Source organism: Achroia grisella, unplaced genomic scaffold, assembly GCF_030625045.1.
Source record: "Achroia grisella isolate CSIRO2021 unplaced genomic scaffold, CSIRO_AGI_Agris_v1 utg770, whole genome shotgun sequence".
In the NCBI taxonomy this organism is placed as follows: Eukaryota; Metazoa; Arthropoda; class Insecta; order Lepidoptera; family Pyralidae; genus Achroia; species Achroia grisella.
This window is the reverse complement of record NW_026713016.1, coordinates 4101284-4173372: the sequence shown is the minus strand read 5'-3', so window position 1 is coordinate 4173372 and position 72089 is coordinate 4101284. Positions and strand designations below refer to the sequence as shown.

At 31.6% G+C, this 72089-nt stretch overlaps 1 protein-coding gene across 2 annotated transcripts; it reads right to left on the bottom strand.

Moving 5' to 3' along the window:
* Nucleotides 1–49610: 49610 nt before the first annotated feature.
* LOC131850482 (ras-related and estrogen-regulated growth inhibitor-like protein) lies at nt 49611–62785 on the bottom strand. 2 transcript variants are annotated; one of them, XM_059200714.1, is made up of 6 exons: nt 62478–62785; nt 54291–54347; nt 53080–53156; nt 51201–51382; nt 50570–50756; nt 49611–50083 (listed from the first exon to the last, which is right to left on the bottom strand). In XM_059200714.1, the coding sequence occupies exons 1-6, from the start codon at nt 62539–62541 to the stop codon at nt 50015–50017; spliced, it is 636 nt and encodes a 211-aa protein (XP_059056697.1). In that variant the 5' UTR covers nt 62542–62785; the 3' UTR covers nt 49611–50014. The 2 variants fall into 2 exon arrangements, with proteins under 2 accessions (XP_059056697.1, XP_059056696.1); XM_059200713.1 differs by lacking the exon at nt 49611–50083 and having other exon boundaries at nt 50212–50756.
* Between the last annotated feature and the right edge of the window lie 9304 nt (nt 62786–72089).

Below are 72089 nucleotides of genomic sequence, written 5' to 3'. Positions count from 1 at the left end.
AGTCGAAGTAGTAAGTAGGTATAGCATATCGAGTTACAGAAAAAATAATATAATATAAGTATGCACCTAATTTTTATGGACATTCATTAGCTTCTTATTTTATATAATATTATTTGCTAACATTATTTATTCTTTTTTCTTTTACGATTAGTAATAACGGACTTACATATTATATTAATTGATTCTTTTTTTAATAAAACTTGATACAAATTACTCATGTTCTATTATATCAATTTTAAGTATGCAATAATAAGTAATTGTCAATAAAAAGATTGGTTAGAGGATCTCTCTTTTCTTCCTTACAACACCAAAATTAAGTTATTATACGTTGGTACAGGAACCCGTTGAGATTAATGTTTTTGTGATTATTGAAAATTTGAATGATTCATAAGAAACAATTCATCACTTTTTCAATTTATTTAGTAGTTTAAATGATAGTAAGTAGTAATAATTTTAAGAGAAATCTTCTCATAAATTAACCACATAATTGGTCTGTATGAAAAATGTGGGTAATAACACTTTGACTTTCGGTTGCAGCCAAGCTCATCATTTAACTGCAAGTGTGAAACTTTCATATTTCTTTCCTTAATGATTTTGAATTAAGTACCTGCCACTGTGCTGCGATGAAAAATATTCTTAAGTACCCCAGGTTGAGTGACTTGTCCTAATTTAATACGTCAAGTTATTTTTTTTTTTGTGAATAAGTCATCGCATTTACATTTATCTCCATCAGCTTAACGGAAATATACCTACATACTAAATTATATAGAATTCAATATGATCTATTATTGTAACCTGTTTATACATAATATGAGAGAATTTTCCAAACTATGCGCCTTTAATTTCCATTGTATAATTTCTCAATAATTTGCCGCATTCATTTGTTACGGTTATCTATGGTAGATATCATTAATTCTATTTTATATAAACGAGTTAGTTTGTCTGTCATTCATCTACCTATAAACAATATTACTGTACTTTGGCCATGTAATTTGGAGAGACTAGGATAACTTCAGTAAAAAGGAAGGAAGTTGTTAGTAATATAGTATATTACTATACTAGTAAATCCATTATTAAGTTTATCCCATATTTATCAATATATGGTATGGAGTGACAGTGGAGACATGTAAATAACACGGGGAACAATAAATTTCACGTACCTACTACATATATTATTACGTTGGGTGCAGTGATATGTTAATAGAGCTATGTACGTAGTAAGAACAGAATTTGTCACAGTAATAATCTGTGCCAAATACTAAATTAAACAGCTCTCCAAATTTCCCTTTAATGCTGCATACTATATTATGACATGCCCAGATTTATCTGCAGACTATCATACAATATATCTAACTGCACGTTGCCCTCTCGTACTTGTAGGGGACAAATCTATATATAAGTAAAATAAAAATCTATCTGGTCGCTATTTGTACCTAGAATATATATAAGAAAATATTTATGAGAGCACATTTTTAAAGTAATAAAATCCAAAACAATGTGGTTATAATTATTGTCTGTCTGTTTATATGTGCGCGCAAACTTACAAACTTTTAGATAAGACTTACACAAATATTGATTAGTAAGTATCACATAAACTTTAATTATTGTTTTAGCCAATCGGTTTACAAACAAAAAAAATGTGATCTATTATTATTCTGAATACCACAGACGGCTACAAAGTTACTAGCTCAGATATGAAATTAAAAAAAGTAACAAACATAAAAATATATTTACAAAATTAACAATTATAATATTAGTAAGAAGTAAGATTACTATAATTAATTAAATTGACAAGCATCAGGAAGAGAATAATGTACTTAATTGAACGGTTATACATTTAATCGCATTGCATTGCGTTAATACATGCGTTGACTTTTGACGTCAACGATTTGTCTTTTGTTTGATATCATTTTATTTTTACGTAATTGTTTAACTGTTATTAATATGACACGTATAAAGATTATACGTCTGACAATCCACTTTTTAACACATATTATTATACATATTATATATACGTAGATAGTTGATAATAATAATAACTCCGTACAATGTACATTCATACAGGATTTCTTGAAACTTAATAAAAAGATAAACTTATGCTATGGATACCAAACAACTAATACAAAACCTAAATGTATGCATAATATAAGTAGAAAACTCCCAGACACAAGTTCTTGAGTACATATCATTGTTTACATTAACAATGATATGTACTCAAGAACTTGTGTTTCTGTTCATGTTTGTATCAAGCAAGAATCGAAACCGCAACCATCAGAAATATGGTAGTGTGCAAGTACAAGTGTAAACCACCGAAATCGTCATTGATATAAGTATAAATAATTATTATTTTTAGTACATAGTTTAAAGTCTACAATGATACTACGACAAGTATTTACTAGGCAATATTTTTCCATGTTTTACATTCAACATCCACCATTTACATTGAAAATTTGATAGCATATTTTGATATCGTCAAAAATGTTAAATTAAAATATTATTTATGATATACGAGTAAACAATGGAGAATCTTTTGTTTTAAACAAAAAATATACTTTCTACAATCTCATAATAAATAAATTCCACGAGATACTATTTTATTAAATTTCAAAAACGATTTGATTAATCAACGCAAACCGACTACCGTAGTTTCATTAGCAAAAATAAAAACAAGTTTATCAAGGAAACAGCGCGCTTTAAGACTTAATTACATCGGTAATGAAGACAAATAGCCACAAAAAGTTCAACTTATCAGTATGTAAAATCTCATAAAGTTTTGTATTATTATGTATGTGCGTAAGTACTCAATTAATTATTATATCTATCACGTGATTAAAAAATTGTATGTGTGAAAACCATCTTTTGTGTTTGAGAGGTAACATAATATTAGTATGACGAAAAGTATTTAAAAAACAATATTATAATGTAATTGATTATTTGAATGATGTATTTAAGTTTTTATGTAACATTTAATTAATGTATATTATAATATATAACTGGATGAATAATATTAAATTATATGTTATAACTAGTTATGATAATAGTAATAATAATATTATGTTTGCGTGCCCTAACAGGGTCCTAATAATGATCGAAAACGAATTATAAACATATTTCATTGTAATATTATGGAATGCAATAAATATTGAGTATTGAGTATTGAACGATCCAGTCATTGTACTTTTGATTTTATAAATTATTTTAATCATAAATATTTTTGTTTTAGAGACCTTTTATCTAAAACAAAAATTTTTTTTACGTTAGTTTTGTCTGCCTGATTCACCTCTTACGTCTAAACCAGATTTCGATACAGCTTTGCACTGTTGTATCGAGAATTTCTTCCGGTTAGATTTATATGCATACAAACTCTCAGCATGCAAGTCGAAATCGGTAGTTGGTAAAAATATATTATCCTCTTGCAAGAGGTAGCACATTTTGGAAACCAGTTAAGTATTGATGTGGTATTGATAAAGATTTCACACAATTCTATTATGATGCATAAACTCTTGTGTCATATATCAATAATATATATAACAACATTCCAGTTGTGACACTCCCATTAACCAGAAGCCTTGTAGGTAATTCACACTTGGGATGGTGGTCGTAATGTGCCAATAACACGCAAACTCGCGTATATCTTTATCTGAGCACCTCAATGTACTTTAGTATCGAAATAATCGAATTGTGTATGTAAATCTTTTACATGAATAGGCACTATAATGATACATGAAATTTATATAAGTACTTACTGCAATTGAATATCGGTACTATTATAGTATTCTCTAATTTACAGTGGCACAGTAATATCCTTGTGATTTATTACTCTTACACATCACAGAACTACAAAAATCTGAGCTCAAATTTGGCGACATTATAAATTATTTAACCAATATATTTCTGAGTTACTCTTTGATATAGGAACACCGTCAACAGATAGTAAGCTGACCTACTGCAGTATATATATTTATATATACTCGCAAACTACTTATAGGCAAGGCATCTCAAACGTTGAGGTCACCACAAGATCACAATGCCCCTGACTACTTCGCCTGAAAATATTAGTATTGTTTATTTTTAATAGGCGAGAGACCGTTACCCATATGTTATGGGTCTTATTAAATGGTAGTTATGCTTCTTATGAAAAGTGAACATGATTTTCAGTAGTTTTGTGCGGAGACTCAAAAATACTAATAACTGTGAATTCCCATACAAGACCAAATATTTAAGGACTCCTTTAATTTCTTATCATCAATTGCTGGCATTATAGTGAATGTAACGTAACACTCGCCGTGCCTACATATCGGCTAACATAATATCCTGCACTATTATTTAATCTGCGATAATACCTTCTTGTTTTACAAGCCAAATTAAACAGTCCAATAAAAACATTTGATTCAAATTGCTCTTTATTATTTCTACGTATACATTTTTATGTGTATACAATACTGGTTAGGTCGGTGGACTTTTTACTTGAAATAAAAAAGGCAAGATAATGTCAATTTCGGTGTATGTATGTACATTATGTATGTATGTAGCTTAAGTAACTACATACTTTTTAGACTATATCTTCTTAAAAAAATAGAAATATTGCGAATTTTATACAGTTTGTATAATATAATACACTCTACTATCCTTCGTAGTGCATTAAAGTATTCCGTATATTTTGTTATAAATCCACCACCCATTTGGTAGAGCATCTATAATTTTCCCAATAGTTGAAAAGATTTTCCTCCGTTTACTGCAGATACTGTTTATCAGCGGTAACATTATGCTGTGCGCGTGCGCTTGCAACGCCATAAATACACCGGCGCGGCGCCGCCACAACCGACGCTATCGACAGACACGCCTTCCAGCCGCAACACAGCCCGTAACTCTAAGAAATAACATTTATGAAGCATTATATGATTCTTACAACTTTGCCGTTGATGTATCAATATGATTAAAGAAACAGGCACAATTTTACAATTCTAATTCCACAAATCTACTTCACAATACTCATTATAAAAATCTATCAGCTATCATCTTACATTTAATTTTTTTTTATGGATGATAATGGAATGGTGCCTCCGTCTGCAATAACGGTTTACGCTGGCGAGGCAACAGTGGAGGATGATAAAATGAGCTGAGGGTTTAACCACAATGGTTGGGTGCAGGGGGAACCGCATGGAGATCGACCTAACATGGTACATTACTATTGCATTTGCTACATATAACTAACTCTGTACATATTAAGATATAGTACCATTTAGTTACTACACTACTGAAATACATACATTTAAATATAAGTATATGCTAAAATACATACCAATAGAAATATTTGTCCTAATTAAATTAAGATCGATCCCTCATCCATCGAAAGATAAAACGGTGTGCTAAAACTCTATCCCCTGACTAACAGGCCTGAAAACACTCTTCTATTTAAATTCTCTAGAAAATAATTTAAAATTACACATTTCATAGTTGTCACATTTCTTATTAATAAATAAACGATAAATTCTGATGATTGTATATATTCTGACGATGTACCAGAATTGATACCAATATCCTTTAAACGAATCTTAATATAACACATTATTTAAGAATAAAGAAACTTGACAGAACAAAGCGAGCGAATCACATACAGATTGTTCAGCGAAATCGATTGCAAACTGATGCCATTGATTTAGTATGTTGCACTTGTTTATTTCACGAAACGCGCGTTCGCTCACATGTGACTTCAACAGAATTGCCTTTCTTATAAACCGACTAAAAATACCGTCGAATTTCGACTAAATGTTTCTTTTTACTACAACATACTAAAAAAAGTCTACTCGTCTGTCACTCAATCGCCAAACCTGAACAACTAATATTCTTTACATTTGTAAATGTAATTAAATATATGTATATCACTAACTAGAACTGTCTGTAAATGAAATATGTTGCTGGCAGCTTGCCCACCATCATTTTGTATTAATTTAATACCTTTTTTTATATGTCATATTTTTAGTATCGCCCGCGGTGTTTTGGGAAATATATACATATATGTAAAATTATTCCTAGTTTATTTAATAATTATGTAGTGATACCACTCCAGTCACAGAAGATATATGAGAAAAAATATTATTAAGGTAATTTCGTAATATATCAAAACCCAATGAATATTATATTTTTTCTCTTCAGCCGCCAAGCAAATTGCTTTGTATGCTTTGTTTCGGTTGTAAGATGCAGTGAAATTACAGGATAAAAAGCATTACATCTTGGAATCTCTCTGGAATAGCAACGTATGAGTCGTATTGCGGGAGTCACATGATAACGATGTCCGTAGTGCTGTTCATGTGTATTGGCTACGGTTACCGTTTACCATTAGTACTGCCTTTCCTATTACATAAAAAAATTGCCACATATCGCACATCTTATATTAAATATTAATTTAATGACGTATATTGTTAAGCAAAATCCATTGAGCGAATCAAATTGATTATAAAATGTATGATTATTTTTTCATGAATATGAAAAATGCATACATTTATCACAGTAATATACGACCATGAACCATAATAGTACGTACTTATTTAAAATTTATATCCAGTACGAAGTACAACGCTTCATCTGATCGGTGTGCAACAGAAATAAAAAGACGAATTACCTCGTACGATTTCAATTAGTCACACGATTACTTCTCGTTACTCAATACTGTAGCTGTAGGGTACAAACAAACAGATAAACAAAGATATAAGTAGCTGATGGAGCTTTAAATCATGTCGTGCCCACACAGAGCCGAAACAAGTAGAGCAGACACCTGTAAAAAGAGAGTTTTTGCGTTGTAAAGTGTTGTATTTATCTACAATTTGACTAATATGTTTTCTGGTTTATATTTTTGAAATATATCGTAACAAAAATTTTAATTTTGTCGTACAGAACTTAATGATTCTAACCTAAAATTAAAGTTTACAAATATTAATTTGTATAAACGACACGAAATACAAAGTTCCAGTTATCTTTAAGACATATTGATGATTGAGTATACGGATTTTAGTAACATGATTATACAAAAATGCATTATGATATTGTTTCTTAAGTGATATCGGCACCATTAATCGCAAATGTATGAAACATTTGCGATTAATTATAAATAGTCTTGATTTTAATTAATAATATTAGTCTTCATTGTTATTAATATTGTTAAACGGGTTTTAACACTATTAGTTTTATGGTAGAAAAAGGTATTTACCTCTCTCAATGTTTCTACTTGATTGCATTATCGAAAAAGTCGTAACAATTCTTGGACTAATATAAATAGTCTTGGATTCAATAATTAAGAAGTTAATTTACAAAACTTTATTACATACACCCTTATATACCATGCAGATTTATTCTAAGAACGAAACTAATATTAGATTAGACGCCAGTAAAATTGTGTGAATGTAAACGATATTAATATTTTGCACATTAAGGAACATACAAAGCTATTCTACGTAATTTATCTGCATTCACTCTACGGAACGCAATACTTACTTCTTAGAATGCGATCCGAGTTAGTGAGATATTTATTAACTGTATCAGGTTCTGGAATAAATATTTCGAATCGACTGAAGAGCCTGCGATTCGATTTACTAAACTGCAATGCAACTTTTAATTATGACCTTTGTATTAAAATTATTATAAGTATCACAAAGCTCATGTTACTAGAGGGACACTGATATACTTATTTATCATGTAACTATATAAATGTAGTACTACTAATGTATTTAACGTCTACAAATAGTTTGTATATGTACAATACATATACAAACTATTTGTTATTATATATACTTAACTTTTTTAGAAACTTATCAAACTCTGTCTATGCTCTTTAGACTTCTAAAGACACGTCTAAAAGATTAACTTACAATGGTCGCGGGTTTGATTCCTCACATGGTACATATTTATATTGAGTGTATTCTTTGTATAAAATATATGTATGTATTTACAAAAATTGAACAGAAAAATTCAATTACTATTATTATAAATAACAAATTATAATTTCCCTGGAAAATTAAGAAAGATTTTTATTAATAGAAATTGGACGTGTATGCTTATGGAGACTTTCTTAACATTTCGTGATGTCAGAAACAATTGTCAAATTGTATTATAATAATAATAATCTCAGGACAATTCACACAGCGCCATCTAGACCCAAGTTAAGCTAGCTAAAGCTTGTGTTATATGGGTACTAGATAACCGATACATATACATAGATTTTTTTTGTAAATATATACATACTATACATAGAAAACTTCCAAACCGATACAAACAATCATACTCATGAATACAAATGTTTGTGCCGTGCGAAGAATCGAACCCGCGACCATCGGTCGTAAAGCGGTGGCCTAGACCGCTAGACCACCGAGATCGTGTATTATTCTTTAAATTATAATAACATAACATTACTTAACATTATTTACATTCAATTAGTCCTAATATGACAACCAACAGTTACAAACTTGTGCTTATTACGTAAAAAAAAACATATATGACGTTTGTCTCTATTCGGCATAACTAGAAAGACCGAACAAAAGCTTTTTAAATTTACTCATTACAATACAGTCTTACAATGTTCTACAATACTTTTATAATACCCAGATATACTCTATTGTCATCTAGGTAGCTTAGTGCATTAGTGGGTCGAGAAATGCGACCAAGACATTATCAGATACCGCAATAACTTACGCTAAAGTAGTAAAATTGTACTCATGAAATCTCATAGCGAGATCTTCACGCTCACGGCTTATTATATTCTATTACGATACGAATAATAGCTGAATGTTATTACCATTACCTTAGGCGACTTATCTGTCTATCTTAATTAACTACACCAACATTTATTCTAATATCTAGCCAGTTACTTTAAATTAATAAAACCAATAAATTCAATAAACTATTAACATTATTTTTCTATTATAAGTAGCTGTTAACAGGTTTAAATTTTATATTATAACAGTTTTTAATACCTGACAGTTAAAAAAATATTACTACCACTGCTTACGTATTACTCTATATCTTAAATACTTAGGTAGAGAATAACTTAACTCCAACAGAGGCTTAGTAAAGAGAAAGGATTGTTAATAATGAAGATTAGAGCTAGCAATATTCTCCACGTGATCAGACCTGGAAACTATCTACAAACAGTCATGATTGGCTAATTTATCATACTTCATCCTCATAATATTCATTTCCATTGGTTGTTCGCACATATTACTGTTATTTGAATTGATTCAGTTTTATGAATTTCATTAATATTGATCGTACAGAATATATATCGTATAGCAGATAGACTAATACAGTATGATACATTCATTGCTCTCCTCGATACACATGCAATACATGTTATTTTTTATGATGCATTAAACATGATAGTAATAGATTTATAACTTGAGGCTTTCTTTTAAACCTCGTTATATGGATTGTACATTATACGATGAAATAGATTTGAAATTCACTTTTTGTTTTTTTTGTTATTTAAAGTAACATATGTAATTATAAACGTAATATGTGATGGCCTATATACATAGATCAGAAACTATATGGTTCTTAATGATTTTATTTCATATTATGTTATCATCGCCTTCGTCTTTATTCCTGATAAAATCTGCCTTCTCGTCTTTCATTAGGAAACGTTCTGCCCTTTAGACGTGTAAATGTAACAAACAATATTCTATATGCTTTGTTATAAACTAAAACATAACAATGTTTTTAAAATCAACTTATTTACAAATAGGGCCTACGACTCGTACAATGCTGAAGTCGTTGGACTGTATGTATTTTTGTGATTAGCTTTTTATTATTTCTTGAGGAGTAAAATATTTATGTTGAAAAAAAGTTATATTTCTCCCGCCTCCAAACAGATAAGCAATGCATGTGATCTGTTTATTTCAACATTGATGTTGACTCACGAATGCTTTCAATAGGAAACACGAGAACTGTTTTACTTGAACGATCGTTTGCAATGTTGCGCCAAGTAGTCAACTCGGACTTTCAGTTGGTGTTCAGAAGTACTAGGGCGTCTTTAGTATGGAGGTGACCAAAATATAGTGGTATATTTATAAGAATAAATAGATAATTGATCATGTTATGCTCGCTTTTCTGTACGGTGTACCTACGTTATAGAGTGAATATTTAATATATAGTATTGTATTTTCTGTATAATCCTTTGGTTCAAGGCCCTAGATTAATAAAGCTTATAGGTAATGTTAAATAGTTCTGATATGTTTTTTGTTCTTGTTTATAAACAAAAATACCTTGCACAATAATGTTTTCTAGTTAGAAAAATGGACTGCCCCAAAATTTAAAAAATCTCCTTATTATAATTATATAATCTGTTAAATACAATAGTATATAGATATACATTATGTTATTACTATGGATTGCAAGTCAGTCGACATATCCGCACAATCATAACAATTTACTACCTCAATGTAATAGTTGTATCAACAAGCGATCAAGACAATATGCCACCGGCACGATAGTGTCGCTTGTTACCACACCTGTCGTTGAAGGTATCAAACCGTATCCACTGTTCGAGATAAGTTCCATGTTATTAGTGTCTCAACGTCGAACAAGGCCCGTTATAAGGCGGTGAAGAGTGGCGGTGTCTGCGGCGCTACAAAGAGTTCGTGGCCCATAAATCCGGGGTAGGCCAACCGACCTTCCGCAGTAGGACAGCCAGTGCATCGGTGCACCAGTGCGTGCTTGCTGCGGTGTAAATAATGCCGTAATATATTTCCTAATGACACACTATCAACGTATTTTATTCAGATGTTCACCGTAATCGTGACTATCTTGTAAATTAATGCCGTAGTGTGTGTTGTTTATAATGAAACACACATTATATTATTAGTTTAGTACATTGTAAGTGATTATTTGATTAAGTAATATGAAATAATTATTATAATATAAAATTATTACAATAGATATTATCTGTAATTTAGTACTTATTAGGCATTATATACAAAAGGTAATTTATATGGGTTCAAAACTTATACTATCTGATTGGTTATAATATTATACTACTACTCGATGTACTTAAATTCAATCACATAGTATAAGGTAGTTGCAATAGATAAGTACATTCATGACACGTTTTATTAACTTTCCTTTGCCATATCCTATACATTTCGTTGTTATTAACCTGCCAGATACAGCGGTGAAAAGCAATAGAGATACCTAGATACTATGACAAGCACAATCTGGATTGACTTGAGCAGAAGCGTGATACAAAACAAATATGAACACTGACTCAAGTAGTACTTTAAATTTATATTAGCTTATTCAAACAGATCGAGGTGTGGTGAAACCATAGGAAAGTTAGACAAATTAAACTTGAAGATCTGTGGGTCAATAGCGCCGTCGACAAAGTTAATTACAAGGTCAACATTTGACTGACTAACTCATTTTGTTGTTGGCAGTTGACACCAACTGCCAGCAACAAAATGAGTTAGTTAGATTAATCTCTATAAAGACGATATTTAAATGGAAGTTCATTAACTTAGTTATACATTTATATAAATATTAACGAATAAATAACATAAAAAACTTAAAAATTATATAAATAGCAAATTTATTATAATTATTATATTTCATAATAATGTAGCAAAGTAAAAAATTAAACAAATACCTAATGTAATAATGACTTAGAAATGGGGAGGAGAATAATACTTCAGTAATATCGACGTACACAACCATAAAACGTCTTAATAACAAATTAACATTTTGTTTATCAACTGTTAACTATTAATACATTACACGTGCTTATACATTATAACAAAATTATTAGAAATTAGTAAATACTTCTTTCCTATACCGCAGTAGTATCGTACATGTACAGGACATGTACGATACTACCACGGTATTAACTTTAATTTTTTAATGTTATTTAATTTCACGTTTCATAAACCAAATTAATAAAGTTCATATTAAAATATAAATCTACTACATAAATTTTATTACCACTACCCTTCAATTACGTAAGCATGTGGTATTACCTCCAATCAGGTACTGAATTCCTTGCGTGCTGTTGTTAATTATTCCACTACTGTTGACGTCATGCCATATAAATTATTAACGAAACAATGCGAAAGTAGCCAATTTGCTGGCTGTTATACGTTATCTTGACCTTTCAAGATTTTTGCATGTCAACAACCTAGGTCGAGTTGTTATGGTATCAGGAATGTATTATATCACAATAATTTCCATATGTCAGAATAAAGAACCGGCACGGTATGCAACTATGCTTATGGTCCACCTGATGGCAAGTGATAATAGTAATCGCTGCCTGTATACATAAACAATACCTCAGACCACATCATCTTATGAGAACCATTCATGCGTTGTCATTCCGGAGGATTACGATGTCTTGACTGTAATTTCAATCCCTTATCTCGTCCCTCAATCGAAACTTGTCAGCAGACTGCTTGGCGGCTGAAATATGTGTGACTGAAGTACTCACGGAGACGACTTCGTACAGTCTGCCAAAAAAGTACCATATTACCCATCAGTAATTTCATGGACAAGATGAGATTAAACCAATGACATAAATATGCTGTTTTGGGGAAAAGGGGATTGTTAGTAATGTGGACTAATGATACCCATTACTAGCAATGGAAACCATTGTGATGAAGGCCTGGTGAATTTGCTACGATGGGCTAACTGACCTGACCTAATGTTCAAATATATATGTATATGTATATATATGTAAGGTCTATCCTTATAAGATAACCTTATATCTACTTACCATTCCTGGGGACTAAAATATTACGCCTTCACAGGCTATAACTTAAACAACAATTCAGTTATTAAATATATAATATTTTCATATTAAATAACAGATTTCATAACTATTACTAGATGTTTACTCATACATATTCTCACTATATTTGCATAACCTTTTAACAAATGGACCTATCATTTTACTCTCCGCCTACACCGCAAAAATTATGTGCATAAACGCAAAGACAAATTAATATTTCCGAAGACAAATACAGTGTTATGTTTATCTACGCATCTGCACCTCCCATAATTGGAAGTGTATCGTGAAAGGCATGAAACGAATTCGTAGATACTGCTGGTATCGAAGCTGCACTTTAAATAGTACGAAGTGGTTTTGGAGCGTAGTATTTGTACTACAGGTATAAAGTGTTTAAAAACTATTTTTTTTTTGACAAAATAAAATAATATATATTTTTTAAGTAGATATTTGTAAAGTAGCCACTTTACATAGATACAAAGGTCACTTTAGTATTCAAATATATAAGCTTTTAAAAATCAAAAGATTTATAAAATGTTCAGAAAAAGTGCAATGATAACTTTGTATGTTTCAAAATAACTGGTGAATAAGAATATACTATTATTAAAATTAAAATATACATATGCCTTATGTTTTTTGACCGTTCTATCTCATTGTATGCCCATGTACTGACAGTGGTTGTTACCGGGACAACTTACCATTACAATGCCAAGATTACGGCCCAAACCCAGTTATTATTTAATAGTTACTACCTCCCCTCTGTCCACAAAGCAAACACAAGACTTAAATCATAAAGTAATTACTGCTCTATGATAGCCTTTTCCCTGAGAGATTGAGAAATGAAAACTTTAGAGATGGCCCGATATAACTCATAGTTAATGCCTGTGGTGCGGACTGGAAAACGTTTTTAAATGTTGGTCATCGTGCCTAGTGGGCAATTTCATTTAGCTTTCTAAATTTATGATCAATATGAACCGTTTTCTAGACTTGCCTATCTGTCAAGGAACTTATTATTATATATATTTAAATCTAATATACACTTATTATGTATATCATGAACATAGTTACTTATACAGTAGTTACAATATCTACTTTCTAGCAATACATTCAAAAAGCCATATTTTACTGTTGCGTTGTATTTTGGTAATGCCAGGTTAGGTTAGATAAATATAAAAAAAATAATAAAGAGAAATAGAATAATTCATAGAAATTATATATCATTACCACAACATTTTACAATTACGGCATAAACCACACATAAGTATGACTCTATATAATTTACTTGTATGGCTAAAAAAGAAAAAAAAGATCACATATGCAGCAGATAAAATAAGAATGTTGCAAATAGGCATTATATTCAAATCAAGCATATTCCACACGTCAATAATGTATTATTAACACATTCATGTAATATTTTTAGCTCTTATAAACTAAAGTTGTAAAGTTTAACAAGCTATTCATCTCGGTGAATGCTATCTCATCGCGTATACATAGCGAACCGTGCGTCGCCGCGTCGGTCAGATCTAAACGTAGATCCTTTAACGATGCTTATTAATGTAGACGAACTACAACTTAGATCTTGTAAATAATACTAATAATATATTTTTATAGATGCCACTTTTTAGTGAGAAAAGGGGCTGTAAGGGATTGAAAGCGGAGAGGAACGGTTATATCAAAATGTCGTCATTTTTTAAGTAAAATGGAAAATGAATGAAAGAATAGAAGATTATAATGTAACTAAATATATAGGGCACAGCTCTATATATAAATCCTTTTCCTTGATAAATTAACAAGTTTATATATACATAATACTATGAGATTACCCACATCCATTTGCAAATAAAATATTACAGAAATGTTACTCGAAAATGTAAAATGGGTTTGAGTCTGGATCATTATGTGACCCTAATATTTTCTTAACCTAATTGTATCACAGTCTGTTTAAACCGAATAAACTTTTGAGCACTTCAAGACTAAACAGACGGGGCATGTGGCATAAGACGGGAATCGCTCGACCCGAGGCCAAACCCTTCTATAAATGTATGTGTAGTTGTTCAAGATTTTAACACCATTTTATTTCAATGATAAATAATATATATATATATATACATATATATATATATATATATATATATATATATATATATATATATATATATATATATATATATATATACAATTTGTGTTACACAAATTGTATAATTATAATTATTATTGTATAATTTTGTCACGTAACCTACAAATATATATCTTCAATCTTTTGCCGCCCGTCTGTTTAGTTAAAAGGACTACAAACAAGTCGATAACGCCATCAAACTTCATCACATCTGGCACTGACAAAGCGACATGCCATCAATGCCAACCTGACCTCAACAACATGACTAATGCCATGCACATTATCTGCAAACGACGCATCCTGAACGTGATAGGAACCTGCATTTTCATTATGCATTTCTTTCAAAGGATGACACTGTAAGTCGCTATAATAAAATAACGTTGTCGGTCGTTTTAACGGCTTAACTTAATATTACTTATATTATAGTATTTATATTTATGTATTTTCATCTATTATTTGGTATTAACTAGATAGTTCTTGTGCTTGGCCTATAACAAAAATATGTCTGTTAATGGGACTTCAACAATGGCACTTTCTTTTCTACATCTTTTTTTAAGGTTAAATTCAGAATATTTATCTGCATATTTAGAAACTCTTCAAGAATAATAACTGTATTTAAAATATATATTTACGTTGATTTCGTTTAACTTAAAACAATAACCTTTATGTATAATCCTGTTGATATTAAGGTCTCATCTCAAGGTTTTCATTACATACTGTGATCAGAACCAGTATATTGTCATAAACACGTAGATATATAAAATTGTCACAAAGATACAATAAAATCTTTTAAAACATCAGATCTGGTATCGTTCGCAGGTAATTTTTAATGTCATATGTTCATGAAACTTAACGGAGTACGAGATACAAGTAAAATTATTATATGTAGTCCGCCCACAGTTTGACATACATTATCAGCGTTGCGAATTAAAACTACATACGTCGGTGGTTTCCAATCACAATAATATAATTAGAAATAAGAACATAAATTCACCTAAAAAATAATATATCAATTCGTAATAATGTTACATATAATACTCGTAATATCAACATTCTGTTGCTATTATGAACTGATGAAATTAACTCAATTGCCGTAAAATCCAGGAAACGTCAGTGTACAGTAGCGCTTGTTGTGAAGCTTGCATAATGTCACCTATGTTTCTACTATAGAGTCTTGTATGTTACGTTTGCACCGACAGACGCAGTTAGACTGCGTCCACGCGTCGTCTAACATCGCACCACCTGCCAATTACCGCCACATCGCGACATACAACCCCATACAAAATCACTTTCGCCACAAGGAGCACCAACGTTCATGGTTTTAAATTGCAAACGATATGGTAATTAGCGAAAACAACCGCTAAAAGTGTCGGGTAAATGCCATCAAGAGACCCGCATGGAAATTAGGGACAAATTACGTCTCCACTCTTACTTTCATTCGTATAACAACAGTTATATAAAATACGTAATAATTTAAGGTTTCTTAATCCGTTTATTGTCCGAGTTATAGGTTTTGAGTAACTTGACCTACATCGATAATACGATGACACTCCTCGTTACTCGATCTACCGATACCAAACATATACTTCGAAAGACTGGTCGAATTTATATTCAGCGTTGTAATCTGGAACCGATAATCGGATACGTGCCTACTCTGAGCTTGCCACTTATGCAACACATAAAATATTGCAAACTCATAAGTCCAGTCCGCGCAGCAGCACTAAGATGAAACTTCAGATATAGTTAATCTAATAAGTCAGATCTGCTAGACGTCGACCGGAGTAATAACTCACGGTTGAGATGCCAGAGGTTAATTAAAAATAGCAACTTCAATCTTATATGTCAGAGATGGAGTGTGATTAGGAGTACTCCAATTGAACCCATTTAATATATAGAATAACCTTATTTGCTACAAAAAAAAGGATTATACATACAATCTTTTTAAATATTTCTTTATGTATTTGCGACTGGTCTGACTGAGTTTATATTGACAGACTGTATTGGAGTAGTTGCTAAATAAGAGTCATACGCAAATGTATTATAGGCACAACTACCACAGTGTAAAACTACGAGTATATTAGTATACATCAGCCATACCTTAGCATAGCCTTGGTAACCAAGGAAATATTTCTTGATCCTAAATGCAATCTTTGTAACTCGATAGTACTCAATACTGTTTGTAAAAAGAATAATATTATATATGCACAACGTTATTATACTAAGTAATAATAATATAAGTGCTTACTTATTTTGAGAAGAAAATAACCAGATTTCTGTCCACCAATAGTTTCCGTTCAAATTTATTTAGACAATAAATTGGCTATACTTAAAACATAAACTATATTCGTGGGTACTTGTAATTGTTGGTTCGTGGTAATAGTAATTGCATAAATTATAAAGACCTATAAATTAGATATTTTTACATGCACCAAGTGATTTAATATCAAATACATTTTATATAAACAAAGCAGTTCTAATTATTATACATACATATATAAAACTTAAAAAAAAAGTAAATGTAAGTTTGGTTTTTAATATATTTTTTATAATTTATGTGACAAAATATTTATTTTAAAATAAACCTTTTGGTTAAACAGTATTTCAAGTAAAAAGATTATATTTTATATAGAATATACGAATTCACAAGAGCCGTGTTTTACGAACTTACATGAAAAGTGTTTTAAGGAGAAAAAGCATTCTAATCCAACATCTCGTGCAGCTGAGATAATCTTAACTTAAGAATACTAATATTCGTGACGAAAGAATTCTTCTTTAGGTATAATATTTCAGATAACTAACACATTATGTTTCTACTAATTACGATAGTCAAATTATCTATGCACTAGAATTAAAAGAATGAAAGCATTCCTTCATATAGATATGTAGCAGTACAGAATAAACCAATCACTTATGTCCCAAATACATCTAAGATGAGTGACTGTATATTATAAATGTAGATTTATAGATTATATTAACTATTTTTTCGTTTTGTTGTTGTTACTATTTGTTTCAAGAATAAAACAACATATGTTCGTATAAACACAGATATACAACAAAACATATATATCTATCTATTACACTGACCACACTAATTCACCGTCTCCACTAAAAATCGTTACAAAATGTAACCGAACCTTTGCACTATCTACACTAATGTTGCACGTTTTCTTAATGTCATATACTCATTAGTGGCGAAATCAATCAATAAGCGTTTCTTTCGGCTGCTATATTGCTTTAGTATCATGTCTATTTATGATGCAATTTCACATATGAGAAATTTAAGCTATCTGTTGGCAGCGCTCTTAATCGCCGTTGACAGCCAATCATCAGTATCCATTTGGCGCATGTTCGGTTTCTGGATCTTACACAAACACTAATTGAAATATACACTTGGTTGCGCACACAACTAAGTGACTGCAATTCGCACTTAGTGTCAGTTATGAGGTAGTCAGAGGAAATGTCAATTCTCAAAATCGCGGTAAAGACAATATTGGAAATGACCTAATTTATTTGGGCATACGTATCCAATGTTTAAGCCAACCGCAGTCTCTTGTATTATTTGATATTGTATTTTATTGATGTTTCCATCATCGAAGAATTAGTCAAAAATATGAATTGACAGCTAGTTTTTTTTCCTCCATTAGATTTGAACTCATGACTTTTCAGAAGTTTTCATTCTAAGCTGTGGGTATAACCGCAAGGCTATATATCTGTGGCTTCATATTTTTTATACCTCAAACCTATATTTTCAGTCCTAATTAATAGATATTTAGATTATATATTAAATTAGAAGTTTTCCCAGAGTTTTTCTTATAAGATGTTCTTGTTGTATGTTTTATTCTTCTTCTTATTCGATTCGCTATTGTCAGAACGGTCGTAGTCATTATGTAGTAGAGTGAGAGGCAGATGTCATCCGGCGTACAACAGCTCGCCACTTCTCTCTACTCGCTGCCATTCTGGTGCACTCGTGGAGTGGACTGCCAACTGCTGCTTTTATTTGGTCGGTCCATCGCATGGGTGATCGTCCACGAGGTCTAGTACCGTCAACTCTACCCTGTACGACAAGGCGCTCTATGGATGAGTTGTTTCTACGCGAGACGTAACCAAAGAAGGTAAGGATGCGTCATTGAGTTAATATAGGTAGACGCTGCTTGATGCCGAGTTCTTCGAGAATGGAAACATTTATTATTTATACTATGTTTTATTAGTTCTTTGAAATACCAAATATTACATAATATACTTACTCTATAATTTCGATTGAAGATCTCTTACAAGTAAGTTCATTTAATAGTTAATTGGTGTCGAGACCCTTGGTCCGTGGGGTCCTAGAGCTATAAGACTTATCAAGGAAATAATAAAAAGGTTAGTCGACATCACAGAAGACCAAAGAGCTGGCAGCTACCTCGGACAAAGAATTAGTGTAGCCATTAAAAGGGGTACGCTGCCAGTATCTTCGGAATCTTGCCTAAAAGAACTCCTTTAAATGATATATTTTATTTATGTTTTTGAAGTATGGGATCTCAGTTGTACAATTATTAATTAAATAACTGTAAAGTATATAATGTAAATAGTGAATACGATATCTATACTTCAAACATTTACCCTTACTCTACTGACAAATAAATCATAATGATAAATAAAAATCGAACGTTTCTTTTAAACCTAACTAAACCAATCTCTCTCCATAAACTTCAAAAGCCTACTTCTAATATGTACACAAACAAAAAAAACACAATTTACTAAAACATACGTGTTACTTAATCTATTTTAATTTTCTACCATACAACTTTCTTAATGTGACAAAAGAAACAAACAAAATACTCTGATATTTTGTAGATGGTTTTAATTTTTATAATAAAGGGATTTTTATTTTTCTAACAAATAACTGTAAACCAAATTAACTGTTTTTTTCTAGTCAGCTGTCAATCACTATACCATATCCTAATCAAAGAACGAGTATCATCGGTCAAAGGTGATTACATTGTATTGTACGGGAATATATGTAACAGATATTATACTACAAACAAAAGCTTGTTATAGCAATAACGCAAAAAACTACTAACCTTCTTGTTTATGTCAATCAGGGCTATAGAGAACATATAACCCTATTGCTGACATTACATTTGTTTAATAACGGCAACGAATTTCAATGTAACGGTATCTACTACATAGTATATTGGAACTAAGTTCACAATGTACACGTACATCTAAGACCGGTATACTCTTTTATTGTCTTTATAATTTAGTAGGCTTATAAATAATTGCCTCCTTTAAAGTACCCTCACCTAATTACCAATATGCCTTGGTTATGACAAACTTCTCGCTTATGTGGTACGCTTACAAATATTTAATACTGGCCAGCTGAAACAGTAAAACTTCGAGAGTGTTCGAAATTTAATAAATATTTTTCATTTTACCTCTAAAAAATTAAGTAATGGAAAAATATAACTATTTTGTTTTAGTTAAGAAATAATTAAGTAAGTAATTAGTTTGTTTTTTTTTTATTTTTTCCTCATCAAGTACGTCACCAGAACAAAAGGAACGAAAACAATACATTCTCATAGTACGCGGTCCGCACGTGTCAGCCTGATTCATAAAGACATATAGATTATAGAATTGAACTTTGAAGTTAGATAGGTACTTAATGAAATCTTTATTGCACTATATAGTATGTAAATATAATTTCTCCCAAATCGCATAAACCATTAATGTCTTGACAGTGGCATATGATTTCTTTGGAAAAGTAGTTTTTATTCCGAAATATTCTTTTTGACGGTTTAAAAGCTTTAAATGACAGGAGACGATAAAATAAGTAATTACCTCCCTCGGTTTTGGAAATCAAGCAAACGAACAACTAGCGGTTAAGGCAATATTTTGTAAGTGGGTTGCAGCCGCCTGAGACAGTTTCTCCCCCTTTCGTCGGCTTCAACGGTGTCAATATTTAATTTTTGTGAGGTGAAGGACCGAATTGCGTGTTCAGTTCGCGTGTACAATCAGTGCGAGATTCGATTCCGGCAGTCACCGACAGGCCCATCAATTTCGGGACACATTCGGACTTCGCAGAACTTTCCCTTGAAACACGAACGCGACTGATATATATCAGCAACGTAACGTTAATTTAAATACAAAAAAGACTATTCACAACATTTTAGACCAAATTTTCTAAGAAAGGATGAAGGAGATGAAATTGGCAAAGAAAGGTTACACTACCCTAGCATTAAATTAAATTAAGTAATAGTGATAGCATAGAATAAATTTAATATTTATTATTAAAGGTTATTTTCTCTTTTTATGTAGAGATTCCTGTGAAAGTGAAGTCTATGGACCTGTGGAACATGCCATTACAGGTAATGTTACTGATGCCCCAAATTAAATTGACTGATTAGACTAGACCGATTGGCTTTGCGGCGAAATATTGCATGTATGTGCATTTTCTGTTCGGTATAATACAAGCTGCTGAGTTTCACCAATGTGCCATCCGCCAGAAACTAAAATACCATCCTGACTGGATGAATGGCGCTCCTCCACAATGCTGTTTTCTCGAAACTTTGACCACGAACAACTTCATTGTGGTATCACCATCCAATAATAGTATTTCCGAATCGATATGATATAATAAGGCAGGCAACGCACTTGCAATTCCCCTGTTGTTGCGGGTGCTCATAGGTGACGGTAATCACTTACCATCAGGTAAGCCGATAAATCGTATCGTTCCCAGTGCTTAAAAAAAATATTATTATTAAATAATATATATTATATTTATACATATTTATAATTATATTTAATTAAGTCACTAAATAATGTGTCTTTATAGTAGTAAGAAAAAATTCTATTAGTAATGGCTCTTATACCATGTATAAAGAGTTACTAACTAAAGACATAAAATAGGCTCATACCTGTATCGATATCAATAAATCGACTAAAACAAAAAGAATAGGCTCCTGGAGCGAATCCCTCGGATTCGTCTCGGATGGGCGGCGGAGCGGACACCCCGCTGAGCCCATCTCTACCACATTGCTATTATTGCACTATAACTGTCATTTCTGCTACTGTATATCAGATTCATGTGCAACCTGCCACACCAATGCTCCTAATAACGGCAACTTTATATTTTATTTACTTTAAGGTACCAGTAACTTCTGTGCCGGTAGTGCTTGGAAACATCAACCTCTAAATTGTCGACCAGTATAATATCAGGGTATACGGTTTAGGTGGTCAATTATTATTAACCACTTATTGCAGTTAATCCTAATGAGTTTTACTTATCGATTAAAAACCAGCAATCGTCAAATCTCAGTCGTTGAGCAGGACATTGGAAATACCGATTGTCCAAGAAAGATTTTGTAAAAATCTTCGGGTACCTTTGTTTCACCTATTTCCATGGGACAAGTCAGTAAAATTACAGGATATGGAGACAGGACATCTTAGTCCTCAGTAATGTAAGAGTGGCATAACGGACATTTCATGATAACGCGATTGTTACCACTAAAAACTATTACATGATTTACCTCTATAAAATAATATTAACTTCTCATGACTATTAATACTTTACTATTCTATTTAAACCATATAACCCTCGTGTCCATATTTTCACAAATTGCAGTTTAAAGATATGCAGTCAGTTTATTCTAATAAACATTTAAATTAAACCATTTTAAACCACTTCCCTCTTATATGAATAACTAACTAGATTTCTACAAGTAACGTGAAAAATCAGGACAATTATTTGCACGTCTAGACATAGTGAGACAAGGCTAGACGCTTAATATGTGGTATAAATCTGACAAGCGTGACTAAACAAAAAATCATGTCAATATTTTAACCCTCAAAAAAATTCCTAGAATAAAAAATATGTGCAATGTTTATGTTGTCTCGTCAATTAGATTTTTTATATGGTACAAATTCTATGTTTATTAATTAAGTGACTTGTATAAGTAGGTACCTGTCAATTCAATTGATATTAACGATTAACGGTTCCTTTAGTTTCAAAAAGAAACCAGGTGAATAAATAATATTATATTTTTACTTAGGGTTAGCACACACTAGTAAAAATCTATAAAATACATAATCTATTAAAAAAGGAATATATATTTTTTTTATTTATATATTTGTATTAAAAAAGTGTATTCGTACTAATCTTAAAGATGTTGAGGTGTCCATAACCACATTTCTTTGCGATCTACGGGTACCTTTATTAATATCTAAATATAAATAAATATAGCAGAAAGCGTTCTCGAATTTGGTATGTTGCTTTTAAGAGAATCTTGTATGAATTTCGAAATTGTTCAATATTGGGCATAACCGTTAACTTAATAACAGATATTCAAGTAAAAGGCGCGAAATTCGTAATTTTTTACACCACAACATGCAAGCATTTATCATGCGTTCGGGTAAAAAACCGTTACATACAAGCCCTCCTATTATTGAAACAAAATTAACTGCAAATGACATATTGTTACAAAATTACTATAATATTCGATTTTTTCGTTCTACTACCGTAATAATATACTATAGACGGACGGTCAACATGTTTATGGGTTTGACATGCTTATTTTATCAACGAGTTTTCACAGTGTATTAAATCAAATAACAGAACTACTACTTGTAATATGCAATTTTAAGAATGATTTTATTTCTTAAAACGACATTACCAAACAGAAAAGTTCATTACTTTTGTATGTAAATGCTAACCGTCATGTATATACAGGAACTAATATCATATGACATCATTCATATCTGACTCTACCGGAGAATTATGATTATGATGCCATAGTTAACCTGTAATTTCACTACCTTCAACTGAAACCCATCTTACAAATCAAGCTGTTTAGCGGCTGAAATATTTCTGCCCCTAGTCTAATCTATTGAAATCTTATTAATAATAATATAAACGCGAAAGTTTGTGAGTGTGGATGGATGTTTGTTACTGCTACATGCAAAAGCTACTGAACGGAATTTGATGAGACTTTACAATAATATAGCTTTATATATCAGAATAACATATAGGCCATAAATTCCACGCGGGTTAAACCTACTATTACACAGTTTTAGTAACAAAACTTACTAGATTGGGTAGAACTTATTTTAAATTCAATGAACATGGAATTTCGCATTTGTTTCTTGTAACATTGTAACAGTGCACGTTGTTATGTAGAACACCAATAATCTAGTATCTCGGTACAAAAAGCGCATGGTAACTACACAGATTTATACGACACAGAAAAATCGTATCGTCCTACGTAAATACATTAAAAATTACAAAACGAAGGCGGATGGAACTAAGAAAGGCACATAAAATAGTTGTTGCTCGCATTATGCACGCCCCTACGATGATTCGAGAGGCGATAAATTTAATGCAGTGGACAGCAAAATTGTTGTTTTGACCGCACCGCTTAAGTTCATTTCGTTTATTTTTTAGCCTATTGACAGAACATATTTTGTTGGCTGTCATCATTTAAAATATTGGCATTTTTATGAGTGTTTAATTAGCTAGACTACGCATACTTTTCTTTGAAAGTTGCACGCCTAGGGTACGTACGTAACATACGGTATATAGGTTTATATTTACATTCGTACACGTTTTAGTAATGAGTAAGTACATTGTGCTACCATTCCCAGTATGCAATAAATAACGTAATGTGGAGCATTTACAATCCAACACGCGTGTCTTCTTTCCTAACAGGGTCATGCTTGAGGCAAAGCGGTTCCAGACATTATACGGGACATCAGCTCAAAAGGAGACGACCGCTCTTCACATGGTAAAAGGTTCATTTTTATCATTTCTCCAATCGTTTTTCTATAGAACGTAGTGGCGGCGGAATTTTGCAAATGCCTTATAAAAATTTAGTACAGTTATATATTGCATTATATAAACAAAACATCCGAATAAATGAAGATATATAGCCCTCGGATAAAATCCAGGTAGGTATATTAATAATCTATTTGGAAATATAATAAGAAAATATATAGACATACATAGGTAAAGTAAGGTAATCATATCACCGTAAATATTACGTTATAATAACATAAACTGTACTTTGTAATAATTTATTATATTACAAAAATAAGTGATGTTTAATAAGTAAATATACAAGGTAATATACATATTATTCTCAAACGTATTAATGTGGTAAAAGACAGGGAAATAGTCTTTTAAAAACAAAATTCAATGTTACCAAATATTGGTACTTGTAAATAAATATTACACCCAAGTCAGTTTCCTTCATAAATGTCGTGACGTGACGTAACAGGGAATTCCTCCTTCAGTCAATGACGTAGACCCTGCTCAGGTTTAGGGCTGTCAATATTAAATGCTATTTTATTGTTTTTATTTAATAATTATTTAAGAACCTAATTTAAAATACTTATACCTATTTACGCAAAAGGAATTAATAGAACGCATAATTATAGCAACATCTCAATAGATAGAGCACAAACTTTGAAATTGATATTAAATTATTGTCATATAATTATTATTATTTAATAATTATTTATTATAACAATCATAATGACATGACCTATATAAATATAATCATTATATCATAATGGTAAGGTCGCTGACGACTAGAACATAAATATTTATATTACTTTGGTAAGTTTTAAAACAAATAAATATATTTCGAACACTTTACAATTCAATCAAAATAAAGAACAATAAACAGTATTTTGTCAACCCTCTTGCACTCGAGAAGCTCAACAAAATGTCAAGAGTGCAATTACATAAACGGCCGAGTTACTAGCCCGACCTTTAGCGGCCTCTGGAAATTGACTTGTGTCTTAAAGTAATCTTGACACTGGTAACCGTTCATACCGGAGTACTAAGAATCTAGCGGTATACTAAGACGGCAATAAATGTGTAATGAACTCGTTAAAATAACGTATAGCATGTATAAATCGCATATTGCACTATGATGCATTGGCGGTGTAATTTCTGACATGATCTTGAGACATTAACATCTTAGTCCTTAATAGCGGCCACGCATGAGATATTTTATTCCATGTAATAATAATGGTTCAAATTATTCTATAAATTATAGGAAATATTTACTTATATAGGTACTTTCTATAGGGTTGACGTATACGTCAATACGTTCTGACTTTTAACAGAAAGAAAGTATTTTACTTACAAAATTATTAAAGATTTTATAATGAATAAATAAATATTACTTTACGTTTATTGTAACTATATAATACGTATATAAACATTCTTCACTTAATGTACGATTTAAAGAGATTTAAGAATTCCTGGTTTATTTGTTCGAATAATATTATCTTATTTTTACAAAAACATATAATAATTATGTTATTACTAACGGATTATTTTATAAAAGATACATGTAGTATCACCTGTTGCTTGCTCCGTGTATATTTGTTATTAGATGTACATAGTAATATATGTAGTTATTTCCGTACTTATCCGCGACAGATGGACTACTTTTAGGCTAATGTTTATATGAAATATTAAAGGACCGGTCCTTATAACTTAATTGGAGCGTAATAATTACCCGGTGTGTCTACTTATATATAACTTATGCAATAATCGTGTGGGTGTGTAATATGAGAGCTGTCCGTAGAAATTAGTGTTCAACATGGATATTAGAGGACCTTTAAGCTGTCAATATGCAAAACTTGCAGTCATACTAACGCAATATTTATTTGCAATACGTTCAATGTAGAAGCATGACTAGGATATAAAAATATCATTTGTGTATGTAATGAAGTTTCAATTAAAAACTGTGATGAAAGGAAAATAGCATTCATCTACCATTCATCTTTTTATTTATACTTATTACGAATTTGGGACATATTCGAATATGAAATTTAGATATCATTTATTGTATGTATATGTAAAGTATACAGCGCAATGGTTTACTTTAACAATAATATACTTTATTAGGGATATATCGCGACCGAGATAAGTTATAACAAAAAATATTTTGGTCTAATGTAAATTATTATAGATTCATATTGACGGTGTATCAATACGATGAAGCTCCCAGTTCTCATAAAGATTGGAACTAGCAACACTCAACGTCTTTGCGGCGATTATGATAAATGTAAGTAATGATGATAAAATAATGTTATATACAGACTCGTTCTACTACATTGGAAGCCTATTATTTTAGAAAATAGATATAATAATTTTCTACTTCATTTCAGACAATACGTTCATTTCAGTTAAATGTATTCAGCACAAAAGAAATATTGAACAATCAAAGATAACAGATACCACAAGTTTGTTTGTCGGTACCTATAATTATATGTTTGTTTGGTTGTTTGTACAGCTGGACAAAAGTTCCGGCTGGCACATAACATAACGGCAGTAAGTACACCGGAGGGGTGGTCGCAGTATCAGTATCTATAGGGAGCAAGCTCACTAAATCACGCGCTAATAACTACCAACATTGATACGATCTCAGCTTTCAATAATAAACCTACCCAATTGTATCCGGCCTTTCTTAGAAAGCTCATTGTTGCAGTTCTTTACCGGTTCCGAACCCGAGACATTTCTAATTATCTCCCACAAAGACATTTCTATTACAAATATTGTAGTGTAATTTAGATATCATATTTTAGTTTGGGATAAGATTTCCAGATATAAACATTTGGGCTTTCCATATTGTACTGCTTCATTTGTATGCAGTACCTACTTAAGTACATTCGAATTCGCTCTCAATATAGAACCTTAACGCAGGACTACATAAAATGCAAATCAGCATTTTACTGCAAAATATTCGATATAGGTATTTCCAATTTAATATGAGAGTGTGATTATGATTATATCTTATAATAATATGATAAACTTGAAAATTAAACATAAAATGTCTTTTTACACATATCAGAGATTACTACCTAGGTCTATCAATAATATATATATAAAAAAATAAATTAATAAAAACTTACAGATGTTTATATAAAGCAACTGGTGCTAGTTTTTAAATATATGAAAGTACCTATTCACATTTTATTTTTACCTTACTCGTACCTATTTGTTAGGATTCCGTCAGTCATTAGTTTTTAGTGAAAGCTGCGAACTTATCTCCTGCTCATTTATATAAATTTCACTAAACCATGCACTTTCGCTGTGGTGTTGCATAAAAACTGTCACTGTAACATCAAAAACGACATAATAAACGTATATATATGATATACCACGAAATAGTACACCATTATAGACTATAAAGATGCAATCATTACACGACAAATACAAACTACGTAACAGAAAACAGCGATGTAAACCGGGCATTAAGCAAAATGGTTTAGTACAACGCTAGACAATCAATCTCGCACGCACCCAGGCTCTCATCAATAACATATTAAAGCAACGCATTATGCAGATGCACTTAACTGCACTTTCTTTCAAACAGTTTATTAAAACGTGCGTTTAATAAATGACGCGACGCCACTAAAATGAACGCTGTACATCAACTGTTGGAGAAAGCATTATGATAAATTGATCTTTTGTTTAGTATATGTAATAAGATTTGAAGAAACACATGAGTATGGATTACGCGTTCTGTGGTTCTAGTGGGTCATCCATCATGGGATCAAAGGATAGGGCGCATTAAGTACGTTAGTGGTACTATTCATATTGCTACAATCCATCACAGACATCATGTTGCTTAATCTAAAAAAAGAACGAATACGTTCAATATGATTTTTAACAATACGTCAATCGTTAATGATATTAATATTTTGTTTAACACTTGTATGTTCATAAGCTTTAATTTTCATCCAGTTTTGTAACTGCTGGCATTTTTAATTAATACATCAAATATAATAAAAATATATATATTGCACCTCAAATTTTAATAAGTAAAAGTCATTACTATGTATGTTGTATTTTTTAAATATTTTCTAATAAATTACAAAGGTAAGCAGCCGTTACTTATAACAACATCTAAATTGTAAATTTAAAATGATTTTTACCTCTTAATACCTAACTATCTGACAATTGCGTTAGACTGTATAAATACTTGCTACTAAATGAAATCTTATTATGGAATTAATAAAAGCGACCTCACAAAAGAAAATTAATGCAGTCTTTGGCAAATACAATGATATTTAAAACTATCCTCGTTTAATCCTTATGCAATGCATAAGCGAGCACTTAGCAAAACGATGATAACAGTTACTTGGAAACAATAGCGAAATCTTTTATCATAGTGCAGGTCTCGTCACGATTCGCTAGTAACTAAGGCATTAAACAAATACTCTTATTTCAAAACTGATTATGTGTATGGATAATTAAGAGGAAATAAGAACTGTTACTTGGAAATTTTATATTGTGTTAGTGACTTTAAACTGATTCGCCTAAATATACAAGTATATACCTGTACATGTACTACCTTCACCACATCTATATAGTGTGTAGATAGAAAACTGAAATAAAATTCATGTAGTTGCTTCGAAATTTAGTATAGCAAACGTGATGTTGGCCTATCAAAACGTAATATGGGTTGTAAATATCATATCTTTCTCTCTGTTCCTCAGATCTGAGGAAACTACTTATACTAACTCGTGTCCTTCCTTTTCATCATTCTAGAAAAAATAAATAAAGTCTAACAAAAGTAGCTTAAATAGGCAATGTTGTTGGAATCACGCAACACTTCCAAACAAAAGCGTCGAGAAATAACGCTTTACATTACATGAATAGTGATTGTTTGTTTGTAACCTGACAAGCTGAAGAGACCTCCCACGTTAAATACACAATAGTAATGTATATATATATTTTCAATGACGGATTATTCAGTGTGTTTTTTATTTTAATTGATATAATAGAATTTTCAAAATCCTATGTCCTATTCATACCAACTGCCAGATGATTTTACCGTGGATCTTTTGTAGTTACTCATTATTATTGACTATTGTTCTCCTACGCTATATTTCTATATATCTGTATTTGTGTAGTTACTACATCCTCCATCAGATACTATGTCTTCGCTTCTTTTGAAAGTAGCCGTCATTCTTTATCTAACACGAATGTCCATGATGCTCTCTGTATAGAAATATAATGTCTAAATCAAAAGGCCTATACTGTCACTGCGGTGGACTAAGATATTTATATTATGTCTCTTATCTCTGAGGTTACACTGTACTTGCAGTTCAGATCTACACGTAGGTATAAAGCGTCTAATAGCTTCGATAGAAATAGGACAATGATCGATACCTTTCCTGGTGAATCACACGATGCTACCACCGAATGAAAATTCAACTTAGCATAATAACTGTGAAATTTCGTATGTTTATTAGTCGATGATCTTGAAATAGTTTAATGGATTTCTCTGAAATTAGTTACACTGATATATCCTATATCATAGGACCTTTTTTATCCTAATTCTAGTTTTCAATTCGAATAAAGCCAGTTGCAATGCAAAACGTGCCACATCACATACGCCAATTATAACGACTTAAATTTTCTTTGGTGGTGTGTATACATTATCTAACCATGATACTGAGTTCAGTCACTGATATTAGTATTTCCATTATCATATTATGTATATATTTGTAATCCTTAATTCCAATTTTCTTACCACAAACTAAAATGTGTATTCATTTTAGTTTCCTCAGTATATATTTATATTCTTGATTTAAAAGCACCTACCTGTACTGACTGACAGCAAACTATAGTGATAGAGGAACTTAAAGGGTTCGTGAGTCAGATCCACCTATCTGAATCTCTAACACGACTGTGAAAGTCTGTCGATTACAAGGGAAAATTAATAAGTAATGCTTTGCTGAATGCGATTTCTAAGTACTTTAATTTGCAGTAAAAGTAACTTATGTTTACCTTATCTTATGATGACTGCTTAAGTATTAATATAGTTGCGGAGATTAGTCTATTGTAATATTAAAATGTTAGCTCGTTTTCTATGATTTAACTTATTGGTACTAATGTGCGAATCGTATATTCTGTACAGCGAGTACTTGCTATATGAGACACTATCGTACAACTTTTAGATTATTTTAATAAGAATCTGCCGCTTATTTTTTTAATGCTTAAAACATAAACAAATTACTCAATGAAATTTAAACTTTTATTTTAGTATGCTAAATAGAAGGCTCATGATTATTTTTAAATAAGAGATGAACAGGTTGGAATTAATACATTTAAAAAATATTGAAAATGTCAATCAATATTGATACGGTTAACAAAAACTTGATACAACGATACGAAGAATATTTGCGATAGAATTCTCGAATTCGATGGACATATTTTTTCCGTACGTGTTGAATATTCCATATTTTCCAAAATGTCCCAATGTGGTACTAAACGACTGAGAATAGAAACAGTAAATTTTAAAAATACCTTTAATTTTGCCATATTTAATTATTAAAACTGGATTTTAAAACAATGCCATGGGAGCATAGTATTGCGTTCTGGGCGGACGTAGCCACAATTTATGGCTAGTATATATTATGTACTGACCACTCTTAATGACTATTTGAGCATGACATCGTTTAATAATAGTTTGATAATCTCACTTCCACTATTAGTTACATGAGTGGTTAACTAACTTTATTGTTATGTTACCTACATTACTACAAAGACCATTTTTCATAATGATGGTATTGTCAACCGTCGACATTCTACCAAACGCAATAATTGATATATCTACGCTCATATTTTAGATATTTTTTTATAAATAATAGATAGATTATTTGCTTAAGTTAAGTATGATTTTTACAATAACTAGTAATCATACTGTATACCGATATTTAAAAGGTATCGGCACCCACATACAATATCAATAGTAACTTGCTTCCACAACCGCAACAATTACCTAAGCGTCTTGAAGAAAGTTGTGGAATTAGAAAAGCGACGCCTTCCAGTAATTACAAAATGAAGATGAACATATTAATTTCCCTACTGTTGATGTTATATAAATACGTATTAGAAAGTGAGCAACTTTCAACGGTGCAACCGCGCCGGCTTGTGCAATACCGCCCTTAGATTGGCACGAATCCTGCGCCCCATCATTAACGAACTTTCACCAAGGAAATGTAATTTTCTAGTAAACGGTAGCGATAGAAAAGGATTTCTCTTTTTATCCGACGTGAAGCGCCCTAGGGTCTGTTACAGCATAATACTGGCCCTATCTAGGCTTTGAGCAATGACCTACATTGCGCAGTATGTAAATTGCATTCTCAACTCCCACGAACTGAAATTGAGGACTACTGAGCCAAAACATTCGATATTGCAGCATAAATCTGTGTTAAGATATCATAAATACCCCACATATCATTACTCGTGGCTTAAGAAAAATTTGCATAATAAACAAAGTGCCATTTGCGAATATTTAACAGACATCCCGCATTCCGACATGTGTGTATCCTTCACCTTTCGTTAAAGGAAAGGAAAGGAACAGAGAGCGAGCCATCTCAAACAATGAAACACTTGCGAAAACTTTCCGCCATGAGGTGCTCACGTTGTGACACTACTTTTATGATTCCTATCTGGAATCCCTCGTGAAATACTGCTCGCGGACTAGTTCTTCTATTTCGTCACCAGTTACCACGACGTCAAAGGTTATGATAACTATAATGGAATAGTGCAATTCTCACAAGACTTGTCATTCAACATTTTAATCTGACACACAATAAACAGCAGGGAATCTCCAATTCAAACTACTCAGGTACACACAATTCAATTTTAGAACAAATTTGCATCATCAACGAATGAATTTATTTTGTTACTGACAATTTCACATACATAGGCAAAACAAATTACCTACTTTATTTAATACGTCACTTTATAATTGATATGAATCTATATTACGATTGAAAGTATGTAAATGTTAATATTGTATGTATATATATGTGAACTGCTACATAACTCATGCTATATAATGCTGCATGCATTATATAGAATGTAGTTATATCGTCCATGTATTTTATATGTATATATTATTTTAAAATAGACACTTATAAGCTAATATCTTGATTATTATTATAAAATAAAAGCAACCCGATAATAAGTCACTAGAACTTTCTTAAATAGATATTCTGATTCCTTATATAACACGAAACCATAAACCTAATTCCTGCGCAAGCGTTCCTTGCGATGTATATTTTGTTTTAGTAAATCCCATCCCACATTCGCTTCTAAGCAGCTAACACTTCAACGCTGTCTGCTACATATTTGTCGCAATAAATCAACCGTGATCCTCATTAGGGTTGCCAACTGTTTTTCTCGGCCTAAAGGGACTCTCTCTTCTCTCACAAAAATCTCAGCATTAAAAAGATAATTTCACTATTTGAAACGGAGTGAATAAACTTTACTGCATTTTTGTTATAATTCGTTTTAATATAGCCGTTATACTTAAATCTATATTTAGTCCTTATAAGTCGCAGAACGCGTCGCTTCCGCTCGGTTACTATACATTTTAGTAAATATAGAACATGGTCCCGGAGGTATATTGAAAATTGTAAGACATATGCAGACGTCCCGTGAAATACTAAACGGTTGGCAACTCTAATCCCCATACAACAAATGACCGGCTCGTCGTCGTCGCTCAGTAATTAAATAAAAATCTAAGAAGATTAAGTTTAGTGCGAGGGCGTTTAGGCCGAAGATTTGTATTATATAATATATGTATATATATGAACTTACAGAGCATTGTAAATATTACCTACATGTAAAGTATTATATATATTACAATACGTTTTTCGCAGAAAAACAGTAAATATTCTAATATTTTCTATTCAATTATAAATACTTATAATGATACCATTCAATCATATCATCACTACAAGATACTAATTTGTTATTTCAAAAAGACTAAGTAATAATTAACCCACAATGAAGCCCCATGATTTTAAAAAATCTGCAGATTTGAATAAAAAATAGTATTGATGTGTATCAAAACAAGCCAGAGTGCATCTTAAGTTTTCCGAATAATGAGCAAGCAAGAATTAACGGACTAATGGCGGCGCGACGAGGAGCAACTCACTATAGAGACCCAGCAGGGGCCCTCGAACAAAACTTAGTGAAATCAATAACGTAATGAGAAAATTGCGCAACAAACAACGCTATTCATCGATAGTCGGTTATTGCTCTTGGACCTGAGGTAACAAAGCGACTGGCATCAATGGAAGTGCCATATAAATTGCAAGATCCCGGAATACACAATATCTTGTAAAATAATTTTATGCCAACAACGCCTGTTGTGGAATTATCTTCTAATTAACGATCTATTAGTTACTAAACTAGAATAGAAAGGAATGTCATTGGAAAATATACGACAGTCGTACCGTATTTACAAAATACGACGAGAATAGAAAATAATTATTAATAAATTATGAGAATTTTATCTTGTATCTATATGTGTAGATATGCATTTATATTTACTCAATAAGTTAAAATTAATTCTGACACTATTTATTTATTTTCTTTTTAAGATAAAGCTGTGACCAATTACAATGAACATATATAGAATTTCTTTTTTACATACGAGTACATATGTAATACCAAAAAATCCTACCACTCTATAATAGAAACAGATCTCAAGATAACTTAGTTCCTTAGGAAATTCACAAAAGAAATAGTTGACATGCAATTATCACCAAATTGTTATTTGTGCATAGTAAATAGAGTTTAATATACAAAACAATATTTTGTATCTCTTCCACCTTATCAACAACAGATCATCTCTTTGTTATTTAATAGATGTCGGGATTTATGAAGACAATATAAGTAATAGACTCAAGGTTGAAACGAAAATGAGTGAAAACACAAACCATTAGACAAATTGCAATTGCATACTCATCCAAAAGCGGTTGTCGCAACAAACGGGCTTTGATTGAGCACCTTTTATTCACAGGTGTAATTTAGCTATAATGTCATGTCAAACATATAGTACAACATCACATATCATATTGTAAGCACTCTATTCACCTTGCAAGTACACATACAAATATCTATTGCGTTATGCGTACACGTTTGCGAAAACTCTTTTAAATATGAGATGGGATGTATGGGATCGACCTTGTGTTTTAATGGTTTATATACATATACTACGTGCAATATGTATATTTAAATAAGTCTTAAAAAGTCTAAATATTTGTATCAAAACAGTTACTCCAATTACTTTAGACCGAAATACTTTTTTTATGGAATTGGAATGACGGACAAGTTGACGAGGCACCTGTTGGTAAGCGATAACCGTCACTTATATACATACTTGATCAGTAACACTAGTACTACGAACATTATGATGCCAAGTTATGCCACTCATGCGTTGCCGTGCCCGAGGACGTATAAAAGATACCTCTTATTCTGTAATTTCACCGCCTCAACCCAGCTTAAAACCGAAAAACAGCTTACAGAGCAAAACTGCTTGGCGACTGAAATAGGAGCCAGTCAGACTACTTTTTGCAGTTTACCTCTGGTTGAAATCATTATTGTAATATGAACGTAATGGAGGATAGGGTTACTGAAATGAAAGTAGAGATATTCAATCATTGCGAATTTTGTTATGTCATAATTCATTATAGTTTTGGACTAAATAATGTTTTATTATCAATGTAATGTGAATAAAAAACGCTTTTAAAATTTTATTATGACTAACTATAGACTTGAAAAAAGATATTTTCAGAATTCGCCAATCTAATAATTAATCTGGTTGCATACCACTTTCTAAGATACGGATAAAGAGAATAGATCCAAGTGTCCGATATATATTATAGATATACATATATATGCTGTAAGAAATGCAGCGATGCGTATCAAATCAGCGACCGATCCTGGATCGTTATCAGACTCGTAACCCGGGTTTACGAGGCATCCCGCAGCTACCGTTATCGCGTCTATCGAATGGTGCGGGATGCTTACAAGACGTGTAAGCATCCCGTAAATATATACATACATACGGTATGCGGAATGTATACATTGAGACAGTGTATATACCAATCGCAGAACTAGTGGGGATTCATTAAATAAACTAAAAAAATAAAAAAATATTATTGTAAAAAAAATTTTATTATATTATTCAGTTATTTTGAGTTTTATTTACACATTAGTCATTCGTGCTTTTATAATCTATATGTATATAAATTTAATGTAAATAATTCTAATAAATAAATTTTCAATTTTCATTCCATTAGTATTAAATGTCTATTCAAAGATAATGTTGGTTTTTTTTTAAATTTTCATTGTAATTTTATGTGCAAACTAAATATTTAATCAATAATTCTAAGGTAAAAAAGAACAATTGTTCATAAATTATATACTTGACAAACTCAATGGTCTGAATGGTTTGGTACTTCGCTTTCCTTCTGATTGTTTCCAATTCGACTCGCACGGTGCATCGCGGTGCATATTTATGTTCAACACACTTATGATTGTTTGTATCGGTCTGGGTGTTACCTAACTTTTTCTACCAGTTGTCTAGTAAAATAAATTCTGTACATCTTTATGTTTAAAACAAGGACATCATTTCTAAATCGAAAATGGTTCTCGTACCCATTTTGTTTACGATATTGTAACTATCGTTACTCCAGCAATCTTTGTTTGCAGATGTTCCTTCGTGAATCTTGTACAGTACCAAACATCTTGTACTCGTACATGCGCTAGCGCTTCGGAAAACTTGCAACGCAGACTTTGACTATCACTCACTGACGAAAAAGACGCGGAGGTTGTAACAGAATGTTGTAGCAGAATCTCTAGTAACAATTCCTATATGTAGATGTCTTAGTAAAAATAATTGAAAATCATTTATTCCTAAAAGACTTCTTCAATACTATTTAAGATATTTTTATATATATTTCTGCATACGTTCCCTTCAGAAATTTTACACGAAAAGTACTGGCAACTATATAGTTGCAATTATTATTGTGACATCACAATTGTATTGAATAATCTGAATAAATTACCGATTAGCTATGTTTCATACATCCAGAGAATACAATAAATAAAGCATACAATACAATAAACAAATTGTTCAAAATGGATCTTATATATCTATTTTCATTCAATAACTACAGAAAGTAAACAAAACTAATTAAAACGTATGTCTTACATGTTGTTACAAATTAATAGAAATCATTTTAAACAAAAATTAAAACATAATTAATTAGCAGACAGTTTCTTAGATGTATCTGATATAACAATTACCACAGACTGTATATATTATCCTTACGTATGACCACATATTACGAACAATAAGCGATTAATAACATAGTTACGATAGAGTCAATATCGATTTTATCAAGTCTTATGCCACTACCTACGGTTGCCTTAGTTTCAAAATGTTAATTTACAACTCTATGTCAACTTTAGATATGATGATATCTATTTACGCAATGTCATAACAATCTAGGTGTGAATTATGGCTGTCATTTGTTAATAGACCAGATACATTGCAACTTAATAAAATTTGGAAATAATTTGTAATATACTAGCTGTTCCTGGGGTTTCATTCGCGTGATATTTATAGCTTAATTGTTATTCTGATGCATAAAGCTGTAAAGTTTCAACAAAATCCGTTCAGTAGTTTCTGCGTGAAAGAGCAACAAATACTCACATTAACAAACACTCAATTTTCGCATTTATAATATTAATAAGATATCAAGATACATTTATGAAGGTTATTATAAAATTTATATGTCGTCCCAATAGACAAAGATTCTTAATCGATTTTCGACAAATTCATCTTAAGTACTATAGAAGGTACTACCTATATGTTAAAGAGACATACAAAATGGAAGAAATAATAAGTAACATTATTCTTATCTATAATACGTATTTGTAGCGTACGTAGTTGTTTGTAGTGTTATAAGTGTTCATTAAATAAATTACATTTTCATTTTTCAATCTGTTGCATGGCATTCACTTGTTGCTCGATTAATTATTGTAACCAGTACAACTCAGAACTTTATCAAATGGACTCGGCTAAAAAGCTCTTAAAGTGATTATACTCCACTCCTAAGGAACCTATAATATATGGGTCTATATCCACCCCTCTATTATTCACTCAGCAAGTCAGTTGTTGGCTCGCCTTTACGTATCTTAATTACACATTTCGCCCAGTATTTGTGCAGCGGCGTTATAAATCTTGTTCTAATTACATAGCCACCAACTTTGATATCATTATTACATCTATATTGAACTTAATAGCGCAAAATAGTCCTTAGCATAACGTTTAGTTGTTAAATTATACCTTAATGTAATTATTCTAGCGATGTTTAATTAAACTGTCAATCGGTTTGGGTTTGAAATTTTCTGATGGCACCAACATATGTAAATAATAAATAGTTACTGCGGTTTTGCATCTGTAACCTTTATTCTATAGTTAGATGGTACCTACTGAAGACAATATAATTAACTACAATAATGTTGTTGCAACAATGCAAATTAGAAATAAATTAACTACAATGTATCCTTAGTCTTTTGCATTTATAGTTCTACTGATTCTAAATTTTAAATTTTATTCTAAAAGTAATAAATATATAAATAAAGCAGCTGATATCTATTTTTCTAGAGCAAACGGGTGAGATTGCTATTATTTTAACTCTCCCGTATAGTAACCGACGATTCTTATTATAAAATATGTTGAACAACATTCCAGCACCTTGTAATGAGCGGATGTCGGGAATCGATAGCAAAATTGTGGGCATATTTTATGATATCAACGTTGAAACTATTGAAAATTAACTTTAAAATTTAACTTTTAAGGTGTAGTTTAGAATACAGTGAATCTATTTATTGGAACATGGCGAAACTGTAATGCACTAAGTTACTTTGAAACTCACCTTTATTAACTGTGAAATAGAATCTGCATTTATACCGTCCTTCAAGAGATCCCGCATTAAATATAAGTAATAGAACATGGCGCCAGCCGTTTTGACCGTACATACGATAAAATCATAGCTCAAAGTTTCAAACACTGTACAATGTTGTACTGAATGATTACTAATTACCAATTTAATATATCTTTGCGTGACCGAACTTATTTCATCAGTCAAGATTCTAGGACAGCATTTAACTTTATAGATATATTGTCCTGTTATTATTATGTTATCAACACTAACTACTCACTTTGGATACAAGCAATCCAGCAAAGCAGAATAAATTCAGTCGACTATCATCATCATCTGCTACTTCTTTGTATCATTTATTTGGGGTCAGCATCCATCCATTTATCAATCAACAAAAATATTCTTAGATAAAACAAAAACAACTATATAAGGTGTTTTTGTTTTATCTAAGAATATTTTTGTATTACATATATTAATATACCAACACCTAATTTATTCTTTACTGCTACAAGTTAGAAAAAATAATATCTTAATTCCTCGCAACTTACGTGAAAAACCATTGGAATTTACTTTATTTAATCATATAGTCATGATCGCTATGGTTGTGTAAGTTTACAATGCTTGTATTGAAAAACAGTTCGTGTCAATGATCAGAATAAATTGATCAAGTACACGTATAAATCAGGCAGAAGTGCCAGGAACGGAATATAGATACGCCACAAATGTTACGTTATCCAGACTAAAATCTAAAGACTAATTAAATTCAATTCACACCTAATAATGTTCTGTTGCAGTGAACAGAACATTTTTTTTGGTCCGATTTGAATTTAATTTTTCTTTAGAGAAGTGACTGTGAAATGGGATTTATTGAACAATTAAGAAGGAATTCGTTTTAATTTTTGTGCTAAAATTAAAACGAATTCCTTTGGAGGAACGAGAATATCTACATTATTTAAAATATTCAGTACTAAGCTGCCTTGATAGCGTGATAATGCTGCATTCCCCTATTCCCCTCTTATGACGTGAAACATATTTATGGTTAAAAAATAATATAAAATATGAAAATTGGATAAATAAATGTTTTTGAGTTAGTCACAATTATTTGTTATGATGTTTAAACATTTACATTGCAAGTATTAATATATAGAGATACTTCAAATAATCTATAAAGTGAGCTCTCACTATGAATAAATTTACAATATCGAAAAATAGAATATATTACAGGTTTTAATATTAAGTACTTTTCATTTTATTCTATTTATTATATTAACAGAAAATTGCCCTTGGCCCATCTCTTCAGAATAGGTCAAGACCAATCATATAATTGTGGGATTCCGATTCATTTTCACGAATCTACAAGACAGCGTTAAACAGATCTTGCACAGTTCTCTGAATGGATTTGTATATAAACAGGTGTAGTGCGAAATTGACTTTGTTGCAAAATTTAAAGCTTTAGATCACGAATTTAAAAGCCAATCTGTTAACAATACTGCTACAATAATGTTTTTGGCATTGACTGCGTCCAAAAAAAACAAATATGACGTTAAACTACAAATAGAAATATTTGACCTACACATTTCATGATATTTTTATTAGTTTATACGCTCGAGTACCTTTTTATTATCAATTTATTCCATGAAATTATTTTGAAGACTTAACTCATGAATCATATCGTATATCACAGCTTTTATAGTAATTACACTACCGAATCCGGTAGACATCATCCTGCATAGAAAAGGAGGTCTAAGTATTGAATTCAATTTTGTTTTAAGACGACACGACGCATCGCAAATATTGACGTTAGTAATCTCAATTTTTTCTCAGCAAGGACCAACCATTTGTTATATCTTTGACATCATATTAATAATTCTCATTATATGTTTGAATAACATTTATAGCAGAGAAAAAAATCTCAAAGAATGGTCTTATAAAAGTAAAAATCTGTAAATATATGTATGGTATATCTTCCAGAATGAAACAGAAATACCAGAATTGGGTCACAGAATAATAGATATTGACCATTTTATATCACAATTAATCACGTTTTCTCAATACAGTTCTCTTTTTAATTGAGGAATAATCACATTGAAGTGTTTCTGAGCGCCAAATTGATTTTCAATCTCTATTCAATATGCAGCTTAACAAATAACATTACGTCATCATTGAATGATATAAATGAAGATACTCTTGCGGGAATAATAGAGGTTGTGATTATGCACAATTAGAACAATTTTCAGCTGTAGTAGGTTAACCTATAAGTCAGACAATGGGAGAAAACTAGACAGTTTTAGTTTTCATTTCGTCCCAGACGGGACGAAATGAAAATAGCTGAAAGAGAAGAAGCAATTAAAGAGGGCAGAGTCACTAAAGACAATACTTTGATGATTGATATCATTGTAAATGGGTGCTGGAGTAAGCTCTATCAGGAGCTGCTGCTATTATTGGAAGGCGTTTTGTCCAGGTTCTATACAGGTTTGTAAAAACAAATATTGTTGTATTTGCTATAGAGCGCAAAAGAAATAGGTCACTCCCAGATTGCACGAATGCTACAAGACCTTTAATAGAGCTTCTACAGCTATGGAACCCGCTATAATAATAGAAGAATTTATACAATGAATTGAATTTAAACAATGAGATTTACGCACGATTTATTGCAAATATAATATGTGAAATGTTCTTATCAATATTTTGGTAGTTTACTTTGGCATAAAATCAAAACCATCGTTACACAATTAGTGGACAAAGACCACAGTTAAATTGAAGATATATATACATATTAATGTTGTAGAAAGATTTAATGGCGTAATAGCAAAACATATTGGAGGAAAAAAATAAACAATTCTCAAAGACGGTCTTATCAAGCAAGATGCTCGTCCGCTGTAATATCTTTTAATATAGGGAAATTGTTATCGACTGTACATAGGAATAAATTTGGATGTACTCCTAAACAGTTTATTAAAAGACATGAAAATGCATTATTTGTTAAAAGAGCTAGGTCAAAAAACAATAAAAAGTAAAATGTACGGCTCTTGGTATATAGGACATTAAATTTAGATTATGATGATATAGTGGATAAAACAGATTTACATCTAATCTCTTTGCCTCGTTTATTAAAAATTTAGTAAAAACTCTTAATGAGCCATTAGACATAAAAAAAGAACAATATTACAAAGCTAACCTGAAGAGTGGATGGAGTTAACGCGAAACATTTTAGCAGCCTTAAATTTCAGAAGAATCATAAAAAGAAGACAAAATATTCGATATCAAAATTTAGTAAAATCTCCACTATATAAACCTACTATTGATCGTGTTTCGTCTATATGCCATGGAAAAAATAAGAATTGGAACAATTATCTGTACTAATTATTCTTATTATTAACCGTTATTAGCTGTTGCACCCTGATGGTGTTTCAGACCACATGATTATTGGATGTCAAAAAATATACAATTTAATACTGGTATAGATGAAAGGATTCATGGACATAAGATTCACTTTTACAAAAAGAATAAAAACCAGTATATAATAATCAATAAAAAATCTGATTGCTATATAAACTACAAGGGCAATTGCATATCTGTAACAAAGATCAATGTTTGTTTGGGATATGGTATGGAGATAAAAAATTAAAAACGGAACTTATTAAGAAAAAGATGATAAATTTTGTATTCAGTATTCAGAAGTTCCTATTATACCAAAAACATGCGATGATGACAATGTTCATGTCATAAACACTTCAATATATTTCTGTGTTATTTAAGGTATAGTACTTTATATATCAAAAGCTAAACCCTTATAAATACAATTTTATTAATAATAAATTATTTAGCACTAATAGTAGCAATAATATATTTTGTATAAGAGAATACTTTATAGGGTCTTGTGAAGTATTAAAAAGAATTTACTGGTATTTTATAATAATGACCTAAAAAGAATTACTATAATAATGTATCTACTTTTTATAATGTTAAACACAGGGTTCCATCAGCAACACGATTGAAAATTACGCTAATTATGGTACACCGGCGAAGCGACTGGCAATGTTAAAATAAAAATAAAGATCGACAAAACAATTTTCTATACTTAGGCTCGATTGAATTGAACAGAATGTGTTCGTTTTGTAAGTATGAAATCGGAACCCAAGAAAGTTCAGGCCAAGACTCAAGGCACTGCGAATAAACGCGGCGTTGTTCAATCGCTGCTGTGTAACCGCATCCTCATAAGATATATATTCAAAACGATACAATCATATTGACGGCCTCAGTGGTTTAGCGATTTAGAACACCATCTTACTTCCGACGGTCGAGGATTCGATTCTCGCACAAAGATATCTTGTATTTTTTTTAAATAAATGACAGCAGAGCTTGTTTTATGTACGTTAGAACAATTGATACAAATACATAGATGTGTTTTTTGTAAATAAATACAAAGCAAATCCAGACCGATACAAACAATTTTATTCATGAATAAAAATTATTCGTAATATGCAAGGTATTGAACACACGACAAACGGAACTAAGGCGGTGTGCTAGATTACTTTAAACTTTAATAATTAATATATTATTTTCATTGTTTATAAATTACGGTAAAATAAAAAGACTAATTAATAAAGATTCCTTACTTTCTGAATACTCGAGCCGTCTACAAGGAACTTAACTCTTTCTTCACCTTGAGACAGAAAACGATCGAATGACCTTAAAAACTTGTGTAACATTATACATACAGTTATATGACTTTGTATTTGATATTAAGTTTTGTCTATATAATAATCCATATCCATATAAAATTGTAACAAAAGTCTCATATATACTAAACTATAAAATTAAATTGGATCACCTTTGTAAAATCTAATACGAGTTTATACATTTCGGTTATATTAAATTTTCATCATTCTAATGTTTGTCATTGTCGACATTGTCATACTTTTTCCGTAAGGTGCAGTCACATGTATCAATTAATAGACATGTATTTATGTACTTTAATAATTTGTGGTAAACTAAACTTGATTATTGATTTCAAAAAATACATAGGTATCCATGTGACTACTTAATTCATTATTTGCCCCAGGGAACAGAATCCGGTTTGTATATTTTTCTGTTTATGGTCGATTTATGGTTTCCTCTGGATAATGAACGGTTCAGGCCAAAAGCTTATATTAAGATGCAATTTACACTCTGTTAGAGCTATTAAATAGAATCATCATATCAGTCACGCTGAATGGTGATACCGAATAACATGTAGTTTCTTACACTTTTGAGTAAAAATAACGGACATTTCTATTCATAACTACCTACTTACGTACATAGGAAATACTATTGTTATTTTGATATTACTCTTGCCTTAATAAGGTACAAAACCACATTTCTACAATACCTACACAGTGTTACCTATATAAAAAAGATTTTAAAGAATCCATAACAATTAGAGAAATGGAGGATCCTTCTAATAAAGGATCAATTAGTTGCATATAATACAGGTACTGGAACTAAACCAAAATTATACTAATACAGTAGCTACATTCTAGTTACTTAAATTATGTCTTGCAAAATGAAGCATAACAGTTACATGTCACATTGGTCGTTTAACACCCGGTATGATATCGTAACGCATGACTCGCACTTTCACGTCGTAATATCATCTAATGTTTGACTGGCAAATGTCAAGCTGTCAATAAACTGAAGTTCATTACAGTAGCCACCGTCCAAGCTCATTAGTTAGTAAGCAATGTACGTGACTTGATTTACGCAACAAATTAGCCATTTAGCATATTATCTGTGCGAACTGGTTTCAGACGATGGACGTCCCTATATAAGTTGGGAGACAAAGAATGCTGATTACAACTTAACGCTAACGTTTTAACTCGCACTAAATAATTCACCGTACACAGCATGTTTGACGATGATATTGTATGATCTTCGGTGACGTTATAGTATAATAGTAATACAAAATTTACGCGGACAGTTCTCTGAAGAATCTTCCGTCGACGATGCAAATCATGCCGACAAATATGTCTTGCTTATTTTTGTCTGCATACTTTTAGTTAGTTATGAATTAGTTAAAAAATAGAGATATCTGCAATAATAGTGTGATGTAACGTAAAATAATAATAAAGTAAAACCTACCCTTAAAAATGTAGGTATTCTCTTGTTAACCATTCATGATGGAAATAATACATAGTGGTCCGAATTTACTACCGTATCTTCTATAAAATAAAACTCATCATAATCGATACTAAAAAGTTATACCACGAAGTGGATACTATTGATTTCTGATTACATAATTTACACTTCGAGATTCATTTTGTGTGGAAAACAACTATAAAATACTTAAACATCTTTTGTATCTATTGCAAAAAATATATACCTAAATACCAATAGCATAATTTGAACATTACATAGACACAGAAATAAGTAACAAAATTAGATAGACATTATTCCATATCAACGTGTGTGTAAACTCATGCCAATTTCATACAATATTACTAGATCTATTTTACTTTCTCTGATGAGTATCCGATACGTCTCCAGCTAGTTCTCATCTGTCTATGGTAGACAGGTGACTACTGATTTATCAGTATTAAACTCCATTAAGTGTTTAACTCGATACCATTTGCCTCACCGGTTTTATATTATACAATTCAATCATGTGTGCATAAGATTTCGTGAGTTACGAAACCAATTAGTTAATTTTATAAAATTAATTCAGTTGTCTAGTATGTATACTATATGGCGTACATATATGTATAGGCACATTATTTTTGAGTGAACTACGTAACAAATATATTATGATTAAATGGGATCGGCTTTTTCTTCCAAAATATCATATTGTCCTATGACAATTTAGATGAATAGATAGGTTATACTAATCATTGACTATTTCCAAATAAGTGATAATTCTTCTACAGAACTAAAATAACAATATTTTTATATTTATTCATCAAGTTTGTACAGTGTTGCAGACAATTAACAAATAAAAGTAATGTAAGTAGGTACACACGAATATGTACGTGGCTTATGGCAAGCATAGATACATATTGATATAATATGATCACAAGGACGAATTGTGGTTGTTGCGGCTTGTTCAGCGAAAATGAGTGTGTACCAGAGGAATTGCATTACTAACAATAAGTATCTGTTCATTGGTAAAATTATTAGGTATAGGTATCTATTAAGTATGAGTCTCGAAAGTTTAAAGACTAAAAATAGTAACTTCTAACCTATTTATATGTAGTTTAAATTATGTCAATTTTATTTCTTTATTTTAAACCTAGTACCTAGGAAAATTCTAAATGTTTTTAAATGTCTAGTGAACTTGTAGACTTAAAATAGGTACTAGACACATCACCAATCTGTCACAAATTAATAGAATATAAATTTTAAATGAAACTGTAAAAATGGTTGTAACAGGAAGATCCCGTGCCTTATACAAGGACGTCGATGCGTTCTTATGGTATGATAATTAAAAAACTATCAAGGAATATTATGATCGGCTCACAACACCCGTGTTTGTATGTATCGGCATGCGTACAAATAATTACTACTAGTATTACTAATTATTGTAATTATTTTAAAACATACAATAATTTCCAATATTATTATTACTATGAACCGAAATTTAATGTTTTCGTCTATCGCGAGTATCACTTCATCCGGAAGTATTCACACACAAAAACATATTGTATCAAGTTCATTCAATTTCCTTACTGTTTAAATATAGAATTGGTGTAAATTAAAAAACGTTTAATCTCACGGTGTTCATTATGTACCTATTTAATAATGTACCTACATTACAAAGTTGACACCGAGCATTGATCACTAAGCATCATTAAAAAGACAGGTTTGATGTTCACTCATGCATAAATCTGAATGACCGATTCTGTCCGAGACAAACACGAGCAATTAGAAGGAACTGGTAATCGTTTAATCGAATACGAAAGATGAAAGTGTCCGATAGTTTATCGCTGCATCGATCGATACAGATGCGGTGCATGGTCTCCAGACATATCTATAATATATCATATGTAACTGTCAATGTGATTGCACTGTATGGTACAATTACAACATAATCGATAAATTGTTGTGTTAAAGACGGAAATCGAAATTCATTATTACAAAAACTATTTAATCTTGATCAAGAATTAATGTAAAGAAAATAAAAGGAATATATTCATCGTCAAAATTCAAACTTCTAACAAAAATATACCAATAAACCATACTCATAAGAGACAAAAATTAACACAAAAAAATATTTTCTTATACCCTACCTACTATTACTTAAACCTTTTATTCTTACAACCATTTCAAAATTTTGCTTTTTCTTGTTTGATGTTTGTTGGTTTAGAATACAACATTATTGAAAGAGATCAAAAAGTGAAAAATACAGTCACAATACAACTTACCTAACTATACTTCATAATAAAAATGGTGTAGGTACTAGATAGCATACCACTATGTCCTGTCTGATTATATCTACGCTTTCACTAGCAAAATTTTGATGATTCATTAAATTCTTTAATTGACGCTAAATATCCCATTGACTAGAGAGGTCACTCGTTCTTGACCTTTTTTTCATTGAATTTGTGACATAGCTATTGTACAGACTTTCTTTATAGTGAAATCTGTAGAAAATATTATTGACTATTTTATAGATATGTTAAAGATTTTTACATTTGCATGCTCATTCAATTTATCTACTCATTATGTTATATTCAATTCTACATTAAAAACTACAGAATAAAACGCATAAATTTAAATAACAATGTCGAGAAGTTTTATCACTATTACTTTATGTTATATAAATATGGAACATAATAATACCAAAAAAAATATTTTGCAGTGTTTCCAAGATATTTGTAAATCTAAAACGAATTTATTTGTGAGACGCAGCCAGTGTTAATCTGCTGTTCAATTGACAGTAACTACATAGTAAAAAATAATAACTAACCTAAATTTGCTAAAAATATCGTAACTGAACATTCAATAGGCCCATTAAACTTGCTCATAGCTACAGGGGCAGATGCCCTACACCGTAGATAGCGTTCCATGGCGTACGCTGCAAGTTATCTATCTAGATGTCTGATAGCGATCGGTCTCCTTGGAGCGGCGCACCGAGCGGAACGTTGGCGCCACTAATGCGATCAAGGGATCCGATTTATTGGTTGTATCTCTACATCAGCCAGTACACCTGTACTGTCCTGTACCCAGCTTAATATAAGCTCAGAACAGCTAAGAGAACATTTATTGCTTATTGCGTAACCATCTCGCTTACCAATTACTTATTGCTCTCATATACCATTCGTTTCTAAACTATCTATCGCATAAATTGAAACGAATTTATTTATCGGCGTGGTCTTGAACTTGCTGCGACTTACGATATCAGTGGCTTAACATCTAAACGATTGTATCCGTCTCACCCATTGATCGCGCTGTCATATCACTCTCGTCAGACTTGAGCGGATTTGTTTGCGAATTGTTCTAGGACCTTGAATTTGCACTTGTTGGTTAGCTTTCTCGTTAAGTGAACTTTTAACTTCGTATTCGTTTCCTATCTAGTTATCTATTGGACGTTATCAAATGATCACACGTCGGTAGACGCAGGCCGTGCTAGGCCGGAACTCTCTCTATTCCCTACCCTGTCCGATCAATATTAGTCAGACTCTGACAGCAGCTGAGTCCGCTCGCACCAGCCCGCCGTCCATCGCACGTCGTGACACTCGGACAGTGAAAACAGAAACTCATTAGAGCTTTTAGCGACATGTATACGAAGTATAACATGCCGATGTGACGTTATCTTGTATCTATGATCTAAGAGTCTGCAAGTAAAATCTATCCCGCTCTATGGTTATATCAAGGCAATTGCAGTCAATATTTGTTTTGACACTATTTTACTCTATTGCAACATTTCGCAATTGTATGGCTGTTATATATTTAAGTTGTTCGGTCGGTCGGTCGGTATATTTATAACATAAATATAGAATTTATTTTATTCAAATATGCTATTTTTCAAATCAATCAATCTATTTAAATACGTGTCTTCTCTTCTTCCGCCTAATATCCGCAGAATATTATGTAATGCAGAGAACACTCATATACAGGATTAACATGCACATTCTTCTAAAAATATTTTATCTATTTTATTGTATTCACCGAGGTAGTCTTTGCAAGAACTCGTCACAGCTTGCTTTATAAACTTTGTATCAATAAAGGGTGAAATGAGGTCCAGGTCTGTAACTAAACTAACAATGGCTATTGTTCATCCCAAGATCTGTTAACTTTTTGTCATTAACCTAAGTAGTTAATGAAGACATAAAAATATTTCTTGTTTGTGTAATATGGAATAGTAAACAAGCTAACAGCCCTTCTAATGGTAAGTGAACCGTCCCCTATATACATGAACAGCGTAACGGATATTACGTCATCATAAGACACCCGTGTTCAGTATCAGCTCAGTACTCATGCGTTGCCATCCCAGAGGACTAAGATGTCTTCGTAATTTTACTACAATATTTTATTTTTAATTCCTTAAACCGAAATACATTCTACAAAACATACCATCGGTTTGACAGCAGCAATAGTAGAGACTAAGCTACTTAGGCAGATGAAGTCAAAGTCTAAATGGCATGGATATAATAAAATCATTTATTTTTCATATCACAACGTCATACTACTGCTACTATCATTTTAATATGACTGTACCTAGTTAATGAAGTTATAGCAAATAATATTATACATATAGAAAAATAATAATATTATTTTATCTTATTTTAAAGTAGGGATGCCACAACTATGTTTGAAATAGTCATATGAAATAAACAAAGATGGGTCGATCTCTTCACCCATGTATAGTGTGAAATACTTTCAAATGGATTGCAGCGCTTTATGGTTATACCGTAAAGTCGATCTATGGTATGAACTTTCAAAACAGCGCATACTTTCAAATGGAATATCGGAAAATACACTAGATAGTAGGTACTCGTAATATATGGGACAAGGTGAAATGAATAGAACTGTTGTCATCTAATACTTACATACTTTTATTATTTTTTATATTAAGTAATATCATACAACGTAATACTTATTTCCGAATATCATAAATTTTATTTTATATTTACAATTTATTGTCTTAGCTCTAGTGCGAGGTGTATGTTAATACAATAACATAAATATTTACATTAAACATTGCGTTTATTTACACATATACGTTGTATTAACTTATGGCTGCGAATAACATCGCCAATTCTATACTCATACAGTATATTTTATATATGTACATTAAGCTTAGTATCAAATATTAGGCACCAATTACGTACCTAAACTACTCATTTTAATAATATTTCTAATAACAAGTACAGTCTGTGGGCTTATAAATATAAATAAATAGTCTTAATTTAAATGCTCAATGACGGCCTTTTCTTTCTTACACTCTTGCTGTTCTTGCCGAATATCGTTCCAATAACCTGTTGAAAAATGAAAATATATTCTATATAACTGGCGAGCTAGCAAAGACTTCGTCTGCACAAACTTGCATCTTCTATTTCACTCCCATTATTTTTCCGAGATAAATGATATCCTATAACTATTTCGAGACACAATTTATTTCCATGTAATTTTTTTTACCAGCATCAGCATCTGTTCAGTCGTTAATCGTCAAAAAGTAACAAACCTCAGTTTAATACTTTTTGACGATTTGAGTCTCTCTAGGCAGAAAGACTTTTGCGTTTATAATTTTTGTGTGGATATTTAAAACAAATATAGTCAGTACAAACATCGAACTCATAACTGCTTTTACGTAATGTTATAATACTATAAAACTTTAATTGGCTTGACTCATAAAAACTAACATTCTAACATATAACTATAGAATATGTTAGGAATGTACATTTGAATATCAGACAAGTCGTTGTAAAGTTAAAAAATTCTATAAATTTCCAATTAGAGCATACCTTGGAGACGGAGTAGGCGGCAAGTTTCCGCCGAGGCGCTGGTAGTAGGAGCGCGAGAGCACGCGCCTCTCGCAGAAGCGCGTGGAACGCTAGCGCTGCGCCAGCGCATGATTCCGCTGCAGACACCTCATAGAACTGGCACCCGAACCGAAGAGATAGTTCCTGACCCTCCTCTGCATGGACCTCCCTTAATTGATATATATTATTAAGTTAATATTATTATTAACCTTAATTTCATTCATTATTATCGAAACAAAAGAACGTCATGTGTCAATTATGTCACTAACTCTCCAATGATAAAACTGAAATTAATACAAGTGACGTGTATATATATAAATAAATGTCAAGTATTGGGTTCACCTTAACATCCATAATTTGACAACTCTTGTGAATACTTCATCTGCAATAACAGTCGTGAAGGTACTTTTATTTTGTGAAGGTGCTTTACTTAATCTAATACTGATATATCAGCTAGGAATGTCAACAATACACCATCCGAATTATTGGAAATTAAATAGTAACTGTAACCACTGGAGCACATTACACAGTAGTTCATTTTTTATTCCACAATGATGGAAAACAAGCGTGTGCCCAATCTGATGGTGAGATGTATACTTTATTAGATGCTCACCTGGCGTGTTCGAGGTCACGTTTATTCCCCAAGAGGGTAATGGCTGCGCAGCCCGGTAGCCTCGTTCTTTCGAGCAGTGAGAGCAATTCTGCCGCCGCGAGGAATGAACGCCTTTCGCATACCGAATATACAACCGCAAACGCATCTCCCCATCGCACGTGCTCAGCAAGACAACCGCGAATCTATGGGAAAAAATAATATAAGCATTTTTATTCGCATTCGCTGCAATCATTATTATTTAAGTATAATTTGACCAAAGAATCGAGTAATTTTTGACAAAACTACAAAGATAAAAACGTGAGATAAAAGGATGATTAAGCAGTAGTCTATTTTAATTTTACAAAACTATTACATAGGTAGAAGAAATAAGCGAAATACTGTCAAATACAAATTTTCTTTCTTTTTAAATCTGGTACAAAAAAAAACATTTAATACCCTATTACAACATAACTAAATAAAATATATCGGACAGAACAAACACAGAATATTCTTTATTTTCTAAGTCATATTAACATAACTTATTCTTATGTAACTTAAAACGTATAGGTAATATAAATTCTTCATTATGATTTATTTATGTAATGTCGACGTTATCATAGACACTAACAAATTGCCGGATATCCTCAGGCATTAGGTATTCGTAAGGATGGATTATTCTCATTACGAAGATAAAATATCTTTAAATTGATTCTTTTACTACAAGAAATTTAATAAAAACTATTAATGTTTATATATATATATATATATACATATATATATTACTACATACTTTACTTAATCGATCCCGGAGCTTAAGATTATTTGTTAATAGAGTGTAGCTTGTCTAACTTTTATACCAGATAATTGTGTATTCATGACTATCACCTAATTGCATTTATAAGTCATAACAGACTGAACCCATAAAAACATCGAAGTTCACTAACTTTATTAGCACAATAAACTTTCAAGACAAGTAACGCTCCAACATCCCACAACGGGGCCACTCGCTGCATCGAACGAAATTTATAACGATTGCGCAATCAAAACATCGAGTTCAGTTTATTCTTTTAGTGCCGTTATGCATTCGATTATTAAAATGTTGTTCAGTCGAAAAACATTGTAGAATGTTTACCGGCATAGGTTTAAAGTTAGTGTTGCCTTAAGGCCGATCGTATCTGATAAACCACTGCGGAGGCCATAAACTTTGTCTAATTAAATTGTACAGAGCATCAGCCGCCTACTAGCTGCGAGGCAACCACAGATTACATCTCCATTGTTTATAAATTAAGTTTGGCTTTGTCTATATCTTCATTTGCCTTTACAATGTATTTATATATACTTTAAATGAACAGAGTCCACTTCCGATTGTTAGTAGGTAGTGATAGGTGTAGGCGTAGATATAGTATTTGACTACCCAGTCAGTGTGGTATCGCTTCATCATCATCGTTTGTCATTATTTATTTTGACAGTTAATATTAACAGTGATATTAACGATACCTACTACAGTTAGTAGAGGATACGTAAATAGGTTTTTTTAACTAAACCACAAAATATTTAAAGTATTTTAAAGCATTTTAAAATCTTTATCTAACATATATCATCTATCCAGACGCAATTGCATCTATTTTTCGTACTTTTAGGTCCAGTTCAGACTACTTCAGACGAATTTGTTGGTGAAATATTTGCAAACTTTGAAATACTTAATCATTTTTAAATCTCTACTCCTAAGACATTATAAATACACATAAAAAATTACATATTTATTAGGGTCAAATTATATTTAAGGAAAAGTTGACTATAGAGAAATATCAGAAAGAAATTGTATTTTTTTATGCCATAATTCAATGTTTTAACAAAAGAGTGCTGTAAACATATGTATGTTTATAAATTGATATCTTACCGCGCAATTAGAAGTGTCCAGTACTTCTACTTCGGATACGACGCCGTCGAAAGCCACTCGGTGTTGATAAAGGAAATCTGAAACAATACGTTTACTATAGAAGTAGCAAGACACAATCTCGATCTACAATTTAGCATCAAACTATTCATTCTTCTGAATAAGACCGGCAGATTAGAAAGCTTTCTATGAAGACAACCATGTTTATGGAAATTGCGTGATATAATTTAAATTATCATGAGTATGAAAGTATTTTTTAGTAATATATTCCTGCAATAATGCAGCAGCTACTTATACAATGACAATGTACAAACTTTACTGCATCGTGTGGACATACGTTAGTAAATACTATTTTTTTATAATATAGAATAAGAATAAGAAACGATAATCAGCACAAAGTGATAAGCATATTACTTTAATATTTTTACTCATAATGTTATTAGTACTTTAAATACATTCCCAGTTATGTAATTTTTATAAGTGCAACATTTTTAATAAAAAAATAAACATAATACTGTCCTCACTGGAGTATAGTTATCTGATTCATACAATTACTGGCTAAAATTTACCATAGTAATTTTTTGCTCTAACATAATAAAAGCATTAACTGCATATATATAATATAATTCCATTACCAATGAATAAAAAAATATGGAAAAATATAATGATGATAAGATAAATCAACGGCAAGTAATAAAGGTTAGAACGCGATCAAAATTCACATAAAAACTATCAAAATACTTAAATATGTCTTATTAATACGTATGAATGTCTATTGCAATATTTAATTTTTGTTGCAGGTATAACAGATTGCAGAAATTTCTGTCAAACAACTCATCACTTAAAGCCTACGCAGACGTGGAAGGTTTTATCTGCGGAGGACAAAAATTCTCTCTCTCTCTCCTCGGAAGGCAAAAACTCTCCATTTATTCCGTACTCCACACACTGATCCCTTGTGTAAGCACTGATAAATCTGCGGTATAACACGTAATTCTATTACGACAAACAAAAATGTACACCGAGGATTTTCATCGTCTGCGCAAACCTTTAAGGGAACACGATTTTGCCCTGCGGCGGCCAGCTACACAGATCATCTGATCATTAAGCATCGTGTACAACGTGATGTTTTAATTATAAACCGATAAGAATAACTTATTATCTCACATTGGTCGAGTTAACTGAAGCAGATGATGATTCAATTAAGTAAAACTCACCGCCTGTCGAACTGTACTCGCCGATGTATCGTTTTGTTAGGTAACGCACCACCACAGCTGCAACAAACAAAAATAAATTACTTTTTTGCCGCAGACATACAACTGTCTTGATCTGATATGAAACTGGTGCAGCTGCTACTTATTCCATAAAATGCCGATTGCTGATTATCCTGGTAATTGATACCTTAGTTACATGCTGGTTGTTGCCCTGAAGAAATCTTTTTTAGGAGCTCCGTGCTACAGTTTCTTTAAAATAGCTTTGGACATGAATCATGTTATGTATGAGAACTAAAAACTTTTGAACTATACTATATAGAATCCTATAATTATGAAATACACATAAGTTATGTAATAAAATAATGTTGTTTGTATTATTATATTGTATTTTATGATCACTATTTGTAGAAATAAAGTAAGAGTACATAATTTTGCATATCTATACAAAATGCTGTTATGCGTATATATATAACATCTACCTTTTGTGAAGATTTTATTCACAACTTCACAAAATGTAGATATTAAATCAGCTAAAACTATGTAGGTATAGGTAAAGTCGCATGTTAATGAAAAATCGTCTAGCATGCTGTGAAGGTCGCAATGGGTACAAGGCCACTCTTAATAAAGTTGTATATCAAAAGGTCGATAACCCTAACTTTCTACCGAAGAACGATTTCTTTGATTAGTCTTTTCATAGGCGTACCTTCTGGAATTCCCATCATAAACCATCTATACCATACAAATAGTTATCAACAACAATGACGTAGCAAGTTGCGTGAATAACTATCGGGAGGCTACCGAACTGTGGAGAATCCTTGCCACATCAAAAGGAACAATTCTATTCAAAAGGCTGATTGCTTGCCGCTTGGAAGTACCTGAGGTATATACTTGGACCTACGAATGATGATTACATACGATACATTGAAATGGAAAACAACAACAAAACACAAAATAATCTCTATTGAATCTCGGAGCAACTGTTTGATACACGGGTTTTTTTTTCAATACGGTAATTACACGAATCATCAGTCTATTCTCAGTAATATTTTTAGACAGGAAATGAATATATATCTCTGTTTTGATGACTAATATTTTTAAAAACATTTCCGAAACAAACGTACTAGACATGTTTCTTTGTAAAACTTTTGAAACGATTACTACAAAAACAAAAAATAAATATCCACACCAACGATCCACCGAAATAGTGAAGCTAAAAATACACTTTTCTAGCATATTCGCTCAGCAGATACATAACTAATGAGAACACCACAGTATCTGAAGATAGCGTCTTTAATATTCTAATTCTCCATCGTTTCATCATCAAAGGGACCCGAAGGAGCTATCGACTGACCATTTCTGTCGAAACGCAGTCCAAAACTGTTGCACAATGATTATATTCTAAGTATTAAGCTTTATGCAACTGCAGCACGCAGTGTCGCATGACAATGGACTTGGAATGTATTCCATCTGCATACTAGTTCAGACCCTGATAGGAAATCGATTGCATGATGCGTATATAAAGTTATTAATATGATTGTTACGTAAGAAACGGGATAGTGTTGCGCAGTGGATTATGAAGAAAGAAATCTGAAGAGTTCGTGGTGACCGATGTAATGATAACCTAGTTTTAGTTTACAATAACAACATAGCATACACGGTGTAGGTATCTACTAAAATTGTGTATAAAGGATACAGTATAAAAATGAGATACCAACATAGACACCACACGCATAATTCAAAACGAATATTAATAATAATCATTTTAACACATGTATTTATATGTTCAACTCATGTAATTTTTACCATAAAAAACTAAATCTGAGATAGAGACTGACATGGAGATAAAACGTTGCTAGATAGTGTTGAACAGGTCAATAAAATATCTACGGAACAATTATCATACAAGTATAAAATGAATGTTGATAACCATTATAAAAGTCAAGCTTTAAAACGAGTCATTATGAAGCCCTCGGATACAGCATTACCACATACTGTACTGTGTGGTTTATGAAACACATGCCAAATTCCACACTCTCGTTTTTTCCTTTCGATTTTTTCCCGTGCGCAATTGATATTATATACTTTCTCTGAGCTCCGATTACTAAACGTTGACGATAAAATTTCACATAATAACGTATTATAAAATTTAAGTAATAGTATATTTAATATGTAATGTGGCTCGAACTCATACCAGTTATATGCAATGTTCTGAGATCGGCCCATAGAAATTGTTGCGTTTTTTATACATAAATTGCATTTATTACCTAATTAATATTTTACAAGTGACGATAACTTCAACGTGTCTTGACTCTATATAAAATATCTATGCGCATTAAAGAGACTTCCTTAAAACATTATATATAATGATCGAAGTTTAAAAACATGATAATATAAAATTTCCTATTTAACAAACCATATAAGACAAATTACGTTGATCAAATAACATGGCACCACGTGGGTTGATGGATGGTATGTTATCAGACGAAACAATGGATGCTGTATCGACAGGAATCTATGGTGTAATTAATAGATTACCGATCTCATCCATCAAGATGACCAATGTAGCTTTATTAACTCGGTTTATTATTAAATAAAGCTATCATTAACAATAGGGTTTTGTTGAAATATATTGATATGTATACAAATATTCATAGAAAAAATAATGGTTTTTTAATAAAATATATCTATTTAATCGTAGCAACGGTAAAAGACTAATTTATATGAATCATCCAATCGACAGTGAAGGTAACAACAAGTGAAATAACAATACTGGCGACGAATGGCAAGTATCAAGCTATATCAGAATCAGAGCCATCGATCATGATGGGGTCGTCGCACAAAGCCGAGAGGCGGCGGCGCGGCAGCGTGTATTCAATTGAGTCCTCACTCCTCGCCGCGTCACGATCGCCGGTTTTTTGTTAACATTGCATCGCAGCAATTTCAGGACAAGAATACACTTAAAATTTTGGTTTAACGACCAACATTTCAGGTTTCTTTATCAGCCACAATATCACAATGACGTCACTGCTTTTTCTGTTGAAATTGCGAAAGTTCATTGGCCATGCGACATGAAGGTAATCCATTTCTGACGAAAATGGATGCACAGTTTTGGTGCGTTAATTGAAATGCTTTATTTATTCGAAACCATTAATATTAACTGCTTCGTTTTAAAACGAAAGACTAATAAGCATAGGGTGTTGAGATACATGCCATATTTTTAAGAACACATTAAATATGACCTGGAATCTGTTAACGATAAGTTCAGTAGGGGAATGCTGTAATTGTTTCAAAGAATATCAGTAACGAAACTCCTTATAACCGGTATTCATAACGCGAGCGTGTGAATAATTACCTTCCAAAAATAGCACTGCTTGAGCAACGGGGATGGCTAGAGAAGTCGGCACTCTGGTATTAAATGATGTTAGTCGGCCTTAGATCCGTGAGCCACTCCCAACGGATAACATAGACAGGATCTACTTTAAAAACAATTTCGCATGTCGGAGCCGCGAGCTGCTGTAATGAATTGCAAACGCATGCGTCGGTGCTGCGGCCGGTCCGTCAACCGTCAGCCGACCGACAATTAGGGCGGTGCAATTACAACCAGTCGACGGCGACTCGGCCGGTGGGTCAACGGCGCGATTTCCCGACGAACAGCTACGACGCCTGGCGCCAGCAGACGACGTTGTGTAACGCTTAAACGTCCGATCAGGCATTAACGCCATAGTCGTCGAGGTTGTTGCTCTGCAGACGTATGTACATTATGTTGCCGATCCGTAATACATGCCATTAACGTGCCTGAAATGTTTGAGTCGCAATTCCGGATTTACTAAATGTGAAGGCAATTGTAGTGTCATAAGCATAAGAACTCGACGTTGGTTATCTTTAAACTAAGCTAGACATTTCATCTTTGTTTATTAATTGAAATAATTGTAGAGCTAGTTATAATTCAAATTTATATGTGTGAAAAAGAGTCTAAACGGGAATGTTATATAATAATAGAACATTTCTCACTAACGATCGTATACAGGCTAAGATTTTTTATTTTGTTTCCATTCGGACACGATAAGATTTAAAATTATGTATAGGTATACAATACTATAGAATTGTGTAGGTTGACGATAAAAGTTCGATCATATTCGTTTTAACTTATCTACTACTGACAATAAATTACCATATTAACAGTCCATTTGATAGAAAACTGGTAATGGTAACGGACGCTTATAGACGTGAACAACAGCATATATCACAAACATTGTGATCTCTTTGCCATCCTACCGCATTATTATGAATTGTCACTTCCGAGGATTAAGGTATTATAACTCTTGTTAGATTTTGTATAGAATTTTGTTATAATCTTATAAATAAAAATATAACAACATATAATTCTTTTTTATGTACATCAAAATGGCAAAGAAGCTAATCCTCTACTTGATGATAAGTGGTAACCATCACCTATATATCAAACAGCACCACCACTGCTACTACTACTTATGCTGTAATTACAAAACTTAATCCCACCCTACAACTGAAACAGCACTGAAAAGCACAAAGCAAGTTGAGATAATCCGACCTCGGTACAAAATTGATTAAACATTGTTATTTAATAATAAAAATAAATGTACGCGTAAGACGGTGGCTCACAACCTCACCACACGGAGTTTTAATTCGAACTATCCTAATGATGTTTGCCGCAGATGGCCAATCACCAATGCTTCACCAATCGATAAGGGCGAGTGAAGATGGACTCCAAATCCGCGGATGGACTTATAGAGCAGCTGAAGGCAAACTCCTGCCTGACGGAATCGACTTTAGTCTGAGGGCATCTCGACTACCTCAGCTCAGGCCAACTTAATTTCAATCTCAGTTTAAACTGGACGAGGAATCGACCGAAAAATTTACGGGGGAGGGCTATTGTAATGAGGACTAATATCCCCATTGTAATCAATATACCATGTAAGGTCAACGTTCACGTGGTAGCTATTAAAAATCATCGTTTTTAATTTCTGGTAATTTCACCACGATGGATTATCTCACCAGACTTCATGATCAACCTGTTATCCTCTAATGGTACCCCGCCAGTTTATCTCGACGGGTGCACCATTCAACGTTATACATTAAAAAACTCACTTTATTAATTATTTATAGAAAATAAGCTCTATCAATACTAAGCTTCGTCATCACGGATTGAGATAACAATTTGATCTTCTAGAGGACATCATGCCGTCTGGACAACAATTTTTTTGTCGTCACTTGCTCCTAATTTGAATAAAAATATGCCCACAATACTATAAAATTCATAATTTCTATATACTATCAATAGTACCACAGAGGGGAAAAGGGGATTGTTAGTAATGTAGACTAATGGTCGAAATAAATTAAATATGCCTAGTTTTCATCTCAAAAAAGTAAGTACATCTTTCATGGGACATTGTATATATTTTTATAATAAATTGCCAGATAGCGTTTTAAATTTAACTGAAGGCAAATTTAAGATACATGTAAAAAATACACTTTGCTCTAAAGCTTATTATAAAATAAACGACTAATTAAATGACTACAATGTGTGGACTTAATTAGAATTTTAATGAAGTCCACACATTGTCCACAATTAAATTTTGTAATAACATATTGTAAATTAAATATTGTAATGAGTGAAAACTGTGATCGGTACAGCCTATGCTGTAAATAATATAATTGACGTAGTGGAGTAACCTGAAACAGTCATGCTCGCTATAAAGTTCAAACTTGTTGCGGCGTGGTGAGGCGAGCCGATGTGCTCCCTCAAATATGGTTGAGTGCAATGATGGCTGACTCATCCATCATACTCGTGAACGGGTGCTGCTTGTGGGGACTGGTCTGTTCAGGTTGCGAACACTGAATAACTTGTTCTTTGCAATAGCATATGCTGGTGGTCACTCTGTTCTCCCAAAATTTGAATTTTAATAACTGTGTATTATTATAAACATATTCCACTATTATTTGAAAAAAATACGAGCTGAGTTTCTAGTCAGTTATTCTCATCTCGATATCATTTGAACTTTCGGTAGATTTGACATATCACAAGAGTCTGTAATAGACCTACATGAATAAAATTATTTTGAATTTTAAATTTTTTAATAAACCCATTGCTAGCAATGTACCACGTCAGGTTAACCTCTACGCGGTTCCCCCTGGATTTTTTTTTCCCCTGGATACCATTATAACCATTATGGTAAATTACCATTTGCAACATTCCATTATCATCCATAAAAAAATACTACCACAGACTGCATAGTAATGCATAAATATACCTACGTGAACAGCGTCTGCTCAATTAAAATATGTTTGGAGATATAGATATATATGGAAATTTAAAAGATTTTTTGTACCACGTACTCTGACTGTATTCAAATATAATACTACAATAAATAATCTAAAAATAATTATCAGGAAGCAAATAGATCTTCTATAATAATATTTAGACATAATCAAATACGCCAAGTATGTAGACAACACAAAAAATTGTGTGCAAATTGTATTCTAATATCAGGAATGATATCACAGAACAATGCAGTTATTTATCACTCGAAATGAACGCATGGAATGCGATGATAACAGATTACAGTAAATATCTCTTGAATACACTAGATGATAATATAAACAATAACTATGCCATTAACATTAATAAATAGCCATAAACCTGCAAAGTATTATCATATGTAAAATGGTACAATTATAAATTATCTATATAGAATTGGAAAATTTTCATATATCATTTCGAATATTATATAACTATTACCTACTTAATTCCCATTTATTCTTTGATATCGAATAAAAGTATTAAATTTTAAGAGTATAAATAAAAATTATTTAATAAGTTTCGTAGTATTAAATAAATTTATTAATGTGCATAGTCTCCTTGTTTCCATATTTTTTATATATTTAGGGGAAATAGATATACAATGTCTTAAAAATTTAAAACAAAGTTTAAAAATTATAAAACATATCAATCGTCATTGATAAATTTATTATTATAATGAAGAAAAATGTAGTAAATGAATTACATAATTACAAGGCATATTTTAATATGTATTTGTAGTTCCTAATTATAATTATATTTCTTAGACATACAATTTATTCCAGTAATATTGTAATATTAATAGTTAAATTAGTAAAATCTGTAAATTAACTTCTGGAATCTAGCCTAACTATGTAACATTATCTTATCTGTGTTATTAGATACACTACTCATAGCTAATTACTTACCTATTCTGTTTGAGCAATGAATATTATATGATGCATATAATCTGGTACAGAAAATTGCCTTTGCAATTGAATTTTACATCTAGAATATAGTAAGTTATACTTATTTTGATGGTAGGTAATTAATAATCTAAAAACTTAAACATATCTATGCATTAGCCAGGTCAATAACCATCGAAGATAGGAATATTATTCTGCAATAGTACAATAAATTTTATTCGTTTATTTTTACGAATAAATATTCATGTGCTGTCAATACCTATTAATATTTTTTTAAAAGTAGTATTCTACATATCTGTTATTGTTATTAAGACAACATAACAATTGTGTCACTACCTTATCATTTATGGTCTATGCATAATTTATTATTGTAGTGCATAACCGTTGAAAGTTGCATATATCTATTTAACATTAATATGTTTAAACTATTATTTTCTTAAAACAATAGATCTTAAACTCTGCTGCAACTGGTCAGAAACTTTAATACCGCTTTTTAACTACCGCTTTTAACAAGTAGAAAGGACTTTTTATTTATATTATAACAAATAAATAACCTGAATTGTCCAAACTGTGCGCACAGAACTATAAAATATTTATTTAAGTGAATTTTCGTTATTAATCACATAAATCTTTTAAAAATGTTTACTTATAGGTATAATATAAAAACCCGCCGCTGTATATATAATATGCGCTGACTGCATAAAGATTTTGATATTTTATTTTTATATATAACCCTAATAAATTCATACATGAGTATTCATTTTATGTGTATTTTTATTTTATACGTTTTAATTGTCATGTACTCGTAGATAAAATATTACAATCATATTAATTACAAAATGTTTTTATTCAATAAATATGCACAAGCGGTAATTATTTGCAGTATTATTATTAAATAAATCATAATTATAGATTACAACAACTCTACAGATTTATAAATATACTAACCAGATTTGCCACTGCGCGGACTCCCAAGCACCACCACCCTTATACGGTTCACTGTCATCTTCATTTGGAAAGACTTGTTTTTCCCGATTATTCCCTCGAAATATCATTCAATCGAACATAATTTCGAACCGATACCTTTATCACATAAATTTAGTCATCACTGTGTCCACAGTTCACAGATAATAAAAAATATCTATGTTGATTATCGTAAATAATTTCGAGAAAGCAAATTATCGTGGGATGCTGTATCGGAGCGCCGGTCGCTCGACCATCTGCCGCTACGTTTCCCGCGCGACTGCCGGCATCTCACTGCTGTTGTGTGAAGAGACGCGTGCGCAGCCTCCGATCTGAATACATATAACCTCTACTTATCATTCTATACATATATACAATATTATAGTACACTGACCCAATCGTATTATCTTTAGAATATAAGGGCCAACTTAACGTATGTGATCAGTACACATGGGGGAAGAGATTGTTAGTACCTAAAGTACTAGCCCTCTTATGGCTAGTATTGTACTATGTCAGTTTAACCTCAACGCAGCCCATCCCCGAAATCACCGGGGCTAATTCCTGGTGATTTCTAGACTACGGCTAAGCTTTATGCAAACCCTATCATCTTCCACTGTCCAGCCAGCGTATGCAATCAACGCTAACATTCAATGTTATCATTCATTAAAGAAATATACATATCCATGCATATTTTGTTATGAATGCATAAATAATGAAGCTGAAAAACCTAAAAAAGTATTTAAATAAATATTGATCCTAATTACTGACAGGCCATCGACCACATCGGGCGTGACCTTTCGACTTCAGCCAAATGCATAATTCGTGTAGTGTCAATATACAAAACGACCATGACGCGTGTTGTCGCAGTGCAGGCTTTTTTAATTTATCACTCAATATGCCGCGTATGACAAACTGTCGTTGAGTGTAACTTGAACTTCACACAATTACCTGTCAGATAGAATATTCAAGTCAGATGTTCATCTAGTAATGAAGTTACAACAAACAAGTTTTGTAAAGAATACAATTTGCAACATTACACCAAAATACATTCACATCTCAACTCGCACCGAAGTTGCTTTTATAAGAATTTCACGCTCATTAAAAATCCTTTAATTATGGTCTGCGATAATTAAACATCTAAAGTTCTCCTTCGATCAATTACGCAAATCTCACGGAAGGTCCGGGATTCTGGTCCAGATTGGGCAACTCCCTGCGTCGTGTCAAGGTGAGAGCGATATCACTCACCGTAATAAAGTTTGTACTGAGACGTAACTGTATCCGCTACGCCTACGTCAGCGTCTCATTCCTCTAAGCAGCCCCCTAGACATTTCTATTATAGTGACATCGCCAGTAGAAAACTGGAAATGTACTTATATTGAACTGACATACCTTGATGATTAACTTATGCTGTTGAACCTAATTTTGATGTTATATTAAATCTGTAATATTGGAATTATAGTAATAACAGCTGCACAGCTGTTAATTGAATTTTATGGGTTATGAAATTTACTTTCAATATTGGCTTCTGCTATCTCGATAAAAAAATAGTAGGTATTGTTTTATGGTTTCAATTTCGTAAAAGCTTAAAATCTGCAATACGTTCACGAAATCAATCACTTCCACCAAAAATGGTAATAAACAATTTTTGATGATTTTATCTATATATCTACCATCTGTTTTGTATTCTCAGAAGGGTACCAACATCCAAGTATGGCTTCTCTCGAATATCTTGCTCTCAATAATCACTCACCAACTGCCTATACGTAGCAATTAAAATTAACATATCAGTATATACAGACATGGTATTATGTCAGTTGGCTATATTATTTATTTTATAGCTGAAACAATGACTTTAGCAAATAAAACACTAAAATGAATGGCTAATTTAGCACAAACAAATGCAATTCCCTAATATATACAAAAAAGGACTAAACTTTTCTCTAAGCAATTCATAGGACTGAACCGTAGTTTTAGTAATCCATTCCATATGCGTTTTTATTGCCTATATACATACGTATTCGTTTGTTTCTACTTTCATCTCTGTCTATCGGAGCAAAAAACTTGCAATAAACCCATCGTAAAAACTCATTTAAGTTGTTACAGCTATGTAATAATCGTATAGCCTGTAATGGACCTCCAACGTAGTTCCAATGACTGAAGGTATTACATCTACCTATATATATATATATATATATATATATATATATATATATATACAGTATGTTTTAGACGATTAAACAAATTATTATTATATTATATTAATTGTCAAATAAATGACTACTGACTGTGAGAATTAGAGAATTAAATTGACATTAGCATATTGTCCAACAGACACACATTACAAATACATAGTAAAGATGTTTTACGAGTAAGCCCATCAATCAAACGTACATACATATATCAAAGAATATATATCCATATAAATCATGGGTTATAAGTGTTACAATAAATTAATCATTATTTCACTAATTCATAGAATTATTCCTAACACTAAGAAATATTACGAGTTTCTCACAATTTGAAATAAGGAATATTAACATTCCAAGAACAATTGCGCAATAAAATCAAAAGGGTGAGTTGAAGTATAAATTCAAGAAATAAATAGTTAGGTAATAATTGTATTAAAATTAATCGATACACCACAAAACTTACTCTTGACTTAATTTAAGTCAATAGATTATTATAACTAATAATCCTTAACACAATATTTGCATGCTAGATCAGTGTGTATGTTCTCCTTTCTTGTTGTTATATGATCTCTTCTCATTAGGCATGTACGTAAGGCTGACTTGGAAAAAATACAACAGCTTCCCGGAGTAAATTGGTCGTTTCAGAACGACTTCCTGGAAAGCACTACCTTTAAAAAATTTATGCAATTACCAGTGTAGGTAGAGGCCGGGGAATCGTGTTTTTACTGAACGAAAATTAAAACACTTCTTATTCTGACATGTGTAACATCCTGTCGCTATGCATGCAAATTTAAAATGTTACTTTAATTCAAACCTTGGGTATCAATTAGTTCCCAAAATTATTATTGACTTTGACGTTGAAACATTAAAGTTAAAAATAAATTCAATGAAATTTATCTCTTAAATATATACCTTTTTTATACCTACTGTAATTCACGGCTTTAGCAGCAACATATAAATATTGACCGTATAAAAAGTGTATCCTTTACTCTAGGATAAAAATATAGTGACAATTAATACTCGTAGATACAATAAGTGTTAGTTTATTTTACATTTACTATAAATATTTGTTACTAACAGTAGATTGACAAATTTAGCTCATAACACATTCGTATACACAGCTTCAAAAAGAGGAATTCTTGGTACCTACCATCCTAAGTACTGTTTAATTTTTTTTAGCTACAGTGCGTGACGATTAGAATTGCCAATGGCTTTATCAAAAGTATCTATCTATACTAATATTATAAAGAGGTACAATTTGTAAGATTCGGGGTAATCACCAGCAAGCACTACTGGCTCAATTTTGAACACTTTTAGTGTTGAAGAGCCCATTTCGAGGAAGGCCATAACACGCTACAATTTATAGCAACGGGGCTGCAATGAAAATATTTCAAAAATGGGGAAGTGACTGAAATGAAATAATAAGGCAGATGAATTTAATCCTTATTTTCTACTACGCGTTACCAGCAACTTCAACTGCTTTTAAAAAAATAAAAGAGAGACTATATCCATTCTCCTGATGCAATTGGCTCAAAGTGAGCAATATGATGTTCAGCTTAAACAATTATAATATTGTCAGCTGCTTTAATAGAAAAATAGTAAATAGAGGAGGTTCTATGATATTGGTGAAAAATAATATAAAAGTAAAAGAACGTAGTGATATTGGCAATCTTTCTGTTGAATGTTGTATTGAAATTTCCTGTGTGGAACTAGACAATTATATAGTTATATGTGTTTATAGACCTCCAAATAGTGATTATAATTTATTTGAAGAGGTAATGGAGGATATTTTAAAAAGAGTATTTAATATTAACAAAAAAATTATAGTGTGTGGTGATTTCAATGTTGACATTTTATCACATAATACCACAAAAACTAAATTAATGAGTTTATTTCAATCCTTTGACTTGAGTAATGTCTTCCACGAACCCACTCGTATCACTGCCACGTCTGCTACTTGCTTGGATAACATATTTAGCAACAGTGAGTATTTAGATAAAATAATAATAAACAACCTTCCTTCTGATCACTGTGGTCAAATAGTTATTTTTCCAAATCACTTAAACAAAATTGGGAAAATTAATTTATTAAAAAGAGACTTGACTAGTTATAAGATAAATAAATTTAAAATATCAGTTCGTAGTAAATTAGATTTTTATCTTCCATCTAATGAACCTAACAAACTTTATACAGATTTCTTCAATATTGTTTCTAACGAATATAATAAGGCTTTTAACAAAAAAACTATCAGTATTATTAACAAAACAAAATTTTCAGAATGGGCTACAAAGGGAATTCTTAAAAGTAGAAATATATTATTTGATTTATATGCTCAAAAAAAATACCGTTTCGATAGTACATTCGTAAATTATGTAAAAAGATACTCAAAAACTTTTAAAAAGGTATGTAATGTAGCAAAGTCTAATTATCTAAATAAAAAAATTAAAGAGTCCAAGGATAAGATAAGGACAGTGTGGAATATTATTAACAAAGAAACTGGCAAAGTTAAAAGTCCATATAACGATTTTACGCTAAATTATAATGATAAACTAGTAACGTCCACAAAAGAAATTGTCAATATTTTTGAAAATTTTTACGCTAATATTCCAACTGATATTACTTCCTCTTTGGACTCTTCTCCTGGTACAGCTAAATCATTCCTTATTGATAATGTTGTTTCTTGTCCGGTTACATTTAAATTTACATTTATTGACATTGCTACAATTACTAAAACATTTAAACAATTAAATTTAAAAAATACTGAAGACCATTGGGGCATGTCTGTTAAAGTTATTAACACCGCTATAGATGTTATTGCTCCATATTTAGTAATTATTTTCAATAAATGTATTTCTGACGGTGTTTTTCCCAATTTAATGAAACATAGCAAAATAACTCCACTCTTTAAGTCAGGAGAAAAAACTGTGGTAGGTAATTATAGGCCTATATCTATCTTACCAGTATTGAGTAAAGTGTTTGAAAAAATTATGCTCAATCAAATGCTACAACACTTTAAAGTAAATAAACTGCTTCACAGTCGACAATTTGGTTTCACGGCCGGTAAATCAACTACTGATGCCGGTGTAGCTCTCATTAAATATATATTTGATTCTTGGGAGAGGTCTCAGGATGCAGTCGGTGTATTTTGCGATCTTTCAAAAGCATTTGATTGCGTTGAACATGAAACACTTTTGCTCAAACTTGAACATTACGGTATTAGATATGAAGCACAAAGCATGATGAAATCCTATCTAAATAATAGAATGCAAGTTGTCGAAATAAATGGTGTAAAGTCTGAAGGAACTAGTATTAAAATGGGTGTTCCTCAGGGCTCTATTTTAGGTCCTTTCTTATTTTTAGTTTACATAAATGATCTTCCTTATATGGTAGAAAAGATAGCTGACATAGTTCTGTTTGCTGATGATACTTCATTAGTATTCAAAGTCAATCGACATATTGATGATTTGGACGAAGTAAACGGTGCTCTTTCTTATGTTTTAAAATGGTTTACGGCTAATAATATGTTACTAAATGCAAATAAAACTAAATGTATCAAATTTACTCTCCCCAATGTAAGACCGGTAGATTCAAAAATCATGTTGGACAATAAACCTATTAATTTTGTGGATGATACTGTATTTCTAGGTATCACATTAGATTCCAAGTTGCAATGGGGTGCCCATATTACTAAATTAGCGAGTCGACTTAGTTCTGCCGCTTATGCGGTAAGAAGAATTAGACAATTAACAGACGTGGCAACAGCTAAACTTGTGTACTTTAGTTATTTCCATAGCATTATGTCGTATGGTATTTTGTTATGGGGCAAAGCAGCTGATATAAATACAATATTTATTTTACAAAAGAGGGCCATTCGCTCCATTTATAGCATGGGTTCCAGGGAGTCTTTGCGAGAGTGCTTTAAGGAATCAAATATCCTCACCGTTGCTTCTCAATATATTTATGAAAACATCATGTATGCCAGGAAGAATATAGACAGTTTCAAAAGAGTTAGTGATTGCACTAATAAAAGCTTACGTAACAATAACAAACTGATTTTACCTAAATGTCGTTTGGCTAAAGTTAGTAATTCGTTTTATGGCAATTGCGTAAGGTTTTACAATAAAATACCAGAGTCTGTTATAAATCTGCCAGAAAAAAGATTTAAATGTCAAATAAAACACTTCCTTTGCAAAAAAGCTTACTATAAAATTGAAGAATTCGTTAACGATAATAATGTTTTTGTAGAAAAATTTTAAATACATAGCACTGACAATATTATCTGATTACACTAATAATGAGTGCGTAGCGATTTCTATGTTGATTGTCGCATGCCTCTTACTTGTTACACTGTAATTATTTATATAAAAAAAATATCTATCAAAAAGAGCAACACACAAGTTTCTTGCTCATTCTTCTTGTGATGAATCTGCATTCCGAATGAGTGGTAGAATCAAAATATGACTATTCAAAAGTGCTTGTAATGAGTTTATTTGAATAAAGATTATTTCTATTTCTATTTCTATTTCTATTTCAATCTATCTTCACGTAGGTGAAGGGGATTGTTAGTAATATGGCATCAGTCCACACCATCATTGCTAGCAATGTACCATGTCATGTTGACCTCCAAGCGGTTTTCCCCGGAAACCACATCATAATTTAACATTTCATTTTAAAACACATTTTTGGAACCGACTGTACTTACTGAGTTAGGCATATCAGTAGGCCATTGCAATAACTATATTTAAGTGAAAACAATCAATTTGACGTTTAATATGCTTTTATACCAGAACACTTGCCTCCATTATTTATATGAAAATGTATGAGCCTTTGTCCCACTAAGTATAAAACAATCAATGCAAATGAATACAATACATAACAAATTACACGGTTTACAGACGACCGTAAATCCGGTCATAAACGCAGACGCAAATCATATTTGATTAATTTGTTGCGACAGTGTCGTTCGACGGCTCTTGTAAGTCGTGTTATTTCCAATATTCAATTAAAGGCGTTCTAATTAAATTACTTATCGTCGACTTGGGTAATGATGCAAATAAGAATTTATTTATTTATAGTCGTGAGCAAAATGTTTCGCAAACACACTCGCGTGTCAAAACACGTTTGTTAATAGGACCAATAATGGCAACACTGTTCACACTACACTATTAAACGATTCATATCTCTCCATCTTTTAACCTCTCAGTTGTATTGTTACTAAACACCAACAACTACAATGGTAACCAACTGTTATAATAGATTCTTGTGTTCAAACACAGTATTACATATTTACGCCCTAAGGTGCCAATTTGTAAGAATGAATTAATTACTAAATATACCTAGCTGTTAAACTTTTTATATTTCTGTTATTTATTTCAATATATTTAGTTATTTACATTATGTAGATAACAATAGTAAACCACATATCTAATTTATAATCGAATATTCTGGTAGCCATCGATCACATTATACCCACGCCTTTAGAAACTATCCTTCAAGAATTTTAATAAGCATGGTCCTTAGTCGTTTTTACTGCTAACGGCATTAAAAAGCATTGTGGAACCATATTATATTTTCTTTTCTTATTTTATTTCAACCTAGCATTATAAAACTTACGCAAAATATTGTTAGACTACAAACAATGACAAAGAAACATATGAATATAATTAATGGGTGGTATGGATGCAAATAGCTCCATTTCTTAAACATGCACAGTTGATGCACAGCACAAAACAATAAAAGATTCTTTACACAAATGAGTTTCTATTCTTGATCATCTAATATAAATTACTGACTTTTGTTCAGGATTTCGACAGCGTGGTCAAATTATAATACAACCTATCTAGGTACAAACTATCACAACCTACTAATATTATAAATGCAAAACTCAGTTTTGCTGTCAGTTTCCTTATATTTTCACAATTAAGAGGCAGATCAGATGTTAATGAAATTGGTTGTGACAATATGTAGATTGTATCACTAGAACGGACCTATATTATCTCAAAAAAACTACATAATATTGCGGGTAAGATCTAGTTAATTGTATGTACTCGATTTTCCTGGGGATTGGTTAGGCAACAAACATACCTACTATACCTAAGTATTTGCCTATCTTAATAAATAATTGTTTTTCTCGCTTATATCAACACTTTGTATTATAAAACAAACAAAATAATATTGTTACTACTTTATTATATCATACATAAGTACCAATATATATTAAAAAAGCTATTATTCTAAAGTTAAATCAAATACAAACTGGCGGGAGCGACAACCGCAGCCATGTTAGTCGAATGCAGTTGAGATGGGGTTAAGAGATTGTTGTCAGCGTTTGCCCGACAATATTATTTTGATCCCGAAATTGACAAACCTTAATTAATATAATAATACTTTATTACTGATGAAATTCACGTATAATAGAGGTCTCTACGCGTAATTCGCGGCTGACTGTATACTTTAGTGTGTCTTTTCCGGTGGTACTGACCTGACCTCTCATATCCATCTTTCATCTTCCACTGGTGCCCCGCCAATGTAAACCGTTAGCGCAGGCGGGTGCACCATTCCATTATAATCCATTAAAAAGGTACCTACATGTATATTATTTGTTAAAAATAAATCATATTCTTATAGAGGTAATCATAACTTCTATCGGATATGAGATCACAAAAAATAGAATAATTATCATGTGGTATCAGTTTGCCAAAATAATAATAGACGTTAGTGTTAATTAGTTTGTCACTAACTTTCTTATTCTGCCATTCTGCTCTTCTAATGTCTAATACTGTTTCTCTCGGAGACAAATGTGACCTTACCTATATTGCCAGTTTTTTGCAATATATAAATAGGGTTGTGGCACTATCAGAAATTAATATTAATTGCCCATTTATATAGGTTATTCAGCAATAATATAAAAATAAAAACCCATTTTATATAAAACTCATTATCATAAAATGAATAAAGCATAGGTATTATTAAATGTAGGGTTGTTGTGTCAAAATAGATTTTATTACATGGCAGTAAAACAAAAACTAGCGACCTTTTTATAAAACAAAAGACCGTATATCGTATGGTGTCATAATTCATAAAACATTCACCTACTTGAAGTATGTCTATAGATTCAGAGCTTCTTGTACCTTCACTGAACTGCATATTGATGTATCTTTAAACGTCATTGTACATAAAAAAGAAAGTAGGTATATATACTTTAATTACTTACTTCAATATGCTTTAAAATCTATAGTATAATTCTAAATTACTTACATAGTGTAATCGTACATACTCCATGGCCATGATCGCCGTCTATCATCACGGTGATTACGGCGTTTAATCTAAGCTTAGAGGTCTATTAGAAATAATTTGCTTCAGGACAAACTTAATGCGATTAACTGATTAATCCTGACCGACATAAGCC

What these genes read in the sequence shown, in the direction of transcription:
- LOC131850482 (XM_059200713.1), bottom strand. Translation starts at nt 62,541, where the DNA reads ATGAAGATGACAGTGAACCGTATAAGGGTGGTGGTGCTTGGGAGTCCG. An exon ending in TCCGCGCAGTGGCAAATCTG is followed by an intron (nt 54,348 to 62,477) that starts GTTAGTATATTT and finishes TGTTTGTTGCAG; the next exon opens with CTGTGGTGGTGCGTTACCTA. An exon ending in CGAGTACAGTTCGACAGGCG is followed by an intron (nt 53,157 to 54,290) that starts GTGAGTTTTACT and finishes GTATTGTTTCAG; the next exon opens with ATTTCCTTTATCAACACCGA.